Source organism: Pagrus pagrus, assembly GCF_965226575.1.
Source record: "Pagrus pagrus genome assembly, chromosome: 14".
In the NCBI taxonomy this organism is placed as follows: Eukaryota; Metazoa; Chordata; class Actinopteri; order Spariformes; family Sparidae; genus Pagrus; species Pagrus pagrus.
In genome coordinates, this window is record NC_140198.1 from 3498104 (window position 1) to 3564173 (window position 66070).

Sequence of the window (66070 nt, forward strand, 5' to 3'; positions counted from 1 at the left end):
CTGGTAGCACGTTTGCTTGTCTCGTTGCCTGATGAACTCATGCTTGGAATGAGACGATACATAATTCACTTCACTGTACTCCTCCACGGCGTCCGTGCGGAGGGATGGTGGTGGGGGGGTAACAGATTCGGATAGCAGCTAAGTTTCTTATTTTTGATCATTTATTCATGTGGCTTCTCATGAAAGCCACAACGGGGGAAAACAAATGTTTCACCACAGCAGTGAGTGATGGCACGAGACCTTACAGCTCGGGGAACATGCGGTTTCTTTGCCACAATTTGATGTGAATCCTGGTAAAGTTTTAGATCTAAATACGTTTGAATGTCTTTTTCCGCGGCGACAAGGTAACAAACAGGGTATTGGATTAGCCTTGATCGAGATTAAAGGGGAATGTTGAGCCTTGGCGGAGGTATGCGCTCTACTGAGCACCAATCTTGTTTTACATCATAACGTTGTAATGTTAACAATAAAGTAGCAAGACTAATGTAAAATGTCCTGAAAAGCTGTCAGTTACAGAAAAAACAACCTCAGTGATAAACTACAGATTCTCTGCAGGGGTCGTTCAACCTCCCTCACACACACACACACACACACACACACACACACACAAAATGGCACAATATTCACACTTCCATTAATCAGCAGTATTGCCGCTTCACCAGCACGACTCACAGGAACTCTTATCCGACAGAAAGCCCAGATGGATCCGGAAGCCTCTCAGGTTTATTGGCTGAAGCTTTGCCAATCACTCTTCCCGTCAGTCTCAGTGTGTAGCTATGTGATCATAGCCGCCGGGCAGAGGTAGTCATCCGAGCCACGCTGACTAATTAGTGAAGACATGGCGTCTTTGTGTGTGTGTGTGTGTGTGTGTGTGTGTGTGTTTGTAGCCTATATTTGCATGATTACAGTTGGAGAGAAGGAAGGCGGTGTGCGGAAAACAAAAGTCAATGCAGGATTCTGTTGTTTTTTGTGGCAGGAACACGTTTCTTCATGTCCTTGAATGCACCACTGCTCAGTTTACTGACTTCATGGATCCGCTCGCTCGTCCAATTAGTCACAGTGAACACAAACAAAGCATCCTGTGGATTTTCGTCCACGGGACTGCCGATACACTCCATGTTCGGACTGTAGTTTCTATTATTGTAATATGTATTGTAAGGTCATTTGTTCATCTTCGAACGGGCACTTTAACTCTGCAAGCTTGTCCCTTTGTTAGGTTTTGTAATTTTTTGGTCCCAGTGCAGGAGCCAGTTCAACCCATATATGATATGAGTCCTCACTGGCCTCCTGCTGTCAGATGGCCATAATGTTTGTTGGAACAAACACCCGGAGGTGCTGCTACTGGGAGTGTATGTCTCAGTGGTGGTGCTGGTTACAGTCCGCCTGATAATGTCGGCACGGCCAGTATCACCGATCGATAGTGTTAGTGTGAGTGTGTATTTCAGCTGACAAAAACACTGCTCATTGCTCCTTACTTGACAGCGTTTCTTCATTTTTGTAGCCAGCTAGGCTAGCTGACTGGCTAACCTCACTAGCGACGTGATTATTAAAATGATCTGAAAACACTATTAACAAAAAGAAATGGTAAATAATATTAACAACATGTAACAAGCTGTGAGGGGTTTAAGTTGAGGATGAAAAAACGAGTGTGATGAGTGAGGATGGAGGAGAAGGAGCAGGTAGTGTGGCCGAGTGGTCTAAGGCGCTGGATTAAGGCTCCAGTCTCTCAGGAGGCGTGGGTTCAAATCCCACCACTGCCATTTGATAGTGTTAGTCATCTGTTTATATAATGGCATTATACAATTCAAGCACTTCTGAAGCCTATGAAGAAGAGTTTATACTGCAACCTCTAATTTCCCTTCAGGGAGTAATAATGTTATCTGATGTTTCTGTAGAGTTGACGCAGGAAGTAAACAGATGGAAGTTTGTAAAACATACATCACAATACATTGTGCAAGAAGAGCGTTGGTCAGGTTTGTTCTTTTAAACATTAACAAGTGTGATTTTTGGATTTTTAACTCTCAATTATCAATGTTGGTATCAGGCTCAAAACTCCATCATCAGTCTAATGGGGGCAAGAACTGTGACTGTGTGTCTGTAAATTGAATATAATAAATATTCCATCAAATGTTTCCTGCATGTTTGTGTTTTTTGTCTCTTGGCTCCTCGTCTTCCTCTGTGAGCACAGTCAGGCAGTGAAAGTTTTAGGAAAAAGGGGAAGAATGAAAACAGGAGAAAGATGAAGCCTTTTTGCTCTTTTCAGAAGTCGGTGCTGCTTTGTGCTGTGGGACCAACCGGCCTCCAACCTGAGATTGAGGGCACTTGTCTGCTGAAATTGGGGCCAGCAGATGGCATTTTATTTGAAAATACTCTCAAAGCTGCTCAGAGCTGACAAGGGCTTTCGGGGAAGGTGGTGACAGACAGATACACGAGCTGGATCACTCACATCAGGAACAGGAAACTAAAGGCCAATTAGGAACAGCAGAGAGCGAAGCAACACTGAGACACTGTGACCTTTAGAAAATACAAATTTCCAAAGAGGACATGTTTTCATGTCTCTTCCTCTGAAGATGTTTCCCTTCCCTCTAAATTCAATTTATTAGCAGAATTACAGATAATAATGATGACAGGGAGGCTGAGAAATTCAAAAGAGAATGCAAATAATAAATAGATGAGGACATGAAAGACACCACGTTCAGTGAACATAATTACATCCTGCAGGAGTTTTAGATAAGAAAGCAAGGACAACAAAAAGCACAAGTGAGTTTAACCAACTTACACGTCTGTCCTCAAAATATAGACAAATATTCAAAAGATGATGTGATGTGTAGTTGAACATGAAGGAAATTTTCTGTCGAACCCTTTTTTAAATCCACAAAAAGTGTTTTGAAAAAGAGGCTCCTGTGAAATCTCATTTTAAAAACATAAAGTTCTTCCTCTTCCTGACAGACTGAAACCTCCTGGCAAAGCCAATAACTTCCAGCTTATCTTTCCTGTGTTTCATAAAGGCACTGAGGCAGCTTTGAGGATGTCTGCGGGCCAGTTTCTCATAGAGCTGTGGTCCAAGTGAAAGGATGAAGAACAGTGAAGCTGACAGGTCTGTACTCAGGGGAGGAGTTGTGGTGACTGCTGTCACACTAACATGATGAGCAGAGCCATCACAGTGAAGCCGCCACACTATGACAGACTCATACTTAAGGCTCTATTTTCATGTGGCCGTGCAGCACAACAACACTGATGTTTTTCCTGAGGTGTGCTGGGATGTGTTATTTGCTTTGGTGACTTACTGTGTGCTGCAGTAGGGCAGTGTGGTGGGGCTGGGGCAGACTGAGGGCCAGGGGCGGAGAAAATAAAAAGGAGCACCGACAACACCACATGTAGGGGCACCAGCGTGCAGGAAGCCATGAAATGTTTAGAGTGAAATAGTTCAAAACCAGGTTAAAGTGTTTAAGAATGCGACCCAGTTAAAAATATAACTACTGCACAAGCGGTAGTGGTTTGCACAAGCCGCCATCCATCAAACATCTAAAAATGACATTTTGGAATGATTGAATTATGTGCAGAATATGCTGCAATACAGAGTCAGAATTGAGAACACACCTTTTGATTTATCTTTGAATGATTTCACAATTCAACACAGGTCATTATATTGATTGCTGTGGCAAAGGCGCTCAACAGGTAGCTCCTTCAAATTCTGTTACATTTTTGTTTGTTAACTTGTTTTTTCAGCTTTATTGCTGAAGAAACCACGTTTTGGATTGAGAGCAGCAGACTTTGAGCGATCACTTCCAACGACCATCCAGCCCGACCAGGATGGAGCCGTGCTAATCAAGCGTGGATTTAGGGCTGCTCCTGGATAACATCTGGCCCACGGAAAATGAAGAGTAAAATGGGACTCAGACTGGCTACATGATGCGAAATCAGAGTGTGTTGTGCCCACATCTTTACAGAGAGCTGTCTCCACCACGACATCCAGGATCAAGCTGTTGGACTCGACAGGCGGACCTTGTTCCAAGCCGACAGGGTGCAGGACTTTAGTAGGATGTGGAGAAGTGGACAGTGTTTCCCAGATGTAAAATTTTTAATGTGAAGATGCCGACCACATTTTCATCACCATCGTGTTACTGCTGTTTACTTACACCCCAATGCAAATTGAAAAAATGCACTGTATATGTATATATGTATGAATAACTATGTTTTATGTTTGTGTAGCATGAAGGAATTTACAAACTCTCATTTCATTATGCAACCCTCTGTTATATAATGACAAATCACCTTGATAAACAATATGTTATGTGAAGTAGCCTATATTTTCCAGGATTGGGTAGTTTTAGCGTAAACTGTTATCTCCAAATGCACATTGGCAGCGGTGCAAACAAAAAGGATTAAGCTGGTATTGATTGTCTACACTTGTCGATGTTCACTTGCTTTCTGTGATGTACTGAACCTCCTCTACCAGCAGCAGACCTTCCTAACTGCCCTTTCTTAAACAGGAGAGGGCTTCATGATCTGTGTCTGACGTAGGTGTCGCTTTTTTAAAAACTGCATCATTGGCCGCAGTCAAAATTATTTCCAAATAAGACCAAAAATAAGCAACGCTATAAGGTCTTTGTATCAATTAAGTCATTGTTTTTATTTACAAATGTCAAATGAGACACATAAAGACACCACAAAAATGTACATGTGAAATATGATCCTCTCAGATGGTCTACAGGCTGTGGATGATGGTTCTGTTCTTGAGGTTCTGGACGTACTCTTTGGCCTGGTCAAAGCTCGTCTTCTCCACTGTTTTGGGCGGCGAGCCCTCCACCAGCTTGACAAAGTAGTGACAGTAAACCTTGTCCATGATGCCCAACCTACCGCGGCCGTGGTAACGGATCCGCTTCAGGTACTGCCCTTTGCCTGAGTAGGACTCAGCTGCAGGAGGAGAGACGGGAGGGGACAGTGTGTGATTAAAGAGGGGATGAGATAAAAAGAGAGAGAGTGATAATGTACATAATAACTCATTTAATTTGTAAAAGGTGCCTTTGAATAAAAACTGCCCCAAAAAACAAAGATTGGGCAGAATTTAGGCTTATCTGTAATAACACCTGAAACTCCACATAAATTACTCACTCTGCACGGCGTCTGAACTCAAAAGAAATCTACTGCTTTAAAAAAAATCATTACCTACTTCCCCTCCTACTGAAGGTCATTTTCCCCACTCTGAAATTTATTCTCCGGCTTTTGGCACAACGGCTGACAGCATGCGATGACTAATGTGAGATTTTAGTAGTTTTGAAAGCTGAAGTTTGTCATAGTCTGAGAAACATTCGAGTCTGCATATTCAAATAAATACTGCATCCTTCAATAATATATCTTTGATATCAAAACACACATTCTGTGATTTCCTGTTAGTTAGCTGGATTTCACAAAGATCGGTCAATAAAAAACTGCTTTATGCCGACGTGTCTTGGGGCAACAAAAACACAACCAGCTCCGAATACTTCGCCATCCCGCTGCAGGTTTTATTGTGTTAATAATGTGCAGACACTTACCTACATATAAGTTGGATTTGTACTCTACATTGTGATTTCTGACCGCCATCTCCTGGGCTTCCAGAAGAACCTGAAGAAGCAGGCAAACACAGAGCTGCTACATCAATACTGTACATACACTTGTACTGCATAGGTGCTGTGCAACAAATACACAACAACTCAATGAATAAACCATGAGCAGTGAAAATGGGAACATTATAATCATACAGGAATTTGATAAACATTTATTTGTGACTGTGGTGAACATGCAGCTTCGAACCTCTTTCATGATATTCGCCCCTTTCTTGTCGTTGAACTCCAGCTGTGCAACAGCCTCATCGATGCTCATCCCTCGGATCTGTGAAGGAGAGCAAACAAAGTTAATGTTTCTCTAAGGGTGTTGCATGTTTTCATCATCCTGACAAAAATGTGCCTTCTCTCAGAATGTTTAGAAATAATTTCAAAACATTCCTTGTTCCATGGCCAATAGACCGAATTGTCAATTGTCTTGAAACTTTAAAAATATCCTGCTGACTGACAGACAACAAACAAGCATGAAAAATCAACAGTACATGAAACACTCTCACTTCAGCTAAAGTGTAATAAAAAAAAAAAAATCAATAAAAACTGAATACATTGTGGCACACTCAAGTGTGATTTTCCTTGTCTAACAATTGTTCAAATGATTAAGCCACTTAAAGTGCTCACATATGATCTATCACCAAGGTGGCACATCAAAACTGACAGAGATGCACCCTGCCTCGCATAACGGTACCACATGAATGCAACTGTAGTCAAGAAAACAGCAACATCATGCATACGACAGAGGTGAGTGGCGCAAAACACCTCACCAAATGGGAGACATTTGGTTCACTGACACTGAGGAGAAAGGTCTCACCATTTTGGCCAGGTACCACATCTTGTCTTTGCTGTACTTAATCTGCCTCCTGCTGTGATGGACCTCCTAAAGAAAAGAAACAATAAAGTGTGCAGAAGTTTATATCGCAAAAAAGACTTTGTTGAAGGGATATGGAAATAAACGGTCACTTTCCTCAAACATATATAACTTTATATATATAACTGTGTGCCTTGCAAAAAGGCACAAAGAAAGGCACAAACTCTAAAATATCACACTCCATGTCACTCCTGTCACTCTGCACTTCATAATAAAAACAAGCAGGACGACTCACTACTGGTCTGGGGGGCTCGTCTGGTAGCTGAGGTGGATACACTGTTTTGTTCCTCCTCTCCCAGCTCTTTGACTCCAGTGAAGCACTGGTGTGGAGACACGACAGCTGCTGAGGACCACCGCCCACAACCTGTAGCCTGGAAAGACGTTTAGGAAAGAGGAGGAAAGACATTTAACTACATTTGCAATCATGTGTGACCCATCTCAATGTCTGTTCTAAGTTCAGCCCTCTGGAGGGAGCTGCAGGTCTCTGCTCACCCCCAAAAACACATTATACTGAACAGAAAATAACTTACACTCAAGTAAATTGAATCTAAAGTCTAAATCTGAAGTCCTGTTAATGTGGAATCCTCTGGAAACGTGTCCATATGACTGATAAATACATTGTTGACCTTTTAACTGAACAAATTAGCATTACATTGGTAGATCATAGAAACTGACAGCATTTAGGTGAAATGGTTTGCACTGAGATGAGACTGGTTAAGGTTAGCTAACGTTAGAGCAGTCCACATACATTTGTCCTTCTGCAGAGGCAGTGATAGCGTTATATCGATGTACTTACCTCGAAAATAATCCCCCAGATATATTCCTAATAAAGGCGACACCTGAAAAACACACATTGATCCGTTTAAACATCGTCAGCTGACAGAATTAATGGCAATTAATGGCAATTTTGTGGTTATTTGGGCTGCATTTCTCTTACCACGTCCTGTCATTGCAGCCGCCATTTTGCATTTTTACGACACTACTGCGCTCGGTTTACGGTCGTAATGTTTACAACGTTCATATAGTTCGTTGTTTAGTTGTTTGACGTCTTCTTTAACTATTTCACATCTTAGTTGTGGCTATATATTTTTTTATTTTTACATTATCTTGATTTTAATATGTGAATTCAATTTAAAAAAATGTATTTTGAGAAAGCGAACTCGTCATGTTTTGACCCAACTAGGATTCCGTAGTCGACACCGGCAGGATTTACGACAGCACGCTGGTCGTACGGCCGGTAGTGTAGTCGCTACGACAGTAATGGTAACATGTGAGAAGTTTGGTTTGCTTTAATGAGACTTAACTTTAGACATTTAATAAACTTCACAGTGTCCGAGGCGCCATGCACGACAGGTCGCTTCCCGCCTCCCCCAACTGGTACTGCTCCCGCTGCAGTGACGTCAGCAGGAGCGGTTTACTGGGCGTCGGAGCCAAAAACATCATCTTTCTGATTGACGTGTCTGCATCCTCCTGCAGGGTTGTAGGTGAGTCTGCTGCCCGTGTTATACATTATACACACACACACAGGGTACACTGTGGTGCTCATACTTCAGCGTCTTTAAGGTTCAAAATGATGTTACACGCAAGCAAAAGTCATGTTTGTGTCTAAATCCAGGTGGTCAGATCAGCTCAGGTGTGATGATTACACCTCCTGGACTGGTGTGGTGAAGGAAACACAGATATCTGATCATCTGTTCGGATGGATGGGTCACATGAAAAGTCTAGTGCTTAAATGATCAGTTGATTAAAACAGTAAAGCCAGATGAATCTGAGCTGTGCAGCTTCAAGATCTACTCAAGTCCAAGTTGCAGAAACAAGAGAAACAGCCCTTTTTTAACTGTTTGTCATCTATCAACAGAGAGCATTTAGTAGTACCAGATTTCAGTTGTAAGGCTGTTATTTCCAGCTTTATATTAGAGCTGTATCACTGTAGACGGATGAATATCAAAGAAAAAAAGCAATCTGAAGGCATTTTATTGTGAAAAAGAGAGTTTCAGACAGCTAAAGGGGTGTTCCAGCGATCAACGCAGTGGCGTTAAAAATATATCTTGAATTTAAACACAAATGGATCTCCAAAAACTGTAGGTACTACAATTCCCATAATGCAACTCTATCGCTCCCACACCTAGGTTGCAACACAGGCTTTCTGTGATGAATTGACCCTTCTAACCCTGATGACATCGCAAAAGGGCTGCAAGATATTATCAAACTGATATTTCTGCGATATGAAAAATACAGTTATTTTCACCGGTTTACCTCAGTAGCTCAATAGAGGCTCAGCATAGGATCATTTGGTGGAAATCACCATGGTTACAACCACAGAGCGACTACCGAGTGAAAACATAGTGAATATTTATCAAGTGCTGCAATCACAACATTCAGCAAAACACAGAAAAAAACCACATCTGAAATGTGACAGAGCTGGTTAATTTGTCTTACTTGACTGATCAGCTGATTAATTTTTTTTCCTTGATGAATCATTTGGCCTGTAAAATATCGGAAGACAGCAAGAAATGCCAGTTTTATTTCCCACAGCACAAGTTTATGTATTTAGATCGCTAAAATATAATCGGTTATCTATCATATGACAAAGACAAGGGTCAAATCTGTTTGGTATTTTTGCTTGATGAAATGACAGAAACAATTAATCGGGTAGTAAAAATCGTTCTAATCTATTAAATCTATTCAGTTTTAGTTTGTTGCCCTTAAAATGTCTTCGGTTTGCCAGTGTGAGTATTCAGAGCTCAGATCATCCTCCCAAATCTGAGAGACATCAGTGGCCCTTTCCTCAGTTTTGTGGCTTTTTTCTACCTTTAGCTTTATGATGAAATCCAACTCTCTCTCTGTGTTTCAGGTGAGCTCGCTGGCCATCGAGACCTGGTGTCCGGCTTCTCTTTCTGTCAGCATGCAGGGCAGGGTCACATCTGTGTCAGCTCCTCCAATGATGGCAGTATTCGCTTCTGGGACTCGGACAACAAGGTTCTCATAAAGGAACATGCAGCTCATCAGGTGAGTGTCGACTGTCTTGTGTTGTTGCATCGCTGCAACAGAAAGAGTGTGTTCTTCCAACATGTTGGCGCCCCCTGCAGGCTGCAGTCAGCTCGGCACCAGCAGCAAAGGATGAGCAGGAGTAAGATTTCTCATTTTTGCAGATGAAGCGGTCTTTCTCTTCTCGTCAGATTTATATAAGCGATGATGCAGATAGATGTCACTGTCACACGCACTTTAGAGAGAAAGTTAACCACCTGAGCTCGACACTTTTCACTCTGCAGGCAGACAAACAGCACAGATTCGTGCAGTCGGCTTCAGACTCAAAGCCACTCCTCCACAGCAATTCGGCGACTCCCTCGAGGGCGTTTTTGAAACAGTTGTCAAGGTCAGGGAGGGCATTGCTTATTTACTTTCCATTATTTGCTTCAAATGATGCCTCCGGGGTATAATTTTTCTGTGGTTTGATCTGAAAAATAAAAGCCACAGACTCGCAGAATGTTTAGGCTTTCATCTCTGAGAACAGATTCAGGCCTCAAATACGTCTGAATGTCTTTCCATAAACAAGCACAACAGTGTAAATGAGTTGTGAATGAAGCATAAAACAGATATATCAGATATACCGCAAATCCTTTTGGGCTACAACTATCGATTATTTTCTTTATCAGTTAATCTAGACTCTTCATTTACAGTCATAAATGACAAAAAAGCAGCAAATCCTCAAATTTAAGAAGCTGAAACCAGCAAATGTTTAACAGTTTTGCTGGAACATGACTGAAACCAGGGCTGAGCAGTGTGGTAAAAAATGAATCATATTGCAGTTATTTTGACAGATATTACCGACGTAACATTTTCACAATTTTCATTTTCAGGGGAAAATAGAAAAATCACAATTATGTGACATTTGTTGGAGTCGGTGCCAAACAAACATGTTTTCTTGCATCTGTAGAACAAGAGTTATAGGCCACACCTGACGTACAGTACTTCAATATAATGCTGTTTTTTCACACATTTGTTTCTGTCATTTGGATGTTTACCTTCGGGCCATATTGTGAATATTTGTTCAGCTCTCACTAATACAATGAATTGATCATCAAAAAGTAATACATTTTCTTTTGATTGACTAATCGTTGCAGCTCTAGGAAGCATTTTCACACATAAAACGGAAAAATAAAATGAATAAAAAACAGCTTTTTTCCTTCCACTTGATTTCTTGTTGAAGGTAGAACAGCCCTGTGAACTGCATTCGACTTCCATGTATCAACCGAATGTCACTACAGTTGTTTTTCTCTATACACACAGACCCCCGTGGCAGCGGTGCACTGGTCTCAGGTGGATAAAAACCTGGTGGTGTCTGGAGATGAGAAGGGCGTCGTGGTCTGTCACTGGTTCAACACGGGAGACACCGCCAGCTTCTTTCCCGAGCCCAGGACCATCTTCTGCCTCACCTGCTCCCCTCACACCTGGAGCACTGTGGCTGTGGGGTGAGAAGACCACACAGAGTCCAGTTCACTCTGCTGGATCACAACTCTGAACATGGTTGTCTGTAAACAAAGTGCAGGAATTGAAAGATTAAAACACTGGTGTTCAGACTGTATTCATCTTTTACTCTGAAAATCTTACATATGTTCTGTTTTATGAATATGAGAGATTAGGGTTGGAGACCATGAAGTTAAGCCAAATTCAAACTATATAGAATATAAATATCAGATTGTGACAGTGCTGTTATTATTCTGTCTCAGGTACAAAGATGGGATGATCGTGCTGATTGATTTGAGTAAGAAAGGCGAGGTGATCCACCGTCTCCGTGGACACGACGATGAGATTCACTCTCTGGCGTGGTCGTGGCTGGTCGGCGAGGACGCCCTCTACAGCAGACCTGAGGACAGTGAAGGTAGCTGTATGCACTCACTTTATAAAAACAGCAGTCCTGCATTCAATAATATTTCTTGGTAGTTTTATTAAAAAAAAAAAAAAAGGCATTGTAACATTTTGGTAGGAAAAAATGCTATTGAAGCTAATGTAGTGATGACAAATCTATATGATATATGGATTTTTCTTTATCCAGTAGCCAACAGTGGAGCGCCTGCTGGAGATGGGAAGGGCTGCTATCTTGCATCTGGGAGCAAAGACCAGACAGTGAGGATCTGGAGCTCAGCGAAGGGAAAAAGTAAGTGTTTTTTGTTTATTAATTCAAAATAAGAGTCTGTGTCCAGGAAAAATATTTCATTGCACAAATGTAGGTTGATTTTCCATTTAAAAAATGGACTCCTGGTTAAATTAGAGGGCAAAAAGAGCTGAAAAATCTTTAAAAACAAAAACAAACAAAAAAATAAATAAAAATTATCGTGATAAATCAATGAAAAAGCAGCTCGGACCCACAGAGAACAGAAATCTCTGCTGGATGCTTGTGTAATCCTCTATGTCTCCTCGTCTCCTCTTGTTTGCTGCCCTCTGCAGGTGTGATGACTCTGAAGCTGCCGTATGTGAAGAAAAGAGGCTCTGCAGTCGACCCCGGCGTCAAAGAGAGACTCTGGCTCCATGTCCACTGGCCCAGGGGACGACCGACCCAACTCGTGTCCAGCTGCTTCAGGTACACACAGAGTTTAGTTAGTTTCAGTACATTATGAAAATCTCATTCAGGACCATACCAGAGACAAAAAACAAGAATATGTTATCCTCTCATCTCAGATCAGTTACTGTGTAATTATTATTTGAATATACATTTGTGTGTGTGTGTGTCCAGTGGTGAGTTGGTGATGTGGGACTTGACCAGGACCGGGAAGCAGAGGTGGACTCTGTTTGGGACGTCTTCAGAGGGTCAGAACCACAACAGGATTGTATTCAACATGAGTTCAGTCCTGCTGCAGGACGACAGAGAGCTGCTCATCAGCACCTCCATGGACAGAGAGGTGGGTCAGCTGTCTCCGGTCGGACACATTGTGGAAAGTGTTCGCTTTATTAATAATCACACTCACATGGACTCACCAGAGTTTATTTATTCGACAGAGTTTTGTGAGCTTTTATCCTGCCTGGTTTTTGGGGCTTGGGTCAGGCCGGGCTTGACATTAGCAGCAGTTTCAACCTTGCTTGTTCTGCTGTCAGCAGCTGGCTGAATCATTGGAGGAGGAGTGTATTTGCAAATAACCCTGTCTTGACTTTTTATCCTCCAGATTAAATGCTGGGACCTGGCCTCTCTGGACTGCTGCTGGACCCTGCCCACCCTGGGCGGTTTCGTCTACGCCCTGACCTTCTCTCCTGTGGGCACAGGGTGTCTGGCGCTGGGCGTGGGCGACAACATGATCCGGGTGTGGAACACACTGACCACCCAGAACCAGTATGACACCAGGTCCTTCTGGCAGGGCATCAAGTCCAAAGTCACAGCGGTAAGATGTTTGTCATTGTAAAATATGAACTTTAATTTTTCACCAGAGTTACAGGATGCAACAAATCTTTTATCAAAATTGTTTTGGGAACAATAATTCCCAGTTCTGATCGATGGTGTTGGGCCAATAATACGTGCAGAATTTAAGAAATGGTTTCATATAGTCGGTATGAAATGTATGAGGAGCTTTCAGAACAGTGAGACAAAGAAACAAAGAAGACATTTTTCTGCTGTCTAAATGTCTAAGTTTTTAATAAAATCCTGCTGCTGATAAGACCAAACACACAAACTCCTATCAGCCACTCGCAGCTGCACAACTCAAGAGCGACATTTGTAAACTTTCTATGATTCAGCTGTGATTTATCAGTTGAGAATATCCTTTAATTTTTCACTGAAATCTTCAAACCTTCATCCTGGCTCCGGCTGCTGACAATGGCTGAGTGATATCAAGCATCTAATGAAGCTTGCGGCCCTCTCTTGTGCAGAGGATCATTATTATTATGAAGCATCCTCCATTTTTATCAACCGCCCATAATCATTTCAGAAACTGTTACGTGTCACAAAAAGCAGCACTTTAGATGTGATTAAATGCATTAAGAGCCTTTTTCATCCTCTGCAGCTGGCGTGGCACCCGCAAAAAGAAGGATCCTTGTCTTTCGGAACAGATGACGGTAAAGTCGGTATCTACGAGGTCTTCTCAAACAAGTAAGTCATTATTTTACCTTCACTTTACTTTCATACGTTAAAGTTTTTAACCCGTGACAGTTCCTTTATGTCCAACTGAAATTAAATAGTCTTTTTTGTTTCTGCAGCGTTAAACCTCTGCGACAGAAATGATGCATATAACCACTCAAATCTTTTCATGTTAAACTGCATTATTGGCTGACAGTGACACTGACAGCCAGACCAGAGACTTGAAACCACATGAGCTAATAGTTGGCTGAGATGTAACAATCAAACCCCACAGGGAACTTTTAATAATGACTGGGAACTTCAAAAAGGGATGACTGCTGTGATTTTATTGGACTTTGAGTTTGCAGACTTTCCTGAAAGTCATGAAGTTTTTTTTTGTTGCTGGCCGCCCCGTGGACTCTTCTCATAGTCCCCTCGAGGCCCTTGAGTCCCATTTTCCTGCAGCTGTGTACGTCAGCTCTTCCTGACTGGGCATTTGTTCTGCTTCATCTCCTCCCAGGCCTCCTCAGATATCGAGCTCCTATCACCGAAAAACAGTGTACACGTTGGCCTGGGGACCCCCAGTCCCCCCGATGTCATTTGGTAAGTTCCTAATGAACTCTTAGCAACTGCCGCTGTTTGCTCCGAACGCTCTGACCCAGCAAAAATGCCAGCGGTGGGGTGCCCAAAACCAGCAAGTCAGCTGAAAAGCCTGTTTGTAATTGAATGAGCTGAGAGAACACTTACTGCTCACCTCCACCCGCTGGGAAAAATCAAGACGTAAGAAGTTATCGTTACCAGCTGTCGGCAGGCGACATTATGATTAACGAATCAGTCACTTGGCTTCGAAGCCGTGAACATAATTGTTGCCATGCCAACAATCTGGTGATGCCTGCTAAATGAGCAAAAGGAGCCAATAGAGGATTTCTGTGATCTTATTGGTTCAGATGATCAGAATGATCTACAGGAGGTGTGCAGAGGAAATCAAGACCAGCTGCTGGCTCCGTCTCTGGATACCTCAAGACTGTCAGCTGTCACCCTCCTTTTAGTTCCTTACATGTAAATGTAGTGCTGTAGCTTGTACCTTGAAACGCTGTCGATGTCTAATTTAAAAATGTATTACGAGCAAAATGTTGCTCAGGAGTTGTAGGAGCCAAAGGTTGTAATTAAGTCTGTCATGCTTTAATACCAATGCAAGGGTTGATGTACACGCCTTTCATTAGGGAAATGTTGGGACACTGTTGGTATTAACTGCAAAACCAAAAGGTTTTTAAATCTCTGCTTTTCTATTCTGTGTGTAACGTTCAGGTGCCGCAGGAGGAAAGCCGTCCTTCAGCCTGTACAGTTGTGCCGGCGAAGGCACCATCCTTCAGCACGACCCAGCGAGGCTGAGCGGTGAAGCCTCCGACATCGACAAGCTGATCAGAGACACCAACAGCATCAAGGTGGGCGGGATGATGTGATGATGATGTCATGTGTCATGTAGTTGAGTATTAAGTACATGCCACTTTAAAGTGGGTTAAATTGAGATTGTAAAAACTGGATGAAATGTGCACAGGGGACCGGTCGTGATCTACTTAAATAGGTGCAAATATTTCTTTAATGTCTGAACATTTTTAATGTCACAAAATCACATTTTCATCGAGTCTTAAGGCTGAATAAGACGCCCACAACTGAGTACTACTGACTTGTAACCTGGAAGCAAAGAACTTACTTGCTGCTGACACAACGAGGGGCAGTAAAACCATCTTACATCCATGCACAGACTTTTTCTGTTAACCTGGATCACCTGCCAGTCACAGTCAAACCTGACCGCACGCCTCCAGTTGGACAACAAATTCACATAAGAAGTGTAGACCTGATGTTCTCTGTGTCGGAGCGTTAATGGAGCAGACATCACGGCCGGATGTGACAGTTTGTTCCACGTTTGCTGCTGAATGTAAATGCAGGAGATTTGAATAGGTCATGAAGGTGAGCTCTGCTTCCCAACAGCACAAGCTGTCTCCGCACACCGACCTCAGCTGGAAGCCAGATGGGAAAGTGGTTGCCATCGGCAACGAGGACGGGTGAGTGAACGGCTGGGCCTGACCCGCCTCATCATAGACCGTCAGCCTGTGGAGTCCAGTGACAGCGTGTAGTCTTCAGGCTACAGAATAATGGATGTGGTTCTGTGTGAACTGTTGAACTCGGCCAACTCATTCTGAGTTTATGAGTCTCTCACACCGTCTCATCATCATCTTATTAATTGTACTAAGAGACACGACTGTCTGTCACATTTTGAACCTAAGTTCTGTTCGACTACATGTTTATGACACTATCTGTGTGTAGTGACGAACTCACAAAGAAGGAAGTCTCCCTATAAGCTTCTCTTAGGTCATCACTTTGGTTTACAGCAGGCAAATTAGCTTATTGGTTCACTGACAACACTCTGAACAGCCTTGGGTCCACTAAAGTCCCTCCAATTGATGTTGTTGTGTTCCTTTTTATTTTGAAAATCGCTGACCACACACTGTCTGCTGCAGGTGTATTGAAGTGTATCAGGCTCCCAGTCTGAAACTGCTGTGCAGCATCCAGCAACATCACAAGATCATCAACACGTTGCGGTGGCATCACGACCACAGCTCTCCACCAGAGCTGCACTGCCTCCTGGCCTCGGGCTCCAGCAACGCCATCGTCTACGTGCACGACCTCCGCTCCATCATAGGTGGGAGGAGACCTCAGACGTGTTGTATTATGTATCATATTGTGTTTATTATTACTGTGATAATGATTCACTGCAGTTAATTACATGAATGACGGACTAAATCGGAGGAGAAGCAGGATAAGGGAGTGTTAGTTCACCGGTTCATGTCAGTGACTTGCAGTAGTTACTCTGGGAGGAACATCACATCTTCGTGTTTTCCTGTTGCACAGAGAATCCTCCAGAAAGCCCCGTGGTGTTGACGGAGCCTCATCGCAGGCTGTGTGGTCATACAGCTAAAATCACCGGCATGGCCTGGAGTCCACACCATGACGCCCGGCTGGTCACCACCTCGTATGACGGCACAGCCCAGGTCAGTACCAGAGAGCATCATGGGTATAAAACCAGGATAATGTTCCAGTCAGTCCGAATCATCCCAGAAACTCCTCTCAGGAGTGGAATTGTTTTTTACTTCCTTTTATATATTTGAATTCCTTGTTTTCCTTTCTGACTGAATCTAAATCAAATGTCATTTGGAGTTATGTTCCTGCATGTTTTTGTTCGGGTCAGGTGTGGGACGTGCTGCAGGAGGAGGCTCTCTCTAACTACCGGGGTCACATCGGCTATCTGCTGTGCGTGGACTGGTCGCCCGTCGACCCGGACGTGATCTGGACCGGAGGGAAGGACTTCACCTTGCAGGAGTGGAGAGTCTCCAAACAAGAGTTTACAAAGCCGCCTAAAGGTAAACACGTGTCTTCGCAGCACTGTTGAAACACCCAGGACCACATCCTCCAGCAGTGACGCTCACATGCTTCTCTTCTCAGGGAAAAAGATGATGGAGCTAAAGGACAAGATGAAGTCCACTCCTAAGCAGAAGAAGAAGAACAAGAAGCCACCAGGGGCCGGAGGAGCTGCACCGCTAGAGATGAACGGAGAGCCAGTTATAGGACAGAAGGCAGCGAAAGAACAGGAGCTGTCTGAGGATGAGGAAGATGAAGTCAGCTCAACGAACAGTTCTGTACCAACAGGTAACAGAGTACAAAGCAAATGCTGTGACAGATTTGAAACATCTCAGATTGTCGGGACCTTTGAAGCCGATCTGATTCTTACATTTTGTTTTAGCCACTTCTGAGACACAAAGGAAATCCTCTGCTGCCGTAAAGAGCAAAGACAAAACAGGTACAGACTTCAACTTTAGTTTAATGCATTCTTGAAATTGTGTGTTTGCATTTTATTGTATGTAACCGAATGGTTTTGCCCGTTTGTGTCTCCAGACTTGCTGAAGAAGAAGAAGCCTCGCTCCATGCTGCCCATCAGTACCTCCATGGACCATCGGCCCAAAGAGGATCTGCTGCAAGACTGCATCAATCTGGCCTCTGTCAAACACAGCAAGGGTGAGAGAGACGTTCTGCTGCTACAGAGACGGTGTTTCAGGAAAATAAACATTTTCTGTGTGAATCTGAGTGGAAAACATCCCCACTAGATTTCCCACATGAATTTTTTTCTCCTTAAAAATGTTTTTCACTCTGATTCATACATGGAAAAAAATCTTGTGATTTTTTTTTTTTTCCCACTTAGTTTCACTAAAGAAAACAGAAGTTAGTTCACTCCTGATATTTTAAAGAGGTAAAAAAAAAGAAGAAAAAAAAAATGTTCTCCTTCCAAAACTTTTTCTCTCCCATTTGGTTTCACACATGAAAAAAAAATTCTCATGCAAAAAAAAAGTTTTTCTCCTGAAATTTTTTTTTTCACTCATGAAAAAAATGTTTTTTTTTCTGTGAGAAGTTTATTTTCTTGTGTGAACTTCAGTAAAAAAAAAAAAACATTCCAGGAGGAAAAACCTTTTTTTTTTGCAGAATTTTTTTTCCATGCTCTTCTTTTTTAGGCTCTTCTTTGCGGGAGAGAAAAAGCTTTGGCAGGAGAAACACTTTTTTTTTTGCATGGAGAAGGTAAAACTCCCCTGGAAGAGAACATGAATGCTTTTAGTCCCAATTTTAGGTACTTCAGCCTTTTGTGGTCAAAATCAGTGTTACAAAACCTTTTTTCTCCTGTCAAAACCTTTTATGAAAAAATACAACTAAAGCTCCAAAAAATGTTTATTTAAATCTTTTTCATGAATGAAATTTTTTTTCTTTACACCATGTCTGAAACTGAGTGTGGAGGAGGTCCACACAGTTTTGGCAGGAGAACTTTTTTTTGTAAGGCTAATTTTTATTTTTCTCCTTAAAAATGTTTTTCACTCTGTTTCATATATGGAAATAAAACAAAATGTCCTGAATTGTTTTCACTTGGAAAACAACTTTCCAGGTGTGAAACTGAAGGCAGGAGAATTCTTTTTTGCAGGGAGAAGTTTAAACTCCCCTGGAAGAGAACATGAATGCTTTTAGTCCTATTTTAGGTAAATGGGTTGTGGTGCACTTGTGGTCAGAATCAGTATTACAAAACATTTTTTTCTCCTGCCGAAAATCTGATGGAAAAAACAGTCTCCTGAAATAAAAAATAAAACTCCAGAAAATCTTGAATCTTTTTCACGCATGAAAAAGAGAATTCTCCTGAAATTTCTTTTTAACTCCATGTCTGAACCCAAGTGGGAAAAAAAAGCTTTGGCAGGAGAGAAAAACAATTATTTTTGTAAGGTTCATAAGGTTTTTATTTTTTTTATTTTTACACAGAGAAATTCCTATTTAGGACACGGGTAGTGGTGCACTTCAGCTTTTCAGATTCAACTTCAGCACAAGACAATTTTTTTTTCTCCTTAAATTTTTTTTTCTCTGTTTAATACATGGAAATAAAACAAAATCTCCTGAATTTGAAAGGAGATTTTTTTCTATGTGTGAAACTGAAGGCAAAATTAAAACAAAATCTATTTTTTTAAAAGAAAGAAAAAGAAAGGAGTAAAAGAAAAAAATGTTTTGCTGGATAATTTATGTTTTCATGTGTGAAACTGAGTGGGAGAGAAAAAGCTGTGCCAGCTTTATTTATTTATTTATGTATTTTTTGGTACAGAGAAGTTAAAACTACCCTGGAAGAGAACATGAATGCCTTTAGTCCTATTAAGTAAATGAGTAGTGGTGCACTTGAATATTACTAAACAATCTTTTTTTCTCCTGCTTATTTGTCTTTAATATTTCTTTTTTACTCTGTCAAACATGGGAAAAAATTATCCTGAAAATGTTTTTCATAAAAAAAATCACAAATTCACAAAATGTCATGAAAGATCTTTTTACGTTTCATGAATGGAAAAAATAATTTACTGAACTTTTGTTTCACTCTTTTTATTCATCTAATCTCAATCTCAAAAACTCATCTTTCTTTTTGATGTGTGAAAAAAAAATTCAGGAGAATAATTTATTTATTTTTCATGTGTGAAAACAAGTTGTGAAAAATGGTTTTGGCTGGAGGAAAAAAATCTTAAATTTTTTTATTTTGCTTTTTGCACGGAGCAATTTAAACTCCCCTGGTAGAGAACATACATACAAGTCTTATTTAGGGTAGTCGTGCACAAAACATTGTATTTTCTCCTGCCTGAATTTGTTTTCACTCCGTTACACACAAGGAAAACAAATTCTCCTGAAATCTTTTTTTCCCCCAAAAAAATATAAATAAATGAAATCTCATGAAAATGTTTTTCCACTTGGTTTCACACATTTTTTTTCTCTCTCCTAAAATGTTTCCACGTGGGCTGGCTTGTTTACTGAACTGTGTGTGTGTGTGTTTGTTTGTTTTGCAGCGCCCCCTGCAGGCTGTGTCCCAGGCCAGGGAGAGCACATCCATCTGGGCCTGTTCTCTGACAGACAGGCTCTGTATCGCATGTTTGAGGCAGAAGGTATGTTGGAATAACGGCTGTTCACTGTGATTAACACAGAAGAGTTAATGAAATGTGTTCACGTCCATCAGGGATCATTTTCTGTTGTTTAATGAGCAGATTCACAAAGTAAAGTTTCACAAGTTTAATTAAAGTGAGCACATAATAACACATTTAAGATACACTGAACATGATGCACAGTTATTTCCAGATTTAAACGCTTCACGTTGTGTCTGTGACGTCAGTGTTTCTGCTGTGTCTCGTTCTTCAGAGGAGGCTCACGTGGAGGCCGGTCACTTCGACTCTGTCGTGTACCTGCGGCTGTGGAGCGGAGACCTGGAGGGGGCGCTGCAGCTCGCCACAGAGAGAGGAGAGCTGAACGACCACCTGCTCTCAGTCGCTCCTATGGGTACGTCTCTGATGCTGACGTACGAGACAAACCCGGCCAAATAAACCCAAGAAATACAACATGGATCAGTGGTTGTGGATGTGTGAAGATAATGTGGCACTGCTTCCATGTTTAAATGATAAAAAACAACAGTCGCAGTTTTGAAGGTTCATTTATTTGTCGTTCAACAACACAGGTTTTATTTTCTACATCAGAATAATACGTGTGTGTTTCCTCCTCCAGCCGGGTTCGAGGTGTGGAGCCGGACGGTGGAGGCCTTCGTCAAGCAGCTGTGTCTGCAGGAGCAGTACCTGAAGGCAGCGTCCCACCTGCTGTCAGTCAACAAGCTGTACGAGGCCGTCGACCTGCTGCGCTCACACAAACTCTACAGGTTCACTCTTTAATCATCATTTACTCTTGATCACATCCCAACACCGTGTTTTACAAAGCTCGCTTGTTGTGCTACGAAAAGGATTGCAACGTCAATACTTTCTATTTTTAAATGTCATGTTGAGCTCGACATGGCTTTTGTTTTCAGTGTTTCTTTATTCATTAACAGAATCCATGTGTGTGTTTTATGTTCAGGGAGGCCATCGCTCTGGTCAAAGCCAGACTGCCAGCAGACGATCCCGTCCTGAAGGAGCTGTACACCTGCTGGGCCGCCGTGCTGGAGAAGGACGGACATTTCTCTGCAGCTGCTAAATGGTGAGCGCTGGAAGGATTAATGAAACCGTTACATCATTTTTACAAACGCGTCATTTAAACTCGTCCTGTTTCTTTTACCCTCCTCGTCTTCCAGTTACCTGGCTGCTGGTGCCAGTTTCGACGCTGCTAAAGTCATCGCCAGGAAGAGTGACGTCTCCTCGCTGAGGACAGCGGCCAGTCTAGCGAGAATTTCGGGAGAGGTCGCTCTGGCTCAGTCTCTGGCGCTGAGGTGTGCTAAAGACCTGGCCGCTGCTCTGGACTGGGTCGGAGCCGGGGAGGTCCTGAGCTCACAGGAGAGCCTGCTGGTCAGTGGCAAAAACATTTCTGCAGCACAAATAATGTTGATTGTTTGCAACCTAACACTGCCAGAAATGTTGGGAATTATTGCACAATGCTTATTATTAAAGCATCATCTGCATTTTATCGATCATCAGAGAAATAAAGACTAGTTTCAACCCTCTTCAGGTCCACAGGCTGCACCTCTGCGTCGCCGAGCTGCTGGCTGCGATGCTGGCGGACCCTCAGGTTGAATCTCAGTCCTGCGTGTCCAGTCACCCGTGGGTGTCTCGGGGGGGGCGGGACATCTGCCTCCAGGACCGAGTGAGAGACGTGTGGGAGCAGCAGTTTGGGGTTTCACAGAAGTCAGAAGGACACCGCAGCGTTGGCGCTCTTCTGCAGGAGCTGAAGTCTGCGGAGAGTCCAACACCCACCCCTAATGTTCCTCTGAGACAGGTGACCGTCCTCAGGCTGCTTTCTGGTGCCTTGAGAAGTGACTCATAATTTAGAGCAGAGGTCTAAATGTTTTCTTAACTAACTTTGGTCTTCAGGTCCAGCTGTATTCATCCCTCCATCTGACGCGTGCTGTGTTGAGCTGGTTGTTGGACGATGAGGGGCAGCTGATGAAGGAGCTGTGGAAGACGGTGGCCTGGTTCAGAGATGCCGGACACCCCAGTGTCTCTGCAGAGCTCTGCAGGCTGCTGTTTCCTGACGGTACGTCTGTCTGTCAAGTGTAGATGATGACTGGATTTTTAGTTTTGGTGAACTGTTACTTTTAAAGTCACTTTTCTGGCATTAATCAGACAGTTATTGGCTCAATGTGTCAGTGTGTCATTTAAGTTAAAATGGAGTAATCAAGCTTCAGCATCCTGAAGATTTGTGTTTTGGTTGATTTGGCGACACCCTGTGGTGACCGGTGATACGACGGTTTACATCCCAGGATTCATGTGTAACCACACACACACACACACACACACACACAGGTGCACTGTTTTGGCATTTAGTAAACAAGAAACAAACGTACTGAACCATTTCACCAAAGTTTAGATATTTATGTGTTTGGAAAACTTAATCAACAGCAACTGATATTCGATTTTATCAAGTCTTAAGATATTAAATAATAATAACAGACTTAGAAATGTACTGCTTTTCTGTTTTACTACAAAACAAATGGAACTTTTTTATTTCAGTAGAAATATTTTCTCCTGAAATTCTCTTTACCTCGTTTCACACATCAAATGTTCCTTCTATCTTTTTCACCTGGTTTCAAACATGAAAAACAAACTTTTCTCCTGAATTTGTTTTAAATCAGTTTCACACATGAAAAACAATCAGTCCCCTCCTGATTTTTTCAGTTCTTTTTCACACAATGTTTTTTTTTTGAGAAACGTTTTTAAATTTTTGAAACTGAGTGGGGAAAAAAAGGTTGGGTGGGAATATTATTGTTTCACACATGAAAAAAAATGTTCCTGAAATTTGTAAAATCTGTTTTGAAAAAACAAATTCAGAAGAATATTTTTTTTATGTTTCACAGAGAAAAAAAAGGAAATAAAAAAAAAAACTGCAGGACATTTTTCCCAACATTTCTCAACAGTCGAAAAACATTTCAGGAGAATTTCTTTGTGTGTGAAACGGAACGAAAAAAGTTTTCTTTTTCTCCTGAATGTTTTTTTAAAAAGTTTCGCACATGAATAACGTTTTTCACAGTTTCACACATGGAAAAAAAAATCTTCTGAAACTTTTCTGCAAAAGAATTTTTTTTCACTGTTTTCACAAATGAAGAAAAAATTCTCCTGAAATGTTTTAATCAATTTTGCAAATAGAAAAAAAATTATTTCCCACTCTTTCACACATAAAAAAAATGAAGTGACAAAAAAAGTGTGAAACCGAATAGAAAAAAAGAGTTTTATTGGGAGAAAATATTTTTTTCTTGACATCTTTTTAAAATCAGTTTCGCCTCCTGATTTTTCATACATGAAAAAAAAAATCTCCTGAAATATTTTTTTTTCTTCCACTCAATCTCACACATGAAAAAAACAATTCAGTGGTAAAACAAATCCGGAGGTGGTGGGAGAATTTTCTTTTACTCTTGAAATTTGCTTTTCACTTGGTGTCACATGAAAATATAAATTATTATATATTATTATATATATTATTATAGATTATTATGGCAAGACTTTTTTTCCCACCAGTTCTCAAGAGTAAAAAAAAAGAGAATTTTTTTTCATGTGTGAAACAGCGAAAAAAACTTTTTTTTTTTTCATGTGTGAAAACATTTCACATTACAATTTTGAGAAACTTTTGAAATTGTGAAGAAAAAAAAAATTCTAGTGGGAACATTTTTTTTTCTTGAAATATTTTTACTTTGTTTCACACAAAAAAACTTTTCTCCTGAAGTTTTTTTAAATCAGTTTTGCACAAGAAAAACATTTGTTTCGCCTCCTGACTTTTTTTTCACCCAGTTTCACACATGCAAAAAAGATTCTCCTGAAATGTTCTAACTTTTTTTTAGAAAAAAAATATATTTTTTTTTACACTCGTTTTCACACAAAAATAATTTGAGTGACAAACACTTTCAGGAGAATTTTTTTTAAAAATGTCATGTGTGAAACCGTATGAAAAAGAGTTCGGTGGGAGAATAATTTTTATCTTCTTTGACATTTTTGCACATGAAAAACATTCATTCCCCTCCTGATTTTAATTCCGGTCTTTTTCACTATGTATCTTTTTTTTCATGTGTGAAAAAATTTCAGGAGAATTTTTGTCAAAACAAATGAAAAAGAGTTTGGGTGGGAGAAATATTTTTTTTCTTGACATCTTTTTTTAATCACTTTCTCACACAAAAACATTTCTTTTGCCTTCTGACGTTTCTTGGACATGGAAATAAAAATTTCCTAAAATAATTTTTTGTTTCTGTGGTGGGAGAATTTTTTTTTTTTCTTGAAATTTGTTTTTCACTCGATTTCATACATGAAAAAAATTCTGAACATTTTTTTATTTTTCACAGTGAAATCTTTTTTCTTTTTCATGAGTGACCAATAATTGGTGGGAGAACATGTTTTTTTTCTCGAAAGTTTTTTTCACTTTCTTGTGCACAAACGAGTGGGAAAAAAATAGTGACAAAGAAAATTCTGGTGGTGGGAGAAATAAATTTTTTCCACACATGAAAAAAAATAATCATAAGAAAATATTTTTATTTTTCGGAAGTGGAACTTTGGAAAAAATCATCCTGGCAAGACTTTTTTTCCACCAGTTCTCAAGTCATCAACACAAAAGAGAAAACAGTTTAGATCAGACTAAGAAAATGGATCACTAGATATCTTCACCTGCCCCTCAGGGCTTCCGTAACCATGTGACGTTTATCTTCAACTATTTCTTCCTGACTAAACAATTATTTGATGAGTCAACAGATTAAAGATATAGCATGTAACATTTCTGCATTAAAATGGCTAAAAACACCCTCACGTTAGTGCTTACGTTATCCCAAATGATTCCAACAATGTAATTTTCCTCAAGGTAACGTTTCAGTTGGTCATCTTGGTTTATCAATGAAAACAACAACTCCCATGATCCCACGCTACTTTACGACGTCTTCTCACTAAGCCTTTTGTTTTCATTGCTTGAGGGTAACTACAGATGTCACACAGCTGTTCTAAAGGTTTTCTCTGTCTCTCTTTCTTCAGCTGACGTGAGAGTTTTTTCAAGGAAACATCCCAAAACACTTGATCACACAGAAGAAGAAGCCAAAGCCGCTGCCACCAGTCTGCAGGCTTTTATCGGTTACCAGCACCTGTATGAACTCTGGTGGAGGAGCTCCACCCGGATCACGAACGGATCAGCGGCTGACTCCGGTCCTGCAGACGAGCTGAAGGAAGAAGTGGTGAACGGAGTAATATCAGAGTCAGAAGAGAGCGTCTGCCCGGCGACCAGGCGGTTTGATAAACTGGACTTTGATGCGTCTCTGCTTCTGTCTGAGCGTCACGCTGCCTGTCAGGCCGTACAGAGGTCAGTGAAGGAGGTCCAGGAGCGGCTGGCAGCCATGATGGTGCAGCACAGCAGAGCCCAGGAAGGGAAGCTCGACTCTGGGGAGAAAGACACTGACGGTCCCACACAGATCTCCACGACCACAGAGTCATCAGACGGCCAGAGGTCTGCTGATGCTGGGCGACGGTGAGGGCGGCTTTATTGATTTCATTTTGTGATGTTTGGATTTGAAGCTACTGATATCGGTCGTTCAGAGGACGTGACATGTCTTTCAAAACCACACGCTCGTCCTGTCACGTCCTGGATGATCGTCCACTGAAGCCTCTGTTTTCTCTCCGTCAGGCCTGAGGATCAGGACACTCTGCTGTCTTTGTCTTTCAAGATGTCAGAACACCAGAAACAGCTGGCCGACCTGCCCGACACAATCAAGGTACAACTCCCTACACAACACATACAGTATGAGGTAACAGAAGGCGAGCAGGGCAGCTTCTCATGAATAAATTTTTTTAGCAGGGGACCTCGTGTGATTTATAAATTACCACCTCGTGTTTGTGTTTCGTGAGGCTCATTTGCCGTATTTAAAGAAATATAACCCCATTAACGGAGCGTTATTTAAAAATATTAAGAGTTGAAAGGATCTAGTATCTAATCGGCCACTATCGGTCGTACTTGCAACAGACTCCTGAAGGGTTCAAGTTTCTGGCAGTTTGAAGTGGTCGAGCTTTTGTTAAGAGCCAACACAAGATCTCATCAGTGCTACAGAACAATTACATTCTTGTCTGTGTTCCCTCTCAGATGTTTCCTCACCCAGACGTTGTTGAGTGCTGCCTGGTCCTCCTGCACTTCAGCAAGGCTTCACCCTCCGTCTCAGAGTCCCTCCAACAAGAGGCCAAAGATCTCCTCCGCAAATACGCAACCAGCCCCGCCGTCCTCAAAGCCTCCCAACAATTCCTCACCTGAATCTTTCATCAGTACAATGAACTGAAAGCACTTCCACTGTACAGCTTTTTGTTGAATTAAAAAAAACTTTGGTTATGAAATAATGAACAAACATCCTGCGTCTGTTTGAGTCCACATACAAAAGACTGAGTTCTGTTGAGATGCAGAACCTGGAGCAGGATTCAGTTTTTACTTTAATTCAGGTTACTTCTGAGTGAGGTGCCTGTTGTTGCTATGGAAGACTTCCTGTTTAAGAGCTCCTTGATAATAAATATTAGCCACAGTGCCCGTCTGGGCCACCCTGAATACAGACATTTTGCCTGATAAAAAGTTCATTATTTTCTGTAATAGTTGGTTCATTTTCCTGTCAGTTACTCTACTTTAAGTCTCACGAATTAGAGTTTCCAGGTGACCTGACATTTATCTTTTTCAACATAAATATTGAACAAGCTGTGTGTCGTGTACGGCTCGTAAAAAAGATCAAATCCTTAACGTTTACATTGAAAATACAAAACAATTTAATATACAACTGTTAAAACAATGTCAAATGTAAAAACAAGAGTAACCACAACATCTGTAAACCTGACGGTGGACAGTTTGGTTTTGGTGGGTGAATGTACAGAATGACAGTAGTTTGCCCATTGAAACACATGCATAACCAAGCACAGTTACACACTGTTAAAAGTTTCTGAAAGTGGAAAAGAGCTAAAACATTTTTATTTTCATCAAAATTATACATTTTAATTTACAGGCCCTTCCAACATTAACTTAAAAAATGAAATCCCTGCAACAAGAGACACGTCCCGCTGATGAAGGAAAGCCTGAACTGAAGGATCGGACTGTTTTTTTTTGTCAAGGTTTGGTCTGAAATCACAGTATGATACAGGAGCTGGTCCCATGCTGTTAAAGAAGGGCGTCACTATAATGCTGGAGCAAAAAAATCCAACAGATTAAAAGAGCGTTCTGAATATATGGCCATGTACTCAGTAAAAGTGACTAAAAAGAAACGAGTGAGCCAGTGAAGGATCCACTGTGAGTCCATTTACAGTCACTCGGGAGGAAAATGGAAAGAAAGGTGTTTTCGTTTTGTCTCGTTGAGGGAGATCACAGGGAATCTGCTGGTTGGGTTTTAAAACAAGTGCGTACTCCACTTGAAGATCTGAGCGCTCAGTCAGTGCTTGTTGTTCGTCTCCTCCTGGCCCGAGCTGGAGATGCCGTTCTGGGGTTGGGTGGAGCCCGAGCCCAGGCCGTACAATCTCCCACAATACTTTGCGTCATCAATGTTGTCCTCAAAGAAAAGCTGAAGAGAAAAATAAGATTTCAGTTAGATGAATGCAGGACACACCTGCTATCCTTACATATTTAACTCCCACAAAATGGTTCAATAACTTCCTGGACCAGCTCCCAATTTTCCCCATTACTCTTCTGCCTGCAGAAATCCACAAATGTTGCAAAACAACTCAACTACAGATTGTTGTTTCACACTTCGTGTGCATCACCGGACAGTCGGACAGTCTCTAGTATCGAGTGAGGGGCGACCCATCAAACTCTGATCAAACTGACTACACCACACAGTGCTGATAAGCATTAAACCACGATTGTGTTACTACACTGCCCATTTCATTTATTTCTCTCCTAATATGTTTTCAGAGACGTATTTTATTGTGTCGTTTAGATGTTATACGATTGTTTGTTGCCAGCTTACTGCTCTACCGTTTCAAAACGAACTCCGAGCACAAAAATAATTGACAATCCATAGAAGCTGACTGTTCTGCAGATCAGCTCCTGCCCCACAATAAAAAAAGAAAGCCCTGGATATCTGTGTAACAGTACCTCTTTCATCCTGAAGAAAGCCATGCCGGTGAGCAGCGAGTCTGATCCAGCCTGATGCTGCCGCCCGATCCTCTTCAGCTCCAGCTGGTCTGCTACTTCCTGTAACCCTCCCTGCACACAAACACACAAAACTCAGACATCTCGAGGCTTGTTTTGACAGATGTTGTCCCCTTTGTACAAAACAACATGAACGCCTTCACCAACAGTCTCAAACTGTTGAGCAGAATCAACACCTCTGATACAAAAAGTTACACTCTGCCCCCCCTGTATATCTGTCTACAGTACCTTCAGGTTCTTGCAGCTCTTCATTAAGTACTTGACATCGTAGATTGCGGGGAAGAACAGGTTGAGGATCTGGAAGAAGTCGTGTTCCTCCTCGGGGAGCCGTGCGTCTGTCAGGAGCTTCACCAGATAGCCGAAGTCGTAGCCGCTGAGAGACACAGAACAGGAAGATTAAAGTCAAGATGGTTGGGATTACACTGATGCTGCTGGGTTTGACTAATAAGCAGTCACCATGGCTCAAATTGTGTTTTTATAATTTAGTTAACTGGGATTAACAATGAAAAAGTTGAGTCAGAACAAACCTGTGGAAGGAGAGCCACTTGACGTTTTCACACAGCACCAGACCCGACGTCATGAGGAGCTCAGCGAAGTAGAGCGTGTCGATTCCTTCTTCTTCGTGTTTTTTAAACTGGAGGCCGGAGTTCTGTAGCAGGTCTATGGAGTCCTGTGAGTACATGTCTTCTCTGTGAGGAGCAAAAATACAGATATTCATGTCGTGTTATCAACAATTATTAACATAAAAAAAAGAAAGTTGAGAGAGAGCACGAAAAGACAACAGTCTGCCTACGTGAGGTTAAACTTGAAGTTGAACTGCCACGTCGTCGTGCCAGGAGGATAGTCTCCATCCTCGTTCATGAACGTGAGGCCGAGCTGGATGATCTTCAGGAGGTCGACGTTACACCTCAGCAGCTGGTACTGGTAGTCCACTGTGCTGCGAAACTCGCCGATTGGCCGGACCACGACTCCAGGGAATTCTGTGTCCTGGTTAAAAAAAAAAAGATGAAGAAGAAACATTAACTCCACCCTTCAACATTCCCGCACTGTGATTTCAAAAAATTAATTAATCATGAGCTCTACCAACATGTTGTTTCCTAAAATGATGTTCACATGTGTCAGGTTTATCCCACCTCAGTCATGCAATGTGTTAAAAGGTTTTAGAAACAACATCTACGATGCAGCACATTAGAAACACAAAGGGCCTCAAGCTTTGTAATTCCATGTCTTTGAGTCATAAAGTTGCCGACTCAGTCTTTACCCAACATTACTCAATATCTGGCAAAGTTACTTTACAGTAACTCTGCTGTCAGAGTCCAACTCCTCTCAGAACGGACTGTTACTCACCATAGCAATGTAATTGTAGCTTTGAATAATCTGCCGGATTTTCCTCATTTCCTCCTCCACATTGCTCGCCCAGACTTCACAGATTATCTGACTGGAATCTGTAAGTGCGGCTGGCATGTTGGCGGGTCAGGACGAGAGCTAAAACCCCAACAATCCTGCAGCGCTCGTCAAGGGGTCGAAGGGGAGGCCGTGTGGTGAAGAAAGACAATTCTACGAGGGAATAAAAAGAGAAGGGTGGCGATTAATGTGAATGCCACTGGCGCTGAAACCACTGAGGATAGCACACATACACATTAATGCATGAAGCACACGTTGATACATGAAAATGTTGAATAAAAAGCATAAATTACAACAAGTGTCTTCCAAGTTTTCTTTTTTGTTTGTTAGTTTGAGAAGGCAACGCCTCACAGCCTACATCCCTCCAAATACATGTGAAATATTTATAGTTCTTTCAAGTGAAAAGCTGAGAGCAAAATTTTCTTCAAAGCACCAAGAATGAAGCTTTGTCAGTGCCATCAGGCCACGTTAATCATGTTGCCATGCTTTCTACATGTTGAAGCCGTAAAAACACACTGTGGGGATGAAACCTTCTGTCAAAACTGTTTTACAAACTGTTGATTCAATTCTCAGTAATAGTAATTTGGGAAGATGTACTTCTTTGCACTGCCATAGAAATGTTTCACGTTATAATCAGAGATGTTTTACTGAAGCTAGTAGCATTTTGCTCCTTTATTGACATCAAGGACACTGAGTTTTGAATACAAGTCTTGGAAATAGGTATGAAAGGTGATTTCCTTTTAAATGAAGTGCCTGTGTTACCATGACATCAAGCTAGCTGTTGGTTGTTTATGATATCAGGCTAACTAACCCAACAGAAAACTAAAGTGAAGCGCCACAAATGACAAATACTCCCGTTTAATTTAAAGTCGTTGGGAATAGTTTTCAGTTTTCAAAATCTTTGGACGTTCAAGCAGCTGCAAAGTTTTAAATACTGTTAAAAGTAAGCTAACTGACGACGTTGTGGCGAGGGAACGCACTCGCTGAGTGTTTAGCATGAACGGCTAACGTTTACAAGCTAATCCTCGCGTTACCGAGAAAGCTAACATTACCGGAGAAAGATTAAATGAAACGAGTCTTCTTTTGCACTTCTCGGGATGTCACAACAGCTTCACACAACACAGACATGACAGCGTGTAAACTGTGGAAAGTATAAAAGAATGAAAAACTAGCTTTACCTCAGAATTTCCTCGACGTACCCTGCCAAGCTAGCTGTTAGCGCCTCTTGTCTTCTTCTTCTTCGTTTTCTCCTTCTGCTTTTTCTTCTTCTTCGCGTATATTAGCGAGTCGACGGTAAATGTGCACAGCGCCACCTACTGCCATGGGAAAGTAACAGCGTGAAATAAGCCTTAATACAAATCATTTCCCTTTATTTTTCATTTTCTTCTCATTTCTTCTCCTTTTGTTATTATTTTTTAAAATATACATTTCAACATATTAATGCTGCTTCCAACTGAAGTGAAACAAAAGTTATTTTAACTGCTTAACACATTGAAAAATGGCATCTGACATTACTTCTTCACAGAAATTCAAAATAAACATTCACACTAAATATGTATTTGGAACTATTCAGTGGTGGAAGTATAAGACTACTGAAATTGAGGTATTTGTACTTCACAGTATTTTATTTCATACTGCTTTATACCTTTACTCCACTACATTTTAGAGGCAAATATTGTGCTTTTTACTCTACTAAACTTATTCGAAAACTACAGTTACTTGTGGTAATACAACAGTATAATGCTCTCATGGATAATTTTCTCCACAATAAACACATTAACTTTTAATATTTTGAGTACAACTTACATACCTTAACTTTGGCTTAAGATTTGAATGTAGCGTTCTTAATTGTAATGGAGTATTTGTACATTGTTGTATCACAAGTTTTACTTCAATGATCTGATATAGTTCTGTCATTTAAACAAAAAAAAACATGAAAACATAAATGTAATTTTGTTCAGGGAGTAACTTCAGAAATAGTTATATTATACACCAACAGTATGTGGACACGTGATCATGACACCCATTTGTGACTGGCAGCAGTCTGCAGCTGGAACATCCTCCACTCTCCAAGTATCCGGCTAAAAAGTATTCGATTAAATCTGTCGTTTCCACTCACATACACACAAATCACACATTGAACCTTATATGAAAGCACATTTATTTGAAAACCCATCTCAAATACCTGATATACAGAACAGTATATTGCTTGAAAGGATATCACTTCACATGCCCACAACACACAGCTGTTAGCAGTTCAATATCATAAAGAAGACAATCACAATCTCCATGGCAGACAGAAGCTTCTCTGTTGATTAACAAACACCTGAAGTTGTTCTGAAGTCTCATGAATAATGAATTGAGAGGGCAATAAGGACAAAGATGGGCTTAAAATGACTGAAATGTACAATTTATGAATTGATATGTTTCTCCAACCGGACATTGGGAATTCACAAGAGAGGGAGAGAGGAGAGACCAACACTTTTCAGGATAGAGGGTAATGAAGGAGCAGCTATGAAGGGAAGAGTAAGTTTGGAGACTAAGAACGTGGTGTGAAAGGATTTTCAAAAAAGTACTTTGTCGATTAATTCGCTCATCTGACAGTTAAAGATGTCTCAGTACAGATCTGAGCTGATCGGGTTGGTCTGATTTAAGAGAACACCAGAGCTACTTCTAACTCTTTTTGGGAGCTAATCCAAGTTAAGATCCAAGTCTTTATGAACAATATAGTCTCAAGCGGTGAAGTGCAGTTGCAAGTCTTTCAAGACTCTGAAAGGAAAACGTCTGAACATTCAGGTAACATTCATGGCTGTAATAGTGTTTCTGAATAAGCTGAGCTGAGCCTCTCACTGCAGAGAGCCAAAAGCAAAGAAAGCACCTAAGTTGTATTGCATGTACAGTAATAAACCCTTTCCTTCTACAAACGGCTGTCATTAAATCCACACTAGTGTAGACTAATTACAGCCGGTCTGCTCATGATTTGAGGATGATACCATGGTTGGCAAAAACTAAAGGAACATCTGTGCGTTTAGAGATTTGAAGATGTAATTCAAGGCTTTATACGTCAGCTGAAACCCTGTTAGTCAGACAAACGGTGGCCGGCCTGGTGCCGACTGACCAAAGTGACACGTCCTAACACTGTGTGCTTGTTCAATAACTGTCAGTGTCCTTGAGCAAAGACACTGAGCTTCTAACTGCTCCTGGACCAGCAACATGTTGCACGGCAGTGTTTTGGAGAGACGTGCATAGAAACATGATTCCCAAATATTCTCTGTAGTTGTAGTAAAGAGAAAAATACATTATCAATACATTTTGATATTAAGAGATACACCTTTTTTTTCCTGTATGTGTTTTCTGTCAGTGTTCTTCGAGGCAGAATTGAGAATTTTAGGTCAAAAGTGCTGCTGTCAGAAAACAAGTATGTGTTAGAATAAAAGGAAGAACAAGTCGCTCCATGTTTTACACAGATGCATTTGTTCCCCTTAACACCTGGTGGATCCAGAGCTTCTCAACACTGTATTTCAATGAGTCCATCTACTGGGCTTCACAATTAAACCAGCAATACTGAAAAAGTTAACACTGTTTGACAAAAACACACTTCTCCCCCCAGGTGTGAAACTGATTTTCTCCTGAGCCGAAAACCAGACAGAGGAAGAGCCGACGCAGCCCGTTTAAAAAAAAAAAAATTTCAAAGATGTGTCAGTTCTCTGCTGTGACAGCGTCCCTGCGTCATGACAGCGATGGAGGTGACATCAGCTGGTTTACTGCTCCGTGGACTCAGATCTCCTCTGGATGTGGGAGATCTCCAGGATCGGCATCAGCAGCTGGAAAGCATCCTGGATGTAAGACGCACTGTTGGATGCCTGTGAGGAGGGAGGATTTATCACACGTCAACATGAGGCACACAGTATCTTAATCTCTGCAATGACCACATTTGCAGTCAATCCAACTAAAAAAATAAATAAATAAAAGTGATATTTGGGCTCTTATTTTTCTTCAAGAAGAAACATTTCTACCAACGATGTCAGATAATCTGACCTCATCCTAACAAAGTTTTCTCCTAAAAGGTTTATTATCTTTAAAGACAGCAGAATGTAGATTATTGAAGAAAATTGACACTTGATTTTAGGAAATTCATCCAATCAGTAGGTTTGTACACATACAAATATTTAATTGTGAAAATTATTGTGTACATTTGCAATGGAAAGTCCCATCAAACGTCATTTTAACACATTTCAAGGAGAAACTGACCATAATACAGGCGATAACATGTATAAAGATGAAACTGCAATAGTGTGACGAGGTTTAATTACACTGTTTATGTGTGTGTGTATGTGTGTGTGTGTGTGTGTGTGTGTGTGTGTGTGTGTGATGAGTGCTGTAGCAGTACGACACAAACCTCTAAAAAGACTCCTGTTATCAGTGGGTTGAGGACGTCTCCCTTCTCGTTTGACTGTAAAGAAGAACATTTAGATTAACATGAACAGAAGAGCTGTTTGTAACTCAAACAACCACTGATATGAATGACACCACCCTCTGTTTAGGTACAAACAAGCAGACATGTTCAGCAAAGCACATGGAAACGCTGATTAACAGGTAAAAGACATTTACTGATACAAACATGCTGTGACTTCAGGTGTGTGTCCTTAAAGGACGATCAAAGATGATTGATAAAGTTGTCACTGTTCGTCCCTCAGGTGGGTTAAGACAAACAATTATAACTTTATTACCTAAATGGTGATGAAAACACTGATCTCGTCATGATCATCAACAAGTTCAGAAATTTGCTTGGCATCTGTCTTAAAATGATGAATGTATTTCCCATATTCACGTCTGTTTCGACAGTAAACTACTAAAACTAAAACTGTCTCTTATCCAAAGAGCAAAATCACAAAACACAAAACACTTACGCCTGCTGTTGTTAAACAGGACGTGAACTTCTTGGAAAGCAGTGAGATTTCTTTACACAGGACGACAGTTAACCTGAGGAAAATACAGAAGTTTAGTTAAAGGACAGATAAAACATTTCACTTCTACAGTTCAGCTGCTGCAGCGTCTCCACACACGTACAAACAGGGAACAGATGAAGTCTTACTGTGACAGAACGCTGGCCTCTGTGCTGCCGTTGGAGAAGAGGATCATCTCAGCCAGTTTGTGGAAAAGCTCGATGGATCGAGCCGTCAGCTCGGCCAGACTCCTGATGGCTGCAGCGTGAACCTCCTAAAAAATTCAATACACACACACACACACACACACAGACACACACAACAGTTAAACAAGTTCAACAATTAACTGATATACAGTATAATCAATAGATTTGACTTTGATCTCTCAGTAAATTAAAGCTACAGTATGTTATTTCTGCGGCTCGGGGTCTCAATCAAAAGAAAAGAAGTGAGTAGTGTGGGATCATGGGAGTGGGATCTGTGTCTGTTGAGAAATGTTCAGAGGAGGTAAAGTTTTAAAGTTTTATTTATGTTACGTTTTGTTTCATTCGGCGACTTCTTTCCTCACTCTCTGACGTATCATCTGGTGTTTCCTCGGAAGTTATAGCGACAGGCGACCAAATAAAAAAACTATTACCTTAAATGAAATTACACATTTCTCCTGCTCTGAACACTGCTGGAAATGTTAGTAAGTTTATTGCACTGAATATTATATCTTTAAAAACTAACTTTATACCTCGATATCCTGAGCTGCCATTCTTCCAAACTGTATTCGAACACACCCAAGCCTCGTGATGAAGCTACGAGTCTAACCTGTTTTTAAATAAGCAAGTCAATTTGAATGCAACCTCAAGTGATCCGTCCTTTGTAATGTACATATAGGTCATTGTTAATATGAGCGTACCTCTACAGAGAGCGTTTTCTTTGCGTCCTCCTCACTCTCTTCCTCCTCCGGCTTGGTTATGTCAGTGATCTGGCTGCAGGTGCTCTTACAGGCCTGTTGGAGGTTAGATATTACATTACTGCTGTTGTAATCCACTGGTTGACCACAACAAACACAAGAACTGCACAAACAGAATCCAAAGCCACAGCCATGAAATAAAAACTACCTCTCTCATACTTACACTCTGTCAGACAGGTTTCAATTCAACTCTACAGTCAATTTTGAGGCTGAAATTTAAAAAACTGGGACCTCAAAATTGCTTTTGTCGACTAAAACAGAACAGGAATCTGAGTCGGTACCTTGCTGAGTTTTTCAGCTGTAGCAGTGACGCTGAGACCCTCCAAGGCCTCCGTTAACTCTCTCTCAAACTCTGAGCCGTCTTCATCTGGAATTACAAACGTATAATCAATCATTTCAGCTGTTAACGTCAGTTCTGGTGGATACTGTGCTGTATTCCTCTTTCAGTGCAGTATCTTAATAATACCTTTCTTCTCGTCCACCTCCTCATCATCAAACTCCACCAGGGAGAAAGCGTCCTTGATGAGTTCCAGCTCTTCCCTGAGCTGAACCACCTCCTCTCCTGATAGAGTGGTCAGCACCGACTTCACCTGCAGCAAAAACACATTTCACCAGATCCCATTGAATTATGACACTGAAAACAATGTGTCAGTATGTCTATACATCCACAGCCGCTGTCAAGTTTTGGAATGAAACTCCGGTCGCACCTTCGACTCGCTGTCTCGGGACAGAATCTCCAGCGCCTCGAGGTGCGAGAGACCCTGAAACTCATCAAACAGCATCCCATAGTGAGCGACCACCTTCTTCTCTGAATCAGACTCTGCTGTCTCTGCTGTCTGCTGCTCCTCACGCTCCTTTGCCTCCCTCAACACCTGGGGGACGGAGAGAGGTGAGAAGTTAAAAGAGAAAGAGAGGGCAAAAACATCAGAAACCTGTCAGACAATCAAGAGTCAAACTAGCTTAGGTTAGCTGAAGTTTATTTCTGTTTGGTGTACTGATAAAAAGTCATAGAAGAAAACACTCTTTACTTTCATCCTGTTTTTTGCCTTGGTTTTGCTGATGAAGACCATATTTGCATAATGATTTAACACGTAGGGTAAAAAAATGTAGGAACTCTCTCCCAAACTTTTCTCACCAAATTTAGATTAGTTTCAATCAAACTTGTTCTGGCAAGTTAAATATTTGGATATCTTATTATCGGTGGAACAGCGTGTAGTCTCATCTGAGGTGCCTCCATCTTTTCTTTGAGCTCCTCATTTACATCTCTGCCCATGGTTGAACTACCTGAGACAGAGTGGCGTTCCTGATCATCAGTCCTTTGGTCTTCTTAAAGCCAGGATCACCTTCTGCTATCACATCCATCGTCTTCTTCCCGATGAACTCCAGAGCGTCCAGACCGCCTGTTATCACTGTTTTCCCCTGTGAGGAGGAGAAAATATGAAGAGCTTAGTTTCAGTGTGATATCCACATTAACAACACCTGCTCTTAGCGAACGGCTTGTTAGAAATATACAGTATTTAATAAGGAATTAATGAGTTATTAAGGAGCTTAAGACCGTATTTTATACTAAATTTAAAGGCTGTGTTGCTAGCTTGGTTGCTGCATCAAATCGGCAAATACAGAAGCATAAAGCCACTTGAAGATTAAACTGGTGTTCTCTGGTGAGGCAGAAGTGGAACAGGGGTGATGTTTTAGCAAAATGGCTGCATCTGATGAACTAAAGACATGTTTGCAAAATTCAAAACAACCTCATGTGAAGACATACTTTGTTCACTGATACGTCAACAGCCCAATTTTGTTGGCATAGACTGAAAGGTCTGGAAAGTGTTTTACAAACCCGAACAGGAAAAACAAAAGCTCTCAACTCATGAAGAAAAACTGAATTCTTCCATTTTCCATCCAAAACTGTGAACTTCTCTTTCCTCCAATAAAAACAGGGAATGTTTCTGCTTACGGTACTCTGGACCACGCTGGTTAGCGACGTCAGCATTCCCATCGCGCTGCCCACCGCCGCCGATCCATCTGCTGCCACTTTGTCCGCCTCACTGTTGCCTTCACCTGCAGGAGAAACAAACACAATAAATACAATTACACGTTTGATACTATATGAAGAAAATAAGAGACGTGTGATGAACGGACTCATTTTCATATTTGTACAGGTTAACCCAGTGCGGTCCCTTAATTATACAAGACACAACATACAGTAACACCTCACCCAGCTCTTTCTGCTCTTCCTCAACTTGTGCCGAGAGTTCAGTCGGACTGGGGATTCCCAGAGACGTCTCCGCCTTCTCTATCACATTTGTGAGACCCTGGCCTGGGTGGACAGGAGAGACAAGCAGCGTTAAGATGACAACTGGTTCAAAAGCCAACCACCATAAATATTGTGTATAATAGAGAATGATTGGGTGGGATACTCACCCACGGTGGCCACAGTAGCTGTTGCTGTGGATAAGATGGATTTTCCCCAGCTGCCCCAGTACCCCCAACCACCCTGAGACACAGTGGACTCACTGGATGTCTGAGAGAGAGGATGTGAGGGAAAGAAAAGAAGAGTGCAAGAAACAGAGGTTGTGAATGATGAGGACAAAATAAATGACTCGTAAATAAAAAGAAGTGACCTCTGGTGTGACCCTGTGAGAATTCAATCGATCTAAGACAAGCCTTATCACCAGTGTTAAAAAACTTGCAAAACAACGGCAGTTTGTTTGAAATTCACAGTAAACACCTCTGTCAGTTAATGTTTAGCCAATTTAACTGGCAAGGCATTTCCACACAAGTTAAGTTCTCCTTTGACCATTATTTATACTTTTATTTAGCATGAAGATAATTATCTCATCAGTGCCTTGGCTGGCTGCTCCTCTTCTTTCGGCTTCTCCTCGACTTCAGCTGCAGGTTTGGGTTCTGGTCTCCTCCGGGCTTTCCTCGTCGGGGCCACGTCCGTCGAGGTGTCTGGCGTGACCTGCGAGGAGCTGTCGGGTGTTCCTGCAGGAGAGGCGTCCTGACTCTCTGGTGCTGCCGCCTCTGGAGCCTCCGCTGCTGTAGCTTCACTGTCTGACATCTTAATGTCTTAGTACATACCTTCAAAGTGAAAATACAACACAGGATATAACTATCAGACAAATAAGTATCCAGTCTAACTCCTGAATAAAGTGTGATGTGGTGATATTGGCAGCGCTGAATGTGTACAGGCCGAGCTGGGAATATTGGTTTGTACTAAAGAAAACTGACAGGACTGAAGATTTCGAGGTGACAGAGGTTAGTGAACACGTGTCCAGTTGGGATGTGTAAGAGAAAATCCAGCTTCGGTGAGACCAGTTGTCCTTCAGCCAGCTGTATCCTACCACATTTCCCAGAATGCATTTTACAAACACCCAGGGAACAGCAGATAACTATTAAGCTGCTGGTTATCTGAACAGCTGGAGATAATGGTAGTTTAAAGTCCAGCCTTAGTAGTCTGAAACCTAAACTTCATAGTTTACTGTGCACTGTGTTGTACATTGTTCACAGTGTACTATACTGCACATCCACATACTGAATCTCTGTGCATGAACGTACTATTTCCTAAACAAACACCTGACTACATATCAAGAACGGGTATTTATGAAGAAATATATTACATAAATATTACCTTCAGTCATATAGTCCATTAGCAAGTAGTGCTATTGTAGTAAGAGCATTACTAGCATTGGTAATGCTTTACTCATGCTAACGTTAGTACTTTTGCTAAGCTAATGACTCGTTCACACAGCTGACAATACGGCTAGGAGGAACGTTAGCTTTCTTTTCATCTCTTCTTTTATGAATGTTATCTGTTTTAATAATTGTCGACACAATAGTTGACGTAAAGAGACAATATACACTGTAATCCTGGTGCTACACACTCACCTTCTCTCCTGTCAAAGTCTTGATGCTAACTAGCAGTTAACGTCACCAGAGTTTCCAACGGTTTCCTTTCACAAAATCGACAACAGGAAACTTTATCTTCTTTATTTCGGTTTGCACTTGTGTTTTTACACGTTAGACGCCTTTTAGTTTTCCACTAAACACTTTAATGACAGAGGTTTTCTCGCTCTTATTGTCCACCATGGATTAGCCACGTCACAGTTTGTTTTCACTGACCAGCTCTGACAGTTAGCCGCACGGAGGAATTCAAGTTCCGGTAAGACTCTTCACAATAAAACTATGCCAAGAACGTTGGCGTTTTAACTGCGAATATAAAGGAAGTGAGAATCTTTATCGCCACAAATATTAGAGCTCACACTTATATTTAGTTTTAAACAGACGCTTTTAAGAGAGATTTTTCGATATATTAATGGGTACATATTTTTTTCCGTAGGTGACAGATGTTACGATTTTACTTTGAAGTGACGTCTTTCATACTACCGGTCTTTCTTTATCGCTCGTTTTGTTGCTTGACGCAAAGATTAAACGTGTCAAATTACGTTTATAAAATAAAAGCATGACTTCCGAAACCGTCAAAATAAAATATTTTGGACTTCCGGCAAATGAAAAACACCTGTTAATAACTTTGGTCGTCAAGAATAAGACTGTTTAAAATATCTAAATGTATTTGTCATTTGTCTTCCATGTCAGCTCGAAAAATAAGTTAGATAAGTTATCAATCCATGTATTTATTTTAAATACAAGTGACGATTGCAATTATCAATAAATAGGTCAACACACACAATTTAAGTCAACATTGTAATAAACCGAAATGTTCTGTGTAAAAGCAATGAAATCAAAGAAACAAATGGTCTGAAAATGTGTTGGAATATTTAATATGTCCAACACGTTTAACTGGAGGCAGATAAATAAATGAAAATACCGAAAGATGCTATGTTCAAAACCACAGCTATTTCTCTGCAGGCCATACTCTGAAGGCACCTGCCTGGATGACAGAGTTGAAAACAAGCCACGCCCACTCTCTTACCTGAAGCAGGAAGTGAACGGACTGGACACGGATCGTGTGTGTTTCGCTTAACACCTGAGGATTAAAGCTGAGCAGCTGACTGAAATAGGTAAAATGAATATCTTTTAACATTCAGCAAGTTACTGAACTGAACTGATGCTTGTGTCGGTGGAGGATCTGATGTGTTGGTCGCTGTCAGAGCAGGTGAGAATCTCACATCATGTGACTCACAGGCTGTTTCAGGTTTGGGTCTCATGTGTTTGAGTTTCATGTGCGGGCTTCTTTCCTCTGACCGACTACCACCATCCCATAATCAAATATCCAAATAATTAATTCATAGGCATATATTATGGGATGGTTGTAGTAATAATATAAGAATAAAGGTGATTTTATAGTAGGTTGTCTAACAGGAACATCACAGGTGTATTAGTGTAAAAATATGTTACAGATAATAAGACTATGACTGGTATTTAAAAGTAATTATAGATATTTGCTGCATGTAATATCTAAAGATATGACATTAATTAGGACAGAGGTGAGGCAAGGTTCACTGATCCAAGATAATAAGTTGCTTGTCATAGATAAAAAGAAATACCATCTTACAAGACTGCACAGGCTCCATGCATTCCTTATATATACTGGTGTTTTCTCTCCTATAGCAGCCTAATATTGCCCAGAGATTTACAGTTTGTGAATATATGTAAGGAACACATAATTTTACTTTTTATTCTTTTTACAGATTTAGTGCACTGGAATTAAACATTTTGAAAATGCGTCTGCAGGCTTCCTCTCCAGCTGTGCTCTTTGGATATTATGTCATAACTCATTTACAATTACCTTCATTACTTCACTGTTTATTTTAAAGCACTACAGCACCGACCGCTGTTTTTATGAAGCGCTGCAAAGTCAAAGGAGTCAGTCAAAGTGACTATATCAGCTAAAAAACAGCAGCAAGAGAGTCAAATTAAGACAAAAGCCAAAACACAGTCGTTGGAGTCCATGTAACATATAAAATATGTATTATTGTAGTTAAAAATATGTGATGCATGAAAAGAAAAGCCAAAAAGTGTGAAGAAAAAAGACAAAAATACTGTTTAAAGTTTTGGCCTTGAAGTGAGGTGTTAACAGTGCTGTGCTGCTGCATGAGCCATGACCGTTGACTATTCCTGTTCTGCAGGTTTGTCTCGTCTGAGCGTGGGCTGGCGCTGGAGCTCCTTTCGCAATGTCTTCGGCTCAGAGACAACACCTGTCACACCTGCTTCTCACAGTCCTTCTGGTTGGTGGTTGGACAGCAGACGCAGCTCAGAACGCATCAGAGGCGGAGGCGGCGTCCTTCAGCGTCTCCTCCAGCAGGCACATTGTGGTCAAGGAGGGAACCAGCGCACTGATCGAGTGTAACGTGACCGGAGGCCACGATGACATCAAGTGGTACAACTCTAAAGGACCTCTGCTCGGTGAGGAGAACACGCTGTGCTGAGAACAACTCAACTTCTTTTAGCACTATGTAATTATTTTAAATGTAAAAAAAAAAAAAACAGGTCAAAAAACAGCAAAATAAAGTCGTCACATACTGAAAAGTTTTAAAACAAGGAAACATCCAAACACCCAGTAAAGTTTGGTTGTGAAGCAAGTCTAAAAATCCAGTCATTTCCATTCAGTTAAAACAAAGGCGTTACAACTAGAGCCGCAACGATTAATCGATTAGACAATCATGAGAATAAAAAAGTCTTTTAGGGGAGTAACGACAGGTGTCACCCAGGGAAAAAGAAAGCAAGAAAACTGTGGTATGAGCTCAAATTAAGAATATATTAACACATTTAAAGGAAGGTTAAATAGTTTGACAATAATGTCCCCTTTTACACTCACTCATAGATACCGTCCGCCTGAATACACCTGATTTTCTCATCTGAATCTTTGCATCATTCTCTGAGAAATGTATAAACATGTTGGAAAAACACCCTGAAAAACAGACACGGTTGAAAACATAACCTTCTTGGTCGAGGTAAAATTAGACACACTAACTGAATGTGCAAACACACCTCCCTCAGCAACACACAGTCAGCACACAAGCTGCCAAACGTGCCCCCTGTCTCCGGCTGCAGCTCCCCACGGCTTCATCTCCAGGTACCTGAGTGAGGACGTCACCTGGTGAGAGACACACAGGAGGCAGTCAACAAAAGGTCACATATAATTAAGCACAGTATTAATCTGGATGAATAATACATTTAATCATCATCCTCTCATGCATCTTTTAACTCTGGATCCACAATAAGACTTTTGTAGATGTGGATAATTTATTAGAACCTTTCTCATAATGTCAGATAAACTAAAGTAACAAAAACTGTGCACACTGGCTGATTTTAGCAGAAAATTAGCCTAAAACTTGTGCTGTGTATTGACTCAAATGATAAACATAATGCTGCGTTCATCTCATCAGGTGGTGTTTTGTCTGCTGGGTTGTGGAAGGATTCAAATGATCTTAAAAGGTGCAATATGAAAAATTTAACTAGAATCATACTTTAACAACACTTTTTACATTATGACGTTTATTTGAAGTTAGCATGCTAACCAGCTAGCCCCGGCCCGCCTCAGTCCGAAAGTTCCTATGCGAGTCATACGCCATCGTAGTAACACCGACACTCCCACAGTGCTCCAAGCTCTCAGTCCGTACTTCTAGCTGCACTGCTAACTGAGCTAACTAGCTAAAGGTAGCTACAGTAGGCTTGATGAAGCAGCTGATGAGTTGTCCCGATTCTCAACTCACATTTCTAAAATGAAAGCCGTCTTTGTCTTGTTGCCTTGTGTGTCTTGACTCTAGGTGGGAAGTGGCAGATTGAGGAGAACGGGGCCCTGAACATCACCGTCGTCTCCTTCAAGGACCGTGGACGCTACACCTGCGTCGCCTCCAGTGGTGTCGGCGGGAGCAGAAACTACACCGTCACTGTGCGCGTAGCCCACAACAACAGCGGCCTCGGCCTGTACTTCGTCATCGTCTGCCTGGTGACCTTCACCATCACCATGATCCTCAACGTGGCGCGGCTGTGCATGGTCAGCAGCCACCTCAAGAAGACGGAAAGGGCCATCAACGACTTCTTCCGCACCGAGGGCGCAGAGAAGCTGCAGAAGGCGTTTGAGGTCGCCAAGCGGATTCCCATCGTCACGTCAGCCAAGACGGTGGAGTTCGCCAAGGTCACGCAGTACAAGACCATGGAGTTCGCCCGTCACATGGAGGATCTGGCACGGAGCGTTCCTCTGCCGCCACTCATCCTAAACTGCCGCACATTCGGGGAGGAGGCGGCTGAAACGGGAGGGCAAGTCAGGACATCGATGCCTGGGAACAGACAAGCTATAGGCCCGTCCTCATCCGACAGAAATGGAGAGGAGGACGAGGAGGAGGAGGAGGTGGAGGTGTGTCAGGCACTGCTGTCAAGTGAAAGACGAGGGAACAATGGAGGTGGCTTTGACATAAAGGCGTCAGTGCACACAGTTTATGAGAAGGTCACCCTCGAGGATCAGGCACCAGGCTCACGGACAAGTGTGTCCTATGAGAGCAACATATAGCCCGTCTCAGTCTGAATCCCATCACAAGAAACACGTTTTCTGAAGTGTCAGGTGTCTAAATGCACACGAGAGATCAGAAATCTTTAAAAAATATCATCCAGATTTTTACCAATTCTGGATCAGATCATTGATCCTGGCTCCAAATCTTTGTACTTCTGGAAGAAAACTACACAGAAACATGTTGAAACCATAAAACAACTTTATTGTAAAGTGATAAAGTCCTAACTTCCAGAATACTATGTCATTCTTTATGATTAAAGAGGTAAAACAAGGAACAATATAGTTATTCTGTCTCAACATGAACAAGTTTGGTCTTACTCCTTCCTGCACGAACATATATCCACACCAGCCTTTCGTCAAAGTTACAAAAGTCTCACTTATTTTATAAAACTGGCATCAAATCAAACCGGATTCTCAACAACCGTAGAAAGTTGTATTCAGCACAAACCGCCCCAAATCTTTCAGTGGGTTTTAGGGATGCAACTAACAATTATTTAGATCCAGTCAGTCGGTTAATCTGCTGATTATTTTCTTGATTAGTTGTTTGGTCGATGAAATATCGGAAACTGGTTACACTACAAGATATTCAGTTTACTGTCAAAAAGGAGGAAAGAAAGCAGAACATATTTACATTAAGAAGCTGGAATCAGAGAGCTTTGACTTTTTTCTCATAAAAAAATACTCAAGTCGATTAATCGATTATCAAAATAGTTTGCAATTTGTCAACTACTCGATTAATTAACCGTTACAGCTCTAGTAGTTAAGGAGGGAGACTCAACAAAACTGAATTTGAAGCTGTGACTTTGCAGTTACATTCGTGATCACATGTATATGATGTGATATTCGTCTCTGCGACGCCACATCGCAGACGTGTAATGTTAATTTTTTTATCATTTATCTGTGATCAATCACTCAATCCAATGATGATCAACTAATGGTGCTGATAAGTTTGACCAGAACCGAACTGCATCAACTGAGCTCAGACTTTATTTCCATTTTTTTGTGTTTTTCACATCTGTGCAGTGGTTCACCTTCAGTTTTCAGTCTGTGGGTTTGTCTGCACTCAGCTTGGTGCAGCAGCAGGTATAAGAGCTCGCTTTCCTCCTTCAGAAGATGAAAAATGCTGCCGGTCACTTTTGTTCACTTTGACAGTCAGTCAGCTTCTATAGAACAAAAAACGCTGCAGTGAAATATCCTTATTGCGTCGTGTCGATTGTTTTCATGTCACTGCTTCCCGTCAAGGAAGACTCCTGAAATGATGCCTGAAAAAAACGTGTCTTTTCACAGACTTGATTGCCTTCTCCATGTCTCTTTACGTGAGTGTTTGTTAGTCGGGACAGCAGTTGATTACATGTATTTCTTAGCAACAGTAAACACGAAGCTTCCAGCTATTTTTACCTTTCAGAGGCAGCAAAGGAGCTGAAATATGAATGTGATTATTTTAGTATTAGGGCTCCAAAATATTTCCGCCGGGAAGGAAAATGTCTGAAAATTGTGCTCATAAATATTCAGATGTATCCATCATATTGTGGTTATTTTTTTTTTTATTCTAAAAGTGATGCAGCCTCTGTATTTATTGCAACATTTGTGAGTTATATTTAAAGACACGATGAATAATTAGATCGATGAAGCGTGAAAGATAAATATTGACTGGTTTTGTGTCGAGGTTTACGTACTTGTTAATGTGAATACACTTCTTTTCATATCGTGGGAATAAAGTTGAATAGTTTCTCTACAACCCTTAAAATATAGACTTGTTTGTTATATTCCAATAAAAAATAAAGTATGAAAAGTTTGTTTGAGGAGTTCTTACGACCTAAAAAACAAAACATGTTTTGTCCTGTCAAACAGCTTCTTCACTTTGTCTCAGAGGGTAACGTTAGACATTTGTATCATGTGAGGTGTGTAAACTGTGAACTACAGGTGAACAAAGAGGATTTTTTGAGTAATTGTAATGCCATTATGCACTTGAGTCTCTATTGTATAACTGCTGTTGCTGAGTGAAATGGTTTTGCGTTTATATATTTATGGGTGACCCTAAAGAGATTGTTCTCAGGGACCACAGTTGGGGGGAAAAAGAAAATCCTGTGACAATAAACACAATCAAAACCGTGCACATGTTTGTCTGGTGGTGATTTCTGCTCCTTCAGGTAACACCGCTGTTGAGCCACAGGGTGGAGCTGTTGGGTTAAACATCACTTCTGTACGTCTGAAACAAAACCGGTGGATTCACCAAACTGAAACACTCCTGAAGGGTCATTTTGCACGTTAACAGCCGTCGATGAACACTTGATATCATTGTTAAAGGAACACAGAGGGAGATGAATGAGCACCTCTCAGGGGGGAAGCGCTGCTTCAGGTCCCATATCTCTGTCTGTCTTGGATGAAGAAGGGAATACAGTTTGAAAACCTGCAGTTGTACTTCTGTCTGTCACTTATCAGGAACTTTAGTAGTCATGATATACACAGTGATATTTCTACCAGGCAGGAAAATGGGGGGGAGTGAAGGGTTTAACCAAACGGGCCAGCCGGTCCTCATCAGACAAACGACCATATGCGACCACTGTGCGAGCAGCTTGTTACGACCCATATTTCCTTGATTGTTAGACGTAGACCTTTATCAGCCACAGTAATTATTACAGCTGCAAAGGAGGAAGTCAGGTGGTATGAAGGGGGGACAAAGTATCTTATTAATGTTGTTAACGTACAGTACGTCACATACTGTCCATGGTGTAGTTTTTTTAAGCCAAACCACGATTGTGTCCTAAACCTGACCAAACTGCAGCCATACGACGAGGTGGACGAGGTCCACTACAACTGTCGCTGGTACGCTGCAACGGCAATGTCATTTTGGGAATGTTGACGTGTGTCGTTTTGGAGCTGCTGGAAATCAACCTGTTCAGTGGTCTAGGTATGAGGACGTGTTGAAACTGGCACCGGTTGTAACCATCAGGCGACCAGGTTGCTTCATTTAAATAGTACTTTAAACACAACACAGTCGGTCCGAAGTCCTTCGCTCAGTTCTGAGAGAGCGAAACATAAAGGAAATCATTTTACATACATTTTACAGATATCTGTAGAGAGGAAGCACGTACACACTTAGAGACGAGGCTGATATTTAAAAAGTTTTTGGAAAGCTGAAAAACCAAACACTTTCTCTTCAGCACCTGACTCTCAACATCGCCTCCTCTCTCAATACAAACATCTGGCATCAGCAGGAAGACTCCACGCGCCAAAGTTGCAAATCAAAACAGCTCGGAGCTGCTGTTTGTTCCAGCCTCCATCACGCCGCTGAACTCTGGTGGTAAAACTTGCAATAGTGCAATAGAGCAACGTGCAGTACTTCAGTTCTTCAGCACTTCTGCACTTTCATAGTTTTTTTTCAAGCCGTCGTGTTGTCAATGTCAAATGTAAAGTCAAATGTCTGTTTCGTGTTTGAAATGTTCTCCTGTGAGGCAAAATGCTTCAAATGTTTTGTGATGTTTATTTTGTATGTGAAGCAACAGAATGTAGTTCTGTGTTCAAGACAAATTTCCCCTCCGGACAATAGAGTTTACTCTCCTCTGCGGTCATTTTCACTGAAAAAGTGAACACTTTTAAGCGTTGGCTGTAATTTATCTGCAGTAACACACAACCAACACATTCTCACATTTTCCACCTTTGTGAGCAAATGATGCACTCAGGCTTCATTAGGCTCATCCTGCACACTGCTGCTTTGTACTCACAGTACTCTCCCAAAGGTTAATCTCCTGGAATACAGCTACCAGCCCGGCCCTACCTGTGAAAGAAAGCAGGTTGGAGAGCAGCCCAAATAACAATAACCTTGGGCCTCTGTGTTGAATAACTCAAGAAATCCATCCTTCTTCCCTCTCCTGTCCTCTCTGGAGGCGAGCTTATCTAAATAGAATTGATTGGTCGGAGCGATCATTCATCATGCCGAGCCAAGGCAGACGTTTAAGGAGAGAGGGAAGGAAGATTTTAAAGATAGGATATTTTCAGCAGGCCCTCGGTGTCGAGGTAAACTAAACACATTGATCAGGTTAAAGGACAGACGCTGTGTGTGTGTGTGTGTGTGTGTGTGTGTGTGTGAGGGAAATAAATACTGTATATGAGAGATTGATTAGCTTAAAGGACACATTTATTCCAACCTCAGGGATTGTGTATGTGTGTGTGCACGACAGGGTATTCCACAGACTGCCTGATTATGCACACTTACATAAATGAATGAAGCCGGCGTGTGCAGTAAATTTGGGCCTCTTGAATTTAAATCGCTCATAAAATCGGGTCAGTAGAAAAGTGTCTCTAATTGCATTTTTATTCCCAATCAGCCTGAAGGAACAAGGCAGGGGAGAAAAAAAAAAACGCCAAGGACAGTAGACGATGAATCAGACGACAAGATGAGTGAAGTGCTCGTCATATCTGTTCATTAGACGAGAGGACACGGTGCAGATGCTGCGACCGTGATTAGCTCTGCTGCTCCGACTGTCTGTGTGTGTGTGTTTGTTGTACTTTGGTGATCCTCTGGCATGATACCAAACACGGTGTTGTTCTCTCAGCTTTGAGATGAACTTTACACTGAAGGACACTCCGAACTTTTTTTTCGCTCTCTGCAAAGACAACCGTAATTGCTTTTACTTTTTAAAGCTGGTTAGAGGAGATTTTTCCTGGCAGGCAGTCGGTGTTCAAGTTCATCCCGAAAGTGTTTGAATGAGGTCGAGGTCGGGACTTTGGCCCCGTCTCAACATTAATGTCCCCGTGCACAAACACAAACTGTTGACACAAAGTTGGAAGAGCACTGTACACTGTACCGCATTAAGATTTTGGCTTTGCTGAAACTAAAGGCCAAACTATGTAAAACAGCCTCAGACTGAAAAGTACACAAAACTATGTCGACAGAAGCGTCCACATGTTGTTAGCCATGTATCTGGCACTCTGTGGTGGGTGGAGTAGGTACAATTTTCAACCCCATCATCCCACATATAGGGAAATGGTGAGTGAAAACGAGTGAGTGAGTTAATATTGGATTATATATGCTGTTAGCTGCCACCAAGAAGCTTTCAGGACATCGTAAAGGAGGAGGTTTTACACGTGAATGTAAAATAAGACATTGTCCTCAGTCCTTTAAAGCGCATACGGAGCACTTAGGCGATGCAGCTCTGGCCACTCAGGACCGAGACTTGTGGAGCGAGGTGCAGCAGCTGAAGAAATAAATCCAAGGCTTCACACCTGAGAAGTACATGTAGTGGTTATGTCTCATAAGGTAGAGCAAACTATGGTAGTTTGATCCCTAAAGACATTTTTATTCCTTGATAAGTGCAAAAAAAAATATCGCATATCGTCAATTTAGAGCCAAAATATCAGAATTTCTAACCCTTACCTCTTTTTTACCCATCCTGGTGAAATATTGCGTTTAATCAACTTCTTTTAAATAGTCAATGAAAACTTTTGAACCAGCTTTGAATGTCTTTTCCCCGGAAAATGTTCACTCGGTACAACTCACTGCACAGAATAGAAATTCTGCCAACATTCGAGGTCCGCAGCGGACTGAACCTCATGACCTTGGTGGTTCTGTCAGATTTTGTTTATCTACCACCAGCAGCTTATCACAAGTTATCCAGTGATATGTGTTTGGTACATGACAGTTCATGGTACCCAGATGATGAATAACTTTCATCTTGTGACATCATCATCATCATCAGGTAAAATCTTATAAAAGATTATGATCAAATGTTCCTGCAAAACTAATGTCATCCTGATCAGCCTCAGCTGTACTTGCTAACACGCTAAACAAAGATATGGTGAACATGACTAAAAACCAGCATGATAGCATTGTCACTGAGAGATTGTTAGCATTCTGGCATTAGCATTTCGCTCGAAGCACTGCTATGCCTAAGTTTTTCCTCTACTTTCTGTTTATCCCCTCATGAAAATACGTGTTTAAAAACTTGCCGTATACTTATTTGTTTTTTGGTTTTGCATTGGCATAGTTTCAGCTGTACTCTGTAGTATTTTTGCATTTAGTCATAACAACCTATTTACAGCAAATGTAGGTTTACGTGTCCTTGTTCTCAGACAACCTCGGAGAAAATCTAGCACCTGGGAACGGTTCAGGTGAGGTCAACCAAGAATGTGTGCTAACAAAGGGACGGGGGCACTGTGGCTGACCCGATTCTCCACAGGGTCTCACTGCTACAAACAGCCCCGCTGTCAGGCACTAATGGGAAATAATGGCTGCAGAGGCATCACAGCGGCGGGCTGGTATCGCTGGGGACTGGGCCGGAGGTATTGGGGTCACATCTTCTGACGGCTCCTTGAGACATACGGCGCAGAGAGACAACATCTGGAGGCAAGATGTGAAAGCAGAGATGATGTTGGCCAAATGAGGTCGAATGGAAAGGTTGTGACTAGGAGGAAGTCAATGAGGCTGATTGTGTGTCTGAAGTTTTTGAAGTGTTTACTTCCTCATCATCACCTGTCCCTGATGTGGAGGAGAAATCTGCAATGTTTTATTTTATAGGCCAGTCATTTTCATGATAATTTGGTTTATGGTACTTATTTAATGTTTAATGTTTATTTAACTTTATTCTCCATATTTGCCAAATTGTGTGTTTGCCTTTTTTATTTTATTTTATATGTACATTTGGCTTGTAGGAGGAGTGGAAGTAACAAGAATGTGATTAATTCTTCAGCATCATCAGATATCTTTTGTTGCTTCTATACTTGGAGCCACTTTCCTTAAATGGTAAATGACATTTTTTGTGTTGTGAATGATGAATGTCAGACGAGGAGAAACTAAAACATGACTCTGTTTTTATCATATTCTGACTGTTTAAGCACTTAATTAATCTAAATCATAATTTATATAATTTCATATGCATTTTTACCCCTCTATTTATAACTATTTATGACATGAAGACTTGCTCTATGCTGACTAAAACTATAGGTCACAGTAGCAGTAAATTGAAAATTATTGATTGGAAAAAAGTCAGTTGAACGGTCTCGTCTGAGTGTTGTGTTATGAACAGTTTGTAGACATTTTCCACACGCTGTCAACATCATGTTTATAAGAAATACATCGTATCGTTCATGAATCTTTGCCCAACGTCTGACTTCAAAATGTTCTGATAAATATTGTGTATTTAGAAAAAAACACATGGAAGTGTTCATGCCATCAAAATTTAATCACGTCTGTGAATTAATTGATTCAAAAGGTAAATTACGTTTTGAATGACATCGACCACAAACATCACTCAGCTGCACGGCAAAAAAAACATCCAACAAGCAGATTTAATGAACAGCGCAGATCATTTAAACCTTTTTCAACCAGACTGTGTTTCTGAAGTTTCACATAATAGACAAATGGAGAGTTTGATTAAAAACCTTGACAGTGTTTAGAGCAGGAGAATCTTAATTGAGTGTTTTGAATGTGTTTTTATCATCAACCCAAATTATTCCTTTTCACATAGCATAGGCTGCAGTTCATCCCTGTTGGGTGGAAACACTCAAGTTGTGGAATTATTGACATCTGGGGAAGGTATTATCCTCGTTTCCCTTCATGAAGGATATTCCTGTTTTTCATTGGTTGATGATGGGAGTCAGAAAAGCAGACTTTCTCATGCATTCTCATCATGGCTGCTGCTACAGAAGCTTTCAGGTCCATTTTCAAGGCAATTTGGAACATTTTGGATCAAACAAGTACATTTTGATGCCTCTTAAAGATGGTGATAAAAGCTGAAATTATTATGGCCTCTTCTTCAACTGCAGAAAAGCTGCAGCAGGAAAATTGCCTTCACTCAGGAGTCAATGATTTTTCTTTGCACTGAGAGCATTTGAGCCTCAATGGAGCCAACCAAGTCTGCTGCAAGTTAATATTTGCTGCATTATGAGAGTCTTACACAGACCATAGTTAAGTGCCTTAAATTAAAGCCCTAGATGTTGAAATTGCCCCATCGGTTCCTTCTTTTCCGCTTTTCAGACCAACGAAAGCAACTGTAATGATTTCTCTGACGCATGTCCTCAGCTCCAGCCTGCAATTTCAAAGCTTCATACCGAGTAAGCTTACATACAATATGGCTATTTCTCATTCACCCTTTATCCACCCAAGGACTGCTGAGAACAAGTGGGTAACTCTGTTTTGTTCCTTTCTTTATATTCAGCTATACACCGCTGAATATATAGAAGTCATCGGCTTTACATCTTGTTCCACTTCAGCTTCTCTATAGGCAGCTCACTACTTCAGATTCTATAGAAATTTGACTTCAGCAGGGTAACAAAGTATCTATTTATGTATTTGTACGCTTATTGTAAATGTGGCGACAGAATCAAGAAAGATGCTCCATATTAGGTGGATATAAACAGGGTTGTTCCATCGGTCCATGTTGATGCTTAATGATGTTGATGTTGTCGCTGCATCTTCCTGCCCAGCCGCCTGAACAGCATGTTGACACTGCCACGGATATGTAAGGTTATGTATACCATTTTGACATTTCTGCAATGCGTGTGGAGTCCTGACAGCTGTCAAGACCACTGTTCACGGCAGCATTTCAATATCTTTCGGCGTGAAATCACTGGATGCTTTCAACAAGACATCGGGACATTTTTCAGCCGTTTTTGGTGCCTCAAACTAAGCTGACCGTAAGCAAAGGGATGTAATGTGGATGGAATGTGAAGCTGCAACACATTAGCGGCATTTATTCCGTTAATTTGGTCGCTACCTTTCTCTCCTCACAGCGTGCCGATGCTGAAAGTAAGTAGCTTGATAGTTGGCAGACACTGTAAGAAAGAAACCTCTAACATCCTCCAACAATGTATATGATTTGAATGCTTTGTTTATTTATCATGAAGATGCACTATGTAGGTTTTGAAGACATTTTTCTCAGAAGAGAAAGATCCTGAAAGACGGATTTTTTGTGATCATTTGGTGGACCCTGCCATCTTTCCAACTTCAAACAGCTTGTTTATTCACTTACGGAAAAAATTATATTTCTGACTTTGTATTATTATTTCATTAATAATGTAAATAGTAAAAATCTAAGTTTGAAAACTACATAGTGCCCCTTTACGGCGGGGCACTGTCCCGTTAGCGGGTACAATGATGTGCTGCACACAGTCCACAGCCACTGAACCTGTTGTTCAACAGCTAGCTACATCAGTAGCACTATAAGCACACAGTGCCTCAACCCAAAGCACAAGAGAAGGGCAGCAGCAGTGACAGACTGTTCGTCAGCTGCTAACCAAGAAGCCAAAAGCACACAGCCCTGTAGACAAATATGAGTCGCTACAGCAGCAACACACGCCATCAGCAGCTAACGTTAGCACAAAGCACACAGCCCTGTAGACAAATATAAGAGTCGCTACAGCAGCAACACACGCCGTCAGAAGCTAATGTTAGCACAAAGCACACAGCCCTGTAGACAAATATAAGAGTCGCTACAGCAGCAACACACGCCGTCAGCAGCTAACGTTAGCACAAAGCACACAGCCCTGTGGCCAAATATAAGAGCCACGTCAGCAGCAACACATGCCGTCAGCAGCTAACGGTAGCACAAAGCACACAGCGCCTGTGCCAAGCTTACCCAGTTTTCATGCCGGGTAGCCCTTTTCAGACTGAGACACATTTGTGGCAGCTTGTTAAAAAGGATGCTGGAGCTTTAATTAGAAAAAAAAGAGAGAGCTTTTTGAACGTAGCGAACTAGCTGCTACACATCTCCCTGCTTGGAGGAGTGGCTCTAACGAGATGCAGTGGGATATTTTCAGTTGGATGCTTTCAAACTGTAGCTTGCCGTTTGTGGTTTCTCCAACCTTTCCAGCCTCAGCTTCAATGTGTGTGCAGAATAAATCTCCTTTTCTTTTTTAAACCTCAAAACATATTTTCTCAGACATTCAAAGCCCTTCCCTTTAACATTCAATTTACCCTTTTATATGCCCGTATAATTTCTCGCTTGCTCCCCTGCCGAGCAATTAGACATGCGCTGCATTAGGCAGCCGCAGATAAAAACCCAAACTCATCGTGATTTACAAAGTACATCCCCCTCATTTGCTGTGGCTTTTCCTTCTGTTGCATATATATAACGTCCTGATGCCCCCAAAGACAAACTTCACACTGCAGTAGATCAGCTAACAAGATTCTGCCCTTGTTGGCGTCTCCCTGGTGGTAAAGGCTTTGTGGGCTTCACTTGGCAGGACAGTTAAATTAGATGACTCTGCCTCGTCGACGCTGCACGGCTCGACTTTGTGGCTGTTGGGTTAAAGATTGTTCCACGGCACGGACAGATTTACTGAGTGGCAGACACACTATAAATATGCAATAATGAAACTCATGAAATATTTATTGACCAGCGTCTTCCTCCATCTTTTCGCAGACAGGTGGGATGTGCCGCTCCTCTGTGAAATAAGACTGGAACTTACTGGAGGACATTACTGTAATGACTGCAAGTTACTATTCAAGCCACTATTCAAATGGAGGGTTTTAGCTCTGGTTGAATTTACATAAATCAGTCTAAGACAAGCTGTCAGAGGAAGTCCCAGGCTACAGAGCTTTATTTTAGGGCTTGCCAACATCCAGCATGGGCTCCATACGAGCTGCATGGCAATGACATTCTGTTATGTAGGTCACGGAAGCTGGTAAATCAATTATAAAGTCTGCGCTCAATCTTCAAATACGTCGAGCGCCGTAAATATGTTTGCTATGTGTGAGTGTGTGTTGACATCACAGACGTGGTTGTTTGCATTCAGACTGTTGTTCCAGGCTTCGGGGAAGCTACGGTGCAGTCAAGGCGAGACAAGACTGTGAGAGATTTGTATTCTTTTGTCTCCGTTTTCCAGCACGTTAGATTTAAAATTTAACAATGGCTACGTGGTGAAAGTGCTGTCTGGAGCTTTAATTTGAGGTTATTCACATCCGCATCCCTCACAGGGCAGCGATCCTAAAACATACAGACAAGCCAACAGTGAGCCAGACAACGAAAAGGTTCTCGACTGTCTGATTAGGAAGCGTGACCTGGATACAACTGATCATGTGTTTAACTTCTGAGGACCAGACAGAAGGTAAAAAAGACGCTGAAACAAACAGGAAACAGGCCTGAGAGCCGCAGCAAACTTCGGCTAAGGCAATGAAGAAGACGGCTGCTGGCACGTAAACATGGATTCATGGATGCTCCTTTATTTACCTTTTCACATTAAGGGTTCACGGCTGCATTTACATGAACTTTGCCACTGCACGTAAATTAAGAGGACATACATTCAATATGATTGAATCCAATATGATGACAAACTAAAGAAAAAACCTGACTGAATGGATGGAGGAATAAAATGAATGCAGACGTTTCTCTACAGGATGTGAGGACTCACTCAATCAATAGATACGACCTTCACAGTCACCAGATCTCAACCCAGCTGAACACGCTGTAATCGACAGCGCTCTTCTCCATCAAAACACCAAATGAGTTTTTGAAATAAGGGTGTTCAACCCTCCGTTAGAGTTCTGAGACTCATTATATCATCTCCCTCCTTATACAGTGCAAAGCGTCCTTTAAAAGGCCCTTTAAAAATGCAAATTATTATTATTATTATTATTGTCTGCCAAGAGGCAAGTTGTTAGGGCCTGTGAGGGAACTTACAAGGGCAAAATGTGTATATAATATTCTTCAAACACCACAAAAACTTTGGAAAATGGCGGCAGCGATGTATAACGCCTGTATAGATGATTTGTATTTAATGGACTATGCAAAATGGAAAAATAACACTAGCTCATTCCCTGTGAAATACAGAAGTCTGACTTGAAATTCTATTAAAGTTTGATCTGAAGAAAATTCTAAAACTTAAAAAAAAAAAAAAAGAGCTGGCTGCCCTTTCCAACATGGCAGGACTATTTGGGTTGACTCATGCAGGGAAGATGGCTGCAGATGAGACGGATACGAAAGCTTGGGTTTTAAGATTAAAGGAGAGTGTCCTTGTCTTATTCAGAGAGCTGAAAGAAAGCTGTCTTTTCCTCTTCACACACAGGAGACGTCCTACCACTTTAATGCTTCATTTCTCCACCGTCTACAGCCTAGGGTTCATTTCTCTGATGTTCTCATTAAGCTCCCCTGAGTGGCTGCTCTTGTATGACATTGACAATTTATGTAACGTCTTATTTCATGTCAAACTGTTCTGAGAACCTGGGAGGCCTCTCTCTGTTAGTGTCAATTAGCTTACATGGCAATCGGCTGAAATTAATCACAGGAATATCGTTGAAAAGACCAAAACCAGTCGCTCGTGCAGAGAAACATCAGTCCATTTTTCTTTCAGACTGGATGTTGGATTTCTACCCGATAGGACATTATATTTACTCAAGGTTTTCATCTGCCTCAGAGCTCCGCTGACTCCCTGAATGAGAAAAATCACACCCTCAAAACTCAAATGGATCCTGGCGAGGATGCATCTCATCTGCCGTAACGGCTTTGTTTTATCGTTGTGAGTCCTGCAGCTGAATGGCGCCGCAGACAAACGCTGTCAGTGTGTGTTTGCTCATTTGGCAGCACTTTTAACACATTGAGATTTTCAGAAAGCTTTTACACGAGGAGAAATGCCACATGGGAGCAACAGCTTGTGTAAACAAAATCTTAAGCAAAACCACCCACCCGTAAACAGCAGACAGCCTCACGCTCATTCAGACACACACATTCCCAACACAAACACATTAACTCTGCCCTCCACCACCTACCGTGCGTCACAAAACAGTAGTTTCCACATAATAACTCCTGTGCCAGGAGCTCTCTGATGCCGTCACACCTCAGGTTGAGATGTCATTAGCAGACTACTGAGCTGCTGAGATAGTGAAACCAATTAGTGCCTAAATATGTTTATTCTGAGTGCTGCATCGTATTTCCTATGATACAGCACTTAGAGTTACCGTGACCTGGATGACGACTGGTGCTAGAGAGGCTCAGAAATACCAGTCCACAGGGTTTTAAATAATTCTGAGATTGAGACTGAGACTGAGATTATATTGTAATTTTTTGGCAGATCTGGCAGATACTGTAGATGTTGTCAGGGAGCAGAGATGTTGTTCAAAGAGCTGCAGGACAAACACTTTCAGGAATCTATTAAGGGAAGATTTTATAGCTCTGAGGAACAACCTCAGCACAAAATAGTCGCATTCAGTTAGCCAGACACCAAAATGAATGTCTGTATATCATGATAACACCATAAGTGCTGATCGTGTGTTACAGTGTCTCAAGTGGTTTTGTTGTAGCAGCAGAGCTCAAAAGTCAAGTCAGGGGTTTCACTTAGGGACCGTCAATAAATAAAACAAAACCAATTTTATTTCTAAAACTTTCCAGCTGGCTGACTGATATTAGTTAAAAATTATGGGGGAAAAAAATATACAAAATTGGTTTGATAATGTGCAATTGATTTCACAGAAAACATTTTGAGTAGAATATTAATGCAGTTAATTCAATAGCTTCCAGGTCATGTGACCCATTGATTCAGAATCAATGCCGAATTGTTTTCCTATACTGGTTGAATGAGACACACCTATTTTTATTGGATTTTATTGCTTTTTCTATTTTCTATAAATATTTTAATGAAAAATCAGTATTTTTTTCATTAAGTTCCATGTATAATCAGCAGGTTTATTTTCAGTAGCATCCAGATCCTAGTCCATGACCTTTAATTTTAATCCGTAACATGACCAAATAATCATTTACCACCAGATTTGGATGCAGAGCTCCGTACAAAAACACATGTACCGCATCAAGTACACAGTCTGTCATTTCACCTGCAGCGTGGAAGATGCTGTTGTCTTTGCACCTTGTTTCAACATGCACGGTCGAACTTGTTTAGTATAAGCATCTGCCACACCATTCCTATGTGTTTATTGCACTCTGTGTATTTAAGTGTTTCTGATATGGCGAACACGCTCCTCTCCCTCCCTCACCGACTCATATACTGATTTGCTTTATATCGATTTTCCTGACCGGCTCGGTTTCACTCGCTTCCCAGTCTGTGCGCATCCTGAGGAGTCAGTTAATGGTGCGTTACTAACTCCAGCCCAGTCATCCTTTACATGCTGCTCTCACAAGAACCCCTTCACCCTGGATATCCATTACTGTCGGACTGTATAGTAACAGCAGGCCCCGCTCATAACATATTTATGAATGCGGCCTGAGGGGGGCTCATGCTCTGAATGCTGATGTGATGTTCAGACGTCACATTTTTTATCACTTTTTCCCTCCTCTGGGTTTTTTTTTTTTTGCTCCAGCAGTGACAGTGTTGGATTAAAATGTCAGGCGGACCAACCTGAAGCATGAAATCTTGTACGGACACTTGTAAGCCGGCTGGAAGCTAAACAAGTCCACGTATTTCCCTAAAAAAGTTGACCTCAGGAGCAGAGCATAACTCAAAATATGATGAGAATCCTAACAGGTAGAGAAACATCCCATCGGCAAGACTCTGTCTGTTTGTTTGAACCCAATTAAAGAGGGACAGAGTTTTTTTGGTAAAATGGATCTTGGAGGCTACTTCTTGCTGGTTTCTCCAGTGCAGCTGCAGAAAATGGCACATTTGACCTTCAACAAACTTTGATTCTCTCTGTATCAGAGAGCTGTTGGCTGTTTTGATTTTCTGCCTTGACCCTGTTGATCCAGGACTATATTCAGTCTAATTCATTTTATTTTATAGCAGCAACTGCTCAAACGATTTGATTGTAACAATATTCTGATGTCAAAACATAGTGTTTCTAATCTTTTCCTCTAAAAAGTTTGAAGGGTCACTGGATAGAGAGTTACATATTTTATTCTCGGTATGCTGGATACAAGTAAAAGTGGGCGATGTTGTGTTGTCCTGTTTGACCTCATGATGGCTCGCTGTCACTGTGAATAAATACGACAAATTAAAAAGTTTCTTTATATTATCTTACTGTCAAAGTAACATACTGGTGCAGCTCCGGACATGAAGATGTACCTGAGGCTGCTTGTTATGAACAGATTGTTTTTGATCATTTGAAGGCAGAACTGAGGCATAATGATGATGACGCTAGCTTAGATGACATGACATCTGATCTGTCCCAAGAGAAGTTAGGACTGGTCAGGTTTAGGTGTCAAATAATGATAAATCAATAATGAAATATATAGTTTGTTTTCAATTGAACAGATCCAATGTGATGACTGCGACCAGTGGTTCCATGGCTCATGTCTGTCCATGGACAAAACCTGGAAATGTCCCTCATGCCAATAGAAACAAGGGACATGTTTATGTTATAATAAAATCATTGGAGCCCTATTAGTGTTGCATCTTGTTATTCCACTGGCTGCATGAGATACACCTCTTGTTTTTACATTTTGAACCTCTAAATATGTTTTATTAATTTTTACAATGTTTTATATGCAAATATTAACATTTTAGCTCAATAGCTTCCAGGTCAGCAACGTAAATGATGTACAGTAGTGGAGTAGAAAGTGCAGTATTTGCCTCTGAGATACAGCGGAGCAGACAAAATTGAAGTTGCATGAAATCCTAAAATGTCTACGTCAAATATACTTACACTTCACCACTGGGTAAGAGCCTTATACTGTGTTTGTGTGTGTTTGTTTTCAGAATGAGGGAGAGAGACAACGTGAAAAAGGGACAGGAAGAGAGGGACAAAAGGTAAAACAAATAATACATGTGTATTCTGTTAAAATATATGTATCTGTATAATTGACCTGTTGTTTTGTGTCTTGTCTTCTTATTTCAGAGGGCCCCATGCCTGCCTTTGCCTTGGGCCCCAAAATTTCTTAAATCCGCCACTGGAAGTTTTCCTGGCTAAATGTCCTTAAAGTGATAGACACTTGGCTCAAGTAAGGAAAAACTCCCCAAAATAAAAAATGGAAGAAACCTTGAGAACGAGCCTCAGAGGAGATCTTCCCTCTCCCCAGACAGACAGATATGCCATAGATGTCACAATAAATTGCAGTGTGATTCCCGAAGGCTGTTGCAGCTTTCTTGCAGCATGTACAGAAAAGAGCCTGGATCAAACCAACCCTGCTATTAGTGGCCAACCCGCTCTACAACCTGAGGCACAGCCACCACCATACACTTTCCTGCAGTTGTTGCGGCCATGGCTCGAGAAAATGGAAAAGAGCCACGACTTCCAAAAGCTGATGTCAGAGATTCAGAGGGAGCTCGGAGTAGAGCCAAAAGGAGCCATCTGAGGTGGTTCGGGCATCTGATTAGGATGCCCCCTGGGCGCCTTTCTTTGGAGGAGACCCCAGGGCAGAGTCAGAAGTCGCCCGAGGGATTACATATCTCATCTGGCCTGAGAATGCCTCAGGATGCCCCAGGAGGAGCAGGAAAGTGTTGCTGGAGAGAGGGACATCTGGAATACTTACTTAGCCTGCTGCCCAAGCAACCCAACCCTGGATAAGCAGAGATGGATGGATGGATGGATGGATGGATGGATGGATTTTTTTTGTTTGTTTGTTTTTTGCATTTGGTCCATCTTTGTGTGCAACCGTAACAAAGGCAGACAGGTGAAAACAGAAAGCAAGCTTTATAAAAATAAAAGGTGTAAACCAAAGTCCAATAAAACAAACATCAAAAGTCCAAGCACAAAAAGCTGGCAACAAAAGGCATCAAAAACAGAAGCAGTAGGCAGGGGCAAAAACCAGAGAATAAAGAAGTATATAAAAAAACCTAAATAAAGAACAAACCAAGGAAGCACCTGGGAACACAGGAGAAACAGGCCTGATGTGGGGAAACAGAACAGATGAACTGACAAAGAGTTAGAGAAAAATAGCGACTTAAGTAGACAGGGACTAATTAACAAATGAAACACGGGTGAAGAGGAAGAAAAAGCAGGAAAAGAACAGAGGGGGGAAGTGAAAAGCAAAACACGACACATGAGGAGAGAACAACAAAATAAAACAATAAATAACCATACACGAAACTCAAAGCATGACACAGAAGCACCAAGCATATTGTGCTCCTGTCTTCCCATGACAAAAACACAAACTCTAGAAAATATATTTGAAGGCAGCATGTGTCCCAACACTGCCTCCTCCACCCTTCTGCTTGTTTTGAAACTCCCCTCAGTTTGAACAGGCTCTCCAATAACAGCCAACTCAGTCAGTCAAATACCTGAATACCTGATCTGTTCACAGTTATGTTGGAATTAAATGGTGCCATTTTACAGGCATTGTGTGAATGTCAACACTAATAAAAAATGGCAGTACTGAAGTTGTGTGACCTACAGCTCGTCTAATCCATTGATCAAAGCGTTGCAGGTTTTTACTTACTGTTTGATCAAAGGAGAATTCACACCCTTTGACTAAATCAGAGCATGTGGCATGTTTCTTTTTGATCTATAACGCAAGTCGTTTGATGTTAAAATTGCCATTTTCCAAAGTTATGGACGCAAAATGCCCTTTGAGAAGTCTAACTCTTTTTTCTAAAAGGTAAGACAAGTGTTCTCAAGGTAACCAGGAACTGTGTATAATTTTGGAAAAAATTATGAAAATGATCAATCTATGATGAAAACTGTCTGAAAAAATCGTATTCATCAAATCGCCTGCAGAGCTCCTTCATGGAGGAAGGCAGTAGGGCAGCAGTCAAGACGGGTTCCCTCATGACAAAACAAGAAATGATCGCAAAGTCCATTGAATGGTGAATCCATTATGGTACTTTGAATTTTTAAACCATAAAGGAAGAACTTAGAAGAAAAAGCTAGTTTTATAAATAGGAAGTTTATGGTACAACATGGAATCCAGTTCTCACAATGCGTCCAGGTAGAGAAATCGAACTGGACCAGTAGTAAACCACTGAACCTAACGGTCTTTGAGAACATTGATCCCAAGGACCTCAGGACATTTCTAGAAGTTGTACACCTGTGGCAAGGTAGTGAGGTCGCCTGATGGGAAGGACAGGTAGAGCTGGGTATCATCAGCATAGCAATGGAGGCGCTGTATATTGAGAAGAGACGGGTTCCAAGTACGGTTCTCAGAGGTTCCCCAGTGGAAAGGCAGTGAGGCTTGGAAACCTCTATTTGCTTTAGCATTTGCACAAAAATGGCCTTAAATCGAAGACCCCCATCCAAGGTGACGTCACTTTGTCTAAGTTTAACTCGAAGCCAGTCAAATAGAGACGTGAAGTTGAGAATAACGATCAGCAGAACTGAAATGACATCTGGATTTCAGGCACTTCAGCTCTGAGCAGCACCTGCAGGAAGACATATGGCCTGCTAGCTTTTGTTTACTTCAGCGCCATATGTTCTGAGAAGTGCACGCAGCTCTGAGTATTCATATTCACACACGGATGCTCATGTGTGGATTCACACAGTCACCCTTCCTCAATGCACAAACACACAAATACATCTGCTGCTAAACACAATCACATGCATCAGCTCACATGTTTTATAACATTTGAGAAAGCAAAAAGGGGGACAGTTGCGTTTTCATCATCCAAATCAACAGGAGACGAGAACGAAACCAGATGAACACACGGTGCTAAGAGCAGTGATGGATGGCAGAGTGCAGCATGAGAAAGAGGCTCCAGAGATTGAGATGACAAGGCTGCAGGTTTTTTTTTCCCCTCGCTGTCTTTTTTTCCCTCCAGATGCTGCGTGACAGACAACCTCAGCCTTTTACAGAGATGCCATTTCGTCATTAATTAAACATTAACCATTTCAGCTCCTGAAACGACAGGAAGTCTTAGAAGTTTCTCGTGACAGATTCTAGTGTTTGTGATGTGCACCAGTGCCACAATGTCGCTTCAGGAAGTGGAGGGCTGCTTTCAAGGCTTTCACAGATCAATTTGATTTCTGTGAACAGTTTCAGATGAAATTCGGGATATGGAGGCACAGGAATCCATTCATCACTGACAGAGCTGAGGACCAGGAAAACGTCTGATAATTACAGGGTCAACAACTTTGTCAGGTGAGAAGAAAAACAGCAACGGAAAACCTGCAGCCTTGTCATCTCCATCTCTGGAGCCTCTTTGCTTCTATCTCATGCTGCATTATCTGCCATCCATCACGGCTCTTTGCGCCATGTGTTCATCTGGCTTTGTTTTCCTCTCCTGTTGATTTGGGTTTTGATGATGAAAACACAACTGTCCTCCTTATGCTTTTTCCAATGTTACTGATTCATCATCCAACAACCATGAGATTTATCTGCATATTTCTAATATTTATCACTTTCTTTCTTGCAAATGTCAACAAGATTACAGCCCAGTCTCCAGGATAAAATGTGAGTAGTTACCGTTTCTGCAAACCACAGATATGTTCACATTTGTGAGTGTCATCGGCTACTTACCATATTGACATTTATACAAAACATGTCGTATCATGTTCAGATTTCATGTTTATTACCTAAGAGATCTGAAGGTGACAAGCCAGTGACCACTGCTTCAAGGCTGCATTTCAAGATTTGTAAGTGTGAAACCACTGGGTTTGGCTATTGTGACAAAAGACACCAGCCTTTCAACAGTGACACCAAATTATATTTTTAAAAGGAGAAATCGGTACAATTTCCAGCTGTTTGTGGCAACAAAACAGGTATTTTAAGCCAAATCATCAATAATCAAGCCAAGTGCCTAAATCTAAACAGAGCATAAGCACAGTAGTTTGACAAGAGAAAAAGATTTAAATTGTACATACAGAAATGTAAGTTGCATTGTTATGTAAATTAATAAATGTAAGGTTTTAACTTTTCTGTTGTTTTGCAGAAATATAATTTCCAAACATTTAATTGCCAATTGGTTGGTTAAATATCAGCCATACAATGTTTTCATGAACATTTCAAAACTCTTGCAATGCCAGTGATAAATCAGAACAGTGTGACCCATCAACTGTGATTCTTGTGTGACCAGACCGTTTATTTTTTTATCCAACCCAACTGCCAGAATGTAGTATGCAATGCAAACCTGCCGAAACTTTAAATTTTTTCAAGGTTTCATTTTCATTTTTTGTTGTGACGATGCTTTTTTGGTCTGGTTGGGTCTGGTTAGCCGCAGACATGGCTCAAAAATGTCCGAACTGCTCATTAATAATATCTTTTGGTTTCAGTTGTTGAAATGGCATCTCAAGCAGTGGTCTCATGATATGACACTTGAAATGCAAGCATTTTATTCTAGCAACTGGGCTCTTTCACAATGACCCCATATGGCACTGGAGGGGGAAAAAAGCTATTTAATGCATTCATTTCTGTTCTGTTGAGTCCCTGGGAAGTTGGGATCAAACAGAACAAAGAAACTAGGCACTGAGAACAGGAGGGAGCTGCACTGGGACTGTAAAAGGAATGACTCCATCCTGCTTTGCTAAACCTTGAAACCTTTTTAGTATAATTGCTGGGGATTGCTAATGAATCCCTTCCTGTACAAAACCACAAACAAAACCACAGTTTGTAAGAGAAACACTTAACTTTGAGCAATGGTAGATTTAGATAATACCCAGCAGCAACCACACAGTACATTTAAAGAAATCCTATGTGCATTTAATCATTTCCTTAACAGACAGTGAACATACACAAGGTGTGTTGAGTTGTTGAATGACCAACTCTCTCTGGCTTTTGGATTCTTTGTCCTGTGATTACATTTGTGCTGATTCCAGTTTGCATTAGCTTTAAGTATGAAATTAAACTTTTGTTTATTGAAGGGCTTCAATAAAGCATTCAGACTTCAGTTCATAGTGTTCAGACTGCCAGCCCAAATCCTGTTTTTGGCATATCAAGATTGTATCCAGATTAATTTTAAGTCTGGAACGCGAAAAAAAACCCAAATGAAATGTGATATTCAGAAAATGGAACCAAACCCCATCTGAAGGTGGTTTTAAATGCAATGTAAATCAGATATGTACAGATGTATGTCAGTCTGGATGCTCAGTGATGACGTCAGGTCCAGAGTCTGGCTGAATCCACACTGCTACATGCTGAAATACATTTTCTGCTTTGCATCTTGACAGCGTGATTGTTTGGAGAACGAGATGATGGATCCCAGAAAGTTGACAGCTTCAGTAAATATTTGGCATTTTTGCTTCATAAAGATTTAATTGAATAATTTTCTGTCATTATTCCCAAAAGTTAATGGGGTCCATTCTGGGCTGAGACCCATCATCCAGCCAAGTTTAGTGGAAACTTTAATTCGGTTCCTTTTAGTATTTGTGCGATCCTGATGACAAACCAACCAACCAAGCACCAACAACAGGACAAAGGTGAAAACACAACCTCCTATGCAGACATATTGAATCCAGGTAAAATGTTTGGGGCCACACGATCAACAGGGGTTGTCTATTCACATACTAATATTATTGTTGAAGCAAGACAAAATATAATTAATGAAGGCATGAGGGTAAGACGAGTTGAAGGTAAGTAGGTTTTGTTTTCTTGTTTTTATTTTGAAATCCAAGTTTACCATTCTTCACACACTCAGACTGTGAAGGTCAGAACTAATGCCCCGTGGGCTTCATTGCCTTTTTATCATCCAATTTGCCTGTTTGTTATTATTAACATCATCAGTATAATTATTATTTTTATTATTTTGTTAATTTAACAATTACTATGGGTACTCAGGCCTCTCTCCGTCTACAGAGAAAATCCAAGATTATTATTCAAGGATACAAATTACTTGAGGAAACAATTATAATATATTTAGCACACTAACTGGTAATTCAAGGGAATGATTTGTTATTTAATAACATATGTCCAAAAAATAAGTTGAAGTTATTTAATTAAATGCACCACAAATGGTCTCAGATCGAACACCTCATTGACCATTTTAACTAAAATAACATTGTTGAGGAGATTTTCTTGTCTTTTGGTTTCGTGGGATGCTGATTGCTTGTGTGACCTTTTTTGCTTGCAGACTTAATTTCCTCCACTGGGACAATAAGGACTCCTGGCTGGTGTTCAGGCTACAGCTCCTTTAGGCTGCTGGAAGATTTTTAGCTTGGTGGAACTGAGGTCAGGAGGCTGAAAGCCAACAAACCGGAGGTGAAGGTCAAGCAGGCTAACAACCTCACATCAGAAAACTGATGTGTCAGACCTGAGGGTCCGGTGCGGAGATTCAGGTCAGCTTCAGATCTCATCAGTGTGTGCAGAGAGGGAACGTTTGTCCCGTAGAGGTCAGGACTGAAAAGGTGGGTGTTCCTA

At 41.2% G+C, this 66070-nt stretch overlaps 5 protein-coding genes across 8 annotated transcripts; 2 read left to right on the forward strand and 3 right to left on the reverse strand.

Annotated features, from left to right (window-relative positions):
- Positions 1-4605: 4605 nt before the first annotated feature.
- On the reverse strand, positions 4606-7463 carry mrpl22 (mitochondrial ribosomal protein L22). The gene is made up of 7 exons (XM_084374629.1): positions 7409-7463; positions 7268-7310; positions 6707-6842; positions 6415-6480; positions 5797-5874; positions 5538-5607; positions 4606-4917 (listed from the first exon to the last, which is right to left on the reverse strand). The coding sequence occupies exons 1-7, from the start codon at positions 7431-7433 to the stop codon at positions 4709-4711; spliced, it is 627 nt and encodes a 208-aa protein (XP_084230755.1). The 5' UTR covers positions 7434-7463; the 3' UTR covers positions 4606-4708.
- Positions 7464-7682: 219 nt separating this feature from the next.
- Positions 7683-26399, forward strand: gemin5 (gem (nuclear organelle) associated protein 5). Of its 2 annotated transcripts, none has more exons than XM_084374627.1 (28): positions 7683-7955; positions 9326-9480; positions 10762-10943; positions 11202-11353; positions 11528-11629; positions 11920-12052; positions 12206-12371; positions 12633-12845; positions 13464-13549; positions 14037-14119; positions 14825-14961; positions 15509-15582; positions 16039-16220; positions 16430-16569; positions 16767-16938; positions 17021-17224; positions 17319-17375; positions 17471-17590; positions 19927-20022; positions 20273-20410; positions 20633-20780; positions 20975-21094; positions 21189-21399; positions 21560-21826; positions 21922-22084; positions 25054-25540; positions 25697-25784; positions 26150-26399. In XM_084374627.1, exons 1-28 carry the CDS (start codon positions 7814-7816, stop codon positions 26312-26314), a joined length of 4383 nt encoding a protein of 1460 aa, XP_084230753.1. In that variant the 5' UTR covers positions 7683-7813; the 3' UTR covers positions 26315-26399. The 2 variants fall into 2 exon arrangements, with proteins under 2 accessions (XP_084230753.1, XP_084230754.1); XM_084374628.1 differs by having other exon boundaries at positions 11531-11629.
- A 388-nt stretch (positions 26400-26787) lies between these two features.
- Positions 26788-30867, reverse strand: cnot8 (CCR4-NOT transcription complex, subunit 8). The gene is made up of 7 exons (XM_084374572.1): positions 30766-30867; positions 29531-29740; positions 28977-29170; positions 28711-28872; positions 28412-28556; positions 28127-28237; positions 26788-27593 (listed from the first exon to the last, which is right to left on the reverse strand). Exons 2-7 carry the CDS (start codon positions 29645-29647, stop codon positions 27465-27467), a joined length of 858 nt encoding a protein of 285 aa, XP_084230698.1. The 5' UTR covers positions 29648-29740; positions 30766-30867; the 3' UTR covers positions 26788-27464.
- Positions 30868-31729: 862 nt separating this feature from the next.
- On the reverse strand, positions 31730-39613 carry fam114a2 (family with sequence similarity 114 member A2). Of its 2 annotated transcripts, XM_084373857.1 has the most exons (14): positions 39383-39613; positions 38340-38575; positions 37916-38015; positions 37710-37811; positions 37449-37552; positions 36779-36913; positions 36202-36366; positions 35961-36084; positions 35776-35861; positions 35438-35530; positions 34683-34807; positions 34498-34570; positions 33987-34040; positions 31730-33450 (listed from the first exon to the last, which is right to left on the reverse strand). In XM_084373857.1, exons 2-14 carry the CDS (start codon positions 38553-38555, stop codon positions 33349-33351), a joined length of 1479 nt encoding a protein of 492 aa, XP_084229983.1. In that variant the 5' UTR covers positions 38556-38575; positions 39383-39613; the 3' UTR covers positions 31730-33348. The 2 variants fall into 2 exon arrangements, with proteins under 2 accessions (XP_084229983.1, XP_084229984.1); XM_084373858.1 differs by lacking the exons at positions 31730-33450; positions 33987-34040; positions 34498-34570; positions 34683-34807 and adding an exon at positions 35099-35346.
- A 753-nt stretch (positions 39614-40366) lies between these two features.
- On the forward strand, positions 40367-46081 carry LOC311269935 (microfibrillar-associated protein 3-like). 2 transcript variants are annotated; one of them, XM_084374495.1, is made up of 3 exons: positions 40367-40515; positions 41584-41860; positions 43225-46081. In XM_084374495.1, exons 2-3 carry the CDS (start codon positions 41629-41631, stop codon positions 43965-43967), a joined length of 975 nt encoding a protein of 324 aa, XP_084230621.1. In that variant the 5' UTR covers positions 40367-40515; positions 41584-41628; the 3' UTR covers positions 43968-46081. The 2 variants fall into 2 exon arrangements, with proteins under 2 accessions (XP_084230621.1, XP_084230622.1); XM_084374496.1 differs by lacking the exon at positions 40367-40515 and adding an exon at positions 40555-40610.
- Positions 46082-66070: the final 19989 nt, after the last annotated feature.

What these genes read in the sequence shown, in the direction of transcription:
- fam114a2 (XM_084373857.1), bottom strand. Translation starts at nt 38,555, where the DNA reads ATGTCAGACAGTGAAGCTACAGCAGCGGAGGCTCCAGAGGCGGCAGCA. An exon ending in CCCGAGACAGCGAGTCGAAG is followed by an intron (nt 36,085 to 36,201) that starts GTGCGACCGGAG and finishes TTTTTGCTGCAG; the next exon opens with GTGAAGTCGGTGCTGACCAC. An exon ending in AGAAAACGCTCTCTGTAGAG is followed by an intron (nt 34,808 to 35,437) that starts GTACGCTCATAT and finishes TGAATTTTTTAG; the next exon opens with GAGGTTCACGCTGCAGCCAT.
- LOC311269935 (XM_084374495.1), top strand. Translation starts at nt 41,629, where the DNA reads ATGTCTTCGGCTCAGAGACAACACCTGTCACACCTGCTTCTCACAGTC. An exon ending in CTCTAAAGGACCTCTGCTCG is followed by an intron (nt 41,861 to 43,224) that starts GTGAGGAGAACA and finishes TCTTGACTCTAG; the next exon opens with GTGGGAAGTGGCAGATTGAG.
- cnot8 (XM_084374572.1), bottom strand. Translation starts at nt 29,647, where the DNA reads ATGCCAGCCGCACTTACAGATTCCAGTCAGATAATCTGTGAAGTCTGG. An exon ending in GCTACAATTACATTGCTATG is followed by an intron (nt 29,171 to 29,530) that starts GTGAGTAACAGT and finishes TTTTTTAACCAG; the next exon opens with GACACAGAATTCCCTGGAGT. An exon ending in AGAGCTGCAAGAACCTGAAG is followed by an intron (nt 28,238 to 28,411) that starts GTACTGTAGACA and finishes GTTTGTGTGCAG; the next exon opens with GGAGGGTTACAGGAAGTAGC.
- gemin5 (XM_084374627.1), top strand. Translation starts at nt 7,814, where the DNA reads ATGCACGACAGGTCGCTTCCCGCCTCCCCCAACTGGTACTGCTCCCGC. An exon ending in CAGACCTGAGGACAGTGAAG is followed by an intron (nt 11,354 to 11,527) that starts GTAGCTGTATGC and finishes TTCTTTATCCAG; the next exon opens with TAGCCAACAGTGGAGCGCCT. An exon ending in CGACCTCCGCTCCATCATAG is followed by an intron (nt 16,221 to 16,429) that starts GTGGGAGGAGAC and finishes CCTGTTGCACAG; the next exon opens with AGAATCCTCCAGAAAGCCCC.
- mrpl22 (XM_084374629.1), bottom strand. Translation starts at nt 7,433, where the DNA reads ATGGCGGCTGCAATGACAGGACGTG. An exon ending in TCTGGGGGATTATTTTCGAG is followed by an intron (nt 6,843 to 7,267) that starts GTAAGTACATCG and finishes ACGTCTTTCCAG; the next exon opens with GCTACAGGTTGTGGGCGGTG. An exon ending in ACGAGCCCCCCAGACCAGTA is followed by an intron (nt 6,481 to 6,706) that starts GTGAGTCGTCCT and finishes TCTTTTCTTTAG; the next exon opens with GAGGTCCATCACAGCAGGAG.